This window comes from Podarcis melisellensis (genome assembly GCF_964234715.1).
Source record: "Podarcis melisellensis genome assembly, chromosome: 16".
Classification (NCBI taxonomy): Eukaryota; Metazoa; Chordata; class Lepidosauria; order Squamata; family Lacertidae; genus Podarcis; species Podarcis melisellensis.
Genome location: NC_138533.1, coordinates 24,247,098 through 24,319,186, shown reverse-complemented (window position 1 = coordinate 24,319,186; position 72,089 = coordinate 24,247,098). Strand labels below are relative to the sequence as shown.

The following is a 72,089-nucleotide window of genomic DNA, read 5'->3' as shown; positions in this document are numbered from 1 at the left end:
AAAATAAGGGAAAGGATTTGCTGAATTAATAAATTAGAAATTGGAATACAGAAAGGGGAGGTATGAGGAAGTCGGGGAAGTAAGTTATAAGAAAATAAGGGATTGAAATTATACCTGTTTTTATTTTTGTTTGTTTGTATTATTGTGTTGTGTTGTTTTGTTATTATAAAATTTTTGAAACTTTAATAAAAATCTTATAAAAAAAAAGAGAGAGTGTGCAACTGTGTGTGGATCTGGCTCTGTGCACTATTGGAATTCGGGCCCCTGAGAGTTTTTCAACAGGATAATATGGCTCTCAACTAAGGGAGAAAACATAAATCCTCACCCCTGCCCTAAGTGATATGAAATTCTCTAAGAACTGCCTTGCTGAATTAAGGTCAGAAGTATGACCCAGCCCAGTCCTCTGTCTCCAAGAGCGTTCATCAGCAATATCTAGGCAACACAATGACCATGTACATATGCAATAGACAATCTTTATAGAACTCCTTCAAACCACAATAAGTACAAAATGAAATCTTTAGTCTCAAAGTCTCTGAAAATCTTTAAATGAAGTGAGGTACCCGACTTTGTACGAAGAAAGACAAGCTGTGAAGCTTTGTGTATACAGCAAATATGAGCACTGAACAGTGATTCCGGATATTGACTACTGTTTCATAGAATTCTTTGTCAGCGTGGTGGGAGGATATAGAATTGCTTCATAAACCCATTTTATTTCGAATGAATGTATGTAAATGAAAATATCAAATGCTGTGGAACAGTGCTCATGTAATAGCACTCCAACAGCGTTCAGCCTCTCAGAATGATGCAAGCAGAGTTAGCCACGTTCCAGGGCTTGTCCTCAGCATCTGGTAAGGAGGAACATGGAAACTCTATTTTCATTTATCGCTGCTGGTGGTCATGGATAGAAGCACAGAACTGTAGAGTTGGAAGGGACCCCAAGAGTCATCTAGTCCAACCCCCTGCAATGCAGGAATCTCAGCTAAAGCATCCACGACAGATGGCCATCCAACCTCTGCTTAAAAACCTCCAAGGAAGGAGAGTCCACCACCTCCCGAGGGAGACCCTTCCACTGTTGAACAGCTCTTACTGTCAGAACGGTCTTCCCAATGTTCAGTTGGAATATCCTTTCTTGTAATTTAAAGCTATTGGTTCGGGTCCTGTCCCCCAGAGCAGGAGAAAACAAGCTTGCTCTTATCTTCCATGTGACAACCCTTGAGATATTTGAAGATGACGATCATATCTCCTCTCAGTCTCCTCTTTTCCAGGCTAAAGATGCCCAGCTGCTTCAACATTTCCTCATAAGGCTTGGTTTCCACACCCTTGATCATCTTGGTTGCCCTCCTCTGCACACGTTCCAGCTCGTCAACATCCTTCTTAAATTGTGATGCCAAGAACCGGACACAGTATTCTAGGTGAGGTCTGACCAAGGCGAAAAAGAGTAGCCCTATGACTTCCCTTGGTCTGGACACTAGACTTCTGTTGATGCAGCCTGGAATAGCGTTAGCTCCTTTCCCCCTGCTGCATCATACTGTCGATAATCTAGCCTAAACAATAATCTGCCTAACTCATTTGCAAGTTTTTGGACCTAACAAGGAGCAAGGATCATCCAACCTCCAGGGTAACAACTTAATAACTGAATAGCACTGGGGCTTGTACTTGTCTGAAACATCATGTTTGTTGTTAGCCACCCTGAGCCCGGCTTGGCTGGGGAAGGCGGGATATAAATAAAATTTATTATTATTATTATGTGCTTTGAGCTGGAAGCTTTTGACTTCTAATTCTCGAAGGGAGGCCTGCCTGTACATGCAGGCCTGTGTATCTCAAATGCAGCGTGCACAGAGAAAGTTTGCATCCTCCAGAAGCCCTGCAAAATACGACCCCTTCTCCCGTCACATGCATCCCATCCTGACTTTTTTTGTTAGTTGGGCAATACTTAGGAACTTGTTTTAAAGCGCTGGGTCTCTAGCAGCCTAGCATCTGGTGTGCTGCCATTCCTTCTGCTGATCCAGAGTGAGGAGCTCCACCTACTGGCTTAGCAGCCATGATGCAGTTCCCAACCACGCATTGCCACTGAGTTTCAGGGCGTTTACAGACTCCTGCTGGGTGGGATTCCATCACATGATACTGTGTTTTTTTAAATGTATTTTTATTAAAGAATTTCTTGTTTTACAAAGGTATGTGCAATGTCTCTCTATCGTATTTTTTCCACCGTGTAACTTTTTTTTTTTACAAATCGGTTTCATTTGTTGAGACATTAGGAAGAATGGGGGAGAGAGGTGGGAGGGGGGAAAGGTGAGTGGGGTTGGGGTTGGGTGGTGATGTTTCTATTTTAATATATGTGGGGTTTTGTGTCAGTGTTGCTTGTGCAGGTTCTCTGCTGTTCACTTGTGTTCCTTTGGTGGTGAGAGAGGTTGGGGTTGGCCTAGGGTGTGGTTGTTTGTTTGTGATTGGCTGTGGTGATTTTTGTTTTCGTGTGTGAGTGGGGTGGGTGAGTGGGTGTTTTGGATCAGGTTAGCCATATTGATTTGTATGCTGTTGGTGGATTTTTGTTATTGTCTTGTTGGGCTGTGTATGTGAGAAAGGGGAGCCATACCAGGTGTTATGTACTGAATTGAATAGGATCCAAACTGCAGCAGTCTGATTGGTCCTAGAACAATAGGATTCAGAATGCAGCAGTCTGATTGGTCTTAGAACAATGCAGCAGTATGATTGGTTGGCAGGAACCACCCAATCATGCTCCAGATAGAAGTGAATCCACAACCTGATTGGCTTACAGTAGAATTCCAGAATTAGCCAATCATGTGCAGCCCATTGTCTAAATAATGTATATAAAGCAGATACTTTGAGGGGACATTCATTCATTCCTCCTCACCACTATGAGCTGAATAAAGAGCATGAAATCACTTTGCAACTCTGAGTATATTTCACCAGGGTGAATGCGTCTTCTACTATTTGTCTCCGTATGACATGATATTGTTATAGGAATTCTAAGGTCTCAAATATAGAATAAATGTTGATGATTGCACAAGATAAACACACATACATAAGTATATAAGCCACATGTCTAAAATAGCACAGGAGAGCAATCCAAAGACCATCTTGGCACTCTTAAAGACTCTAAATATTTCCTCTGCCTCCTTAGTCCTCCTTGCCTGAGAACAGGTAGGCAGCTAGCAATCAGGGGAAGTTCCTGAAGGGATTCCTCTCCTATATCTATGAACCTCCTTTGTATTGTCATTGTTTGCCCAGATGCTCTGCATTGAGGGATGTCTGCTGGCATCCTGATGGTCTTATCAAATGCTGATGTTTTGTGTAAACTGTGTCTGGAACTATGTAAAACTTGCTAAATCCTCAGGAATATCACACCTTGGCCTGCCTGAGCCACAGCAACCCCACCTTATGAGCGTAGTAATTTCTAACTGTTTGTAGAGGGATGTCCTTCTTCTCCACGCCAAAACGGAAACACTTAAAAGAGATGTTTCTTCTGGGCTCTGGGTCTCTCTTGCCTCCTTGCCAGGAGGGGAGGAAGCTCTGTTGCAACAGAAAAATAAAGATCTGCCTTGCTTTCACTGCCTCCTGCCTCCATCCATTCATCTCTGACGAATCATGGACTTAGGGGACTCAGTCCCTTGGGGAGTTGGGCAGCAAAAGCCAACCACCCCTATTTTTTCTTTATCACTGGCAATTTCAGTTTGTGCAATTATAGTGAGTTGGGAGGTATTGCACAACAAACCCACTACCCTAAAGGATCAGACTATCACAGAAGGTGACAGGAAATTGCACTGGATAACACAAGAAGAGAAGAGTCCAGGTAGATCAGGCAGTTGCCCATCTAGTCTAGCATCCTGTTTTCACAGTGTCCAACCAGTTGCCATTGAGTGTGTTCTCCTTCTCCATGTATTTGTCCAAAACTCTGTAAAAGCCATCGAATTTGGTGGTCATCACTGTGGCAGCGAGTTCCACAGGTTAACTACGCACTGCATAAAGTACTTCCTTTTATCTGTCATGAATCTTCCAACATTCATTAAATAGTTTAATATCCAGAGAAGTGCTGTTCGCTGTCCCCCCCACATCTCAGAGACCCCAGTGGCTTCAACTAGAAGTAAAGAAACATCATGGGAGGGGTATTTCCAGCTCTCTCACCCTTTTCTCTTTGAAGCCTTCCAAGGAGCTGCTGCAGGAAAGGGACTGTGAGCAGCATCCTTGGAGGGGTGTTCCTAGGACTAAGGTGAAACTGTGAAGCTCCCTTGCTATTTTTGCTATTGGATGCTGCTTGCTGTTTAAGTAATATTGTTACATCTATAGTATTGAAATGTGGGGTGTGTTTTTTGGTATGTTTGCTATATTTTTTGTTCTGCTATGCTATTATGAAATGGTTGCTATTGCTATTGTTTTATAGTTATTACGAAATCATTTTTGTAGCGTTTGAAATGTACCCCAGTTTGTTTGTTGTAAGCTGCTTGGAGCAGTATACAGATAAAATGAAAATAAATGGATGAACGAGCATTTAGTGTCAATGGCCCCAACACTGTGGAATACTCTCCCAGCAGAGAGTTAGCAGAGACCTCCTAGCTGCTAATCGTCAAACACATCTCTTGATGTGCGTGTGTGAGAGAGAGAATTTTAACATTACATCTCTTGTTGAATTTTTTACACCGGCTATTTAATTTCCTTTATAGATTTTGTGATATTTTGTATTTTTTCTACGGGATCAGATGTTGTGCACGCCCTTGATATTTTATGAGAGTGGATAGTATATAGATAATTTTATAAGTAGGTAATGATGAGGAACCTTAAGTGGCCCCAAAATGGCGCATAACAGAGCAGGGTTGGCTCATGCGTACCCCACCAATATGTTGGGGGACAGAGCCCAGGAGCACAACCCCCATACTAACAGGGATTTGTCTGTAAATAAACAATAGCCAGCATCATCTATCCTCCCTGCATGCAATTCAGAGTGAATGTTCAATAAGCAGGGTGATAAGGAAAATTCTGGGGTGAGAGACTACTCAACAGCCCAGCTCGTCAGGGTTCAAGTCCCCCAGAGGTCCATGCGGTCAGTAAAAGAAGGAAATTCCAGCTAAGTAATTTGGAGCAAAACAGTGATCAGTAGACCATGCTCTTTATTGTTGCGCAACAGGTCCCCACAGGAGTAAGGAACCCAGAGCATGGGGTGACACCAGTGGCGTAGCGTGGGTTGTCAGCACCCGGGGCAAGGCAGGTAATTTGTGCCCCCTAACCCATGGATTTTGGTAGGGGCAGAGAGGTGTGAGTGCGAGCGCCCCCCCGATGTTGCGCCCGGTGCGGCCAGCCCCCCCTGCACCCCCACGCTATGCCACTGGGTGACACTGGCTTTTAAAACTTCCCACAATATCCCAGAATACAGTTCATAAAGCATCATTGTTGCATCATCTTTACACTAACATGTCACAAAAGGGGAGGGGTACACAGGGGTTACACTACTTCAACCTTGGCAAACATGACCAGACAAGTCCTTGGTATAAGATGAGCATAGGCAAAACATGTCCAGTCACCTCTCAAGTAAAAGGTAAAGGTACCCCCTGACTGTTAGGTCCAGTCGCGGACGACTCTGGGGTTGCGCACTCACCTCGCTCTATAGGCTGAGGGAGTCGGCGTTTGTCCGCAGACAGCTTCTGGGTCAAGTGACCAGCATGACTAAGCCGCTTTTGGCGAACGAGAGCAGCACACGGAAACGCCGTTTACCTTCCCGCTGGAGTGGTACCTATTTATCTACATGTACTTGGCGTGCTTTCGAACTGCTAGGTGGGCAGGAGCTGGGACAGAACAACAGTAGTTCACCCCCCCCCCATTGCTCTCAAATACCCACCATCAAAGGACAATAGAGCTCCCTTTGCACACCCATAACCTGGGGTAAGTCTGGCTTTTGGAAACTAACTGCTCAGTAATTGTCACCCCTGGGTATTTCCTGGGGTAGGAGGTGTGTATACATGTCTTCAAGTTTGGGGAGGTGTCAGGGGAAAGAGTCCTTTTTCCAAGGGCAAAATGGCGTTGGAATGGAGGACCTTGGCAAAGGGGTTGATTTTATATGATTCATAAAGCTAGGTATCTTCCCTGAGCTGTCAAGTCAAAAGGATACATTCAGGCATAATATCTGTAACATTTAACAACTTTAAAGATGTGCCCCACCCTGTAATTTCCGTAACAAGGGCGACTGGAAGCACTCTAAGAACCTAAGAAGAGCCCTGCTGGATCAGGCCAAAGGAGGCTCATCTAGTCCAGCATCCTGTTCTCATTGTGGCCAATGAGATGCCTCTTCTGGGAAGCCTGAAAGCAGAACCCGTGCGCATCAGGAGTTCTCTCCCTACTTGCAGTTTCCAGCAACTAGTGTTACTGCCTCTGACCATGGAGGCAGAGCATTGCCTCCACTGTGGCTAGTAGCAATAAGGCAGAGATTGGGTATTGCATATGTTGTTGGACTCCAACTCCCATCGTTCCCAGGCAGCATGCCCAGTGGTCAGGGATGATAGGAGCTGGAAGATGAGCAAGATCTGGGGAGCCACAGACATTCCCCAACCCTAGTCTAAAGGCTTAACTGCTTCTGACTTGGTATGATTGGGGACAGGCCATATCTAAGTGGGAGAACATCTGCCTTGCATGGAGAAGGGCCCAGGTTCGATCCCCAAGACATATCCAGGTAGGGCTGGAAGTGCCACCTTCCTGAAAACCATGGGGAGCTGTTGCCGGTCACTGACAGCACTGAGCCAAGGGGACCGATGGCCTGACTTCCTGTGCATCCCACAATTTGTATGTTGACAAGCTGGAATGTGTACAGAGGAGGGTAAATAAGATGATCAATGCTTTAGAAGACAAGCCTTATGAGGAACAGTTGAAGGAGCTGGGTATGTTTAGCCAGGAGAAAGGGAGATTGAGAGGAGATATTGTTATAAGAAAAACTGCTCCCTTTTTGGAACCTGCAAAGAGTCCTTAGTGGGTTCCCTATTGGTAGGAGGCCAAACAGAAGCAAAGTGGCTAGTAAGCCTGATCTTTATTCAAGGAACTGTTGCAAAAGGGTCCCCACTCACCACACGCAGGAAGGAGGACAACCCTGAACAATGGTGTGCAAGCCCTTATATAGACTTTTGAAATTGCCCACCCTGTAGCCCAAGACCACCCCCAAAACATCATACATACATCACAGAAGGTGGCAGTCTACAGCAGAAATCACAGGAGGAGGCGGTCCAAAGCAGAAATCCTGTCTGCCATGATACCTGATAATGGTCACTGATTGCATTACCTGGGCAGCCTGGCCATTCATACACAAATACACCCTTAAGACAGGATTTGCAAGCAAAAAAGACAATGGGAAGGCTTTCCCCATTGGCCTCGCTTACTGCAGAGGAATATCTGAGGCCATTGGGAGAGTCAAAATAGCTTCAGGATTGCTCTCCCGTACTATTTTGGACACATGGTTCATATATTTAGATACGTGTGCATTCGTGAACATTTATTCTATATCTGAGACCTTAAAATTCTTATAACAATATGATAGCCATATCTGAAGGGGTGTCACATGGAAGAGGGAACTCAAACCCTTGGCTTCAAGTTACAAGAAATGAAATTCTGACTAAACACTACAATTCTATGAATTCTATATATCCATGTTTCTTTGGTCTCCTTCCTGCCATGCCACACCACTTCTAACCATCACTAACTCCACTTCTCCCTCCAGTCTATAATGCAAGAACACAGTTCTCTCTCCAGCTGTTGTTGTTGCTATTGACCTCAGAAGCATGATGAGCACAGCGCAGTGACATGTGCTTAACCTTTTCTGCCTGTCTTGCAACTGAACATTGTCCTCCTTTTCAGGTTCCCTGTTCCCTCCATTGCCTCTTCCCTCCATGCTCGTAAATTTGCAGGCCAGAGATGCAGCTGTGCCCAAGAAAGGAAGGGCAGCTTGGTGGATCAAGAGGGCCAGAGGATGAAAGTGGTCCAAGTTTGGCCCCCCTTCCTGCATCCTGAGACAACACAGGCCCAGCTGTCCAGACATCTTCCTGGCTCTGCTATGAAAGTTTGACAACCCCAAGCCAGCACCCCCTGCCCAGGGCAGACATCACCCCGTGGACAACTATGTTACGCTGCCAGGGCTGGCTAGGAGAACCTGACAAGGAGACAGTAGATAAGCTCCTTTCAGCAGAACGTGAAATATGCAATAAACGTCTATCTGTCTGCATCGGGGAGAGGAGGAAATTGCTTTTCTGAGAGGCAGCGGGAGTGTAAACATACAGGAGTCGTTTGCAGTTTATGAGGACAACCAATTATCTGGTCACCGCAACATGAAAAGGTTATTGTAGAGTTGGAAAATGTTCAGAACAGGGCAACGCAAATGATCAAGGGGAAAGAGAGACTCCCCTACAAGGAAAAGTTGCAACATTTAGGACTTTTGGTGGAGAGGTGACATGAGAGAAGTTTATAAGATGATGCGTGGCATGGATAAAATGGATAGAGGAAAGTTTTTATCCTTGGACTCAGCTAGATTGGTAAAGAAAAAGCGTTTTATGACATCCCAAAGGATCAGAAAATACTTTTTTATGTACTCGACAACAGCCACACAGATGTTACTAGCCCAGAGATGGAAAGAAGAGTCCCTACCAGAGAGAAATGCAAACTAAGCTGTTGGCCTATGCTGAAATGGCAAAACTGACCGGAAAGTTCAGGAACCAAGAAGACAAAAACTTTTAAGAATCGGGGAAATTTATACAGTAATTTGTTTAAGAGGCCACTGGAAGTAGATTAAAACATTAGCAGGATTCTAATAACACTTGTAATGTAACAAACACTATGGACAATATGGACAGATGCAAAATATAGATTATGAAATAATATGCAGTTGAAAATGTTGACAATAGGACCCATGGAGAGGATGGTGCGAAGTCCTAATATTCAGAGAAATCTCTATATATGGATATGTATTTGGTATTGTTACAACTTCACATTTGTAAAATCAAAAATGATTTCAAAAAAGAAAAGGCATTTTATATGCATTGTATATGCGCTATATATGTATATGTGGGACGCGGGTGGCGCTGTGGGTTAAACCACAGAGCCTAGGACTTGCCGATCAGAAGGTCAGCAGTTCGAATCCCTGCAACGGGGTGAGCTCCCGTTGCTCGGTCCCTGCTCCTGCCAACCTAGCAGTTCGAAAGCACCTCAAAGTGCAAGTAGATAAATAGGTACCACTCCGGCGGGAAGGTAAACAGCGTTTCTGTGTGCTGCTCTGGTTCGCCAGAAGCAGGTTAGTCATGCTGGCCACATGACCGGGAAGCTGTACGCCGGCTCCCTCGGCCAATAAAGCGAGATGAGCGCCACAACCCCAGAGTCGGCCATGAATGGACCTAATGGTCAGGGGCCCCTTTGCCTATATGCGATATAGTACTGTGACACCAGATGGTGTTGTGGAGTCCCACCTTTCCCTACTGGATGTCCCTGTATGAGATTACAGCGTGTTTAATTGAATCACTTCTTTGGCATGTCTAGATCCAGCCCCTCTCTCACGACACCAGAATTCATGGGCATCCACTGACGCTGAATGTCGGAAAATTCAGGACAAATAAAAGAAGTGACTTGTTCACACAGCACATAGTTAATGGAACTTATTCCCATATTCTTCCCTCCTGCAGATTCCAGCAGCTAGTATTCAGAAGCATTAGTGCCCTTGACTGTGGATGTAGAACATAGTCATCGATAGCTTTCTTCTCCATAAATTCATCCAGTTCTCTTTAAAAGCCATCCACGTTGATGGCGACCACTGCCTGATGTTGGAGGGAGTTCTGTCCATCAAGTATGGACTTCTTCTCCTTAGAGAACACACATGACATGTTGACATATCTGCATATTGCAAAGGGTTCTGGGTATTGTGAGGGCACACACTCAGTTGGCATGGCCCATAGGCCTTAAACTAGAGCACACCCAATGCTCCTCTACTCTTGTGAATGCAAGCCAACTTTCAGGGCTGTCCTCCATGAGAACCTCATCAGCACCTAGTAAAACTGGGACTCCTCCAAGCACTATTTGAAAGCCCCTGGAATGAATGAACATGCCCCTGACCAAGTGCAGAGTGCACTGTCCTCACCACAGAGGTGCCCCAAATGTCACAAGTTAGTTAAGTTAAAATGCTTTTCAGATTCTGTTTCTAGACTAATTTGAGTCCATGTCTCTCTTTCCCCCCACTTAGGAATGAAGCCCTGGTTTCCTGGGATTAAGAACCTTCTTCAAAAAGTGCAGCTGTGCACAACCCTCCTTTCTTTTTGGGTGGTGGTGGAAATATTTAAAAATTTGGAACCGTCTAAAAAGAAATGGACATTCTCCAATAATCCAATGATTATATATATTCCACTGAAGCAAATGTATGCTTATGTTTCGGAGGCCGGAGTAACTCGTTTTGAAGTCATGACATCATCTGCCAAATCCTCCAGGATCTCATCCAAAAAACACCATGAAATCCCGATCTATGTTTCTCCAGTGTGGTTTGATGTCATCTTTTTTGGGTGGGGGTGAGATGTGCTCTGCTCCTGAGGTTTCCTTCTAAGGAGAGATAATTTTGAAGTTCCAGTGTTTGTCAAAAAAAGAAAGAGATGTCAGCATGCTTCGTTCTGTTCTTGTGACAGAGTGCCATCTTTCATGTGAACCAGTCCAGTGTGCAACATAATAGCTTAGTGAGCCAATTCAAGTCTGCAGCTTTTTAAGAATCCCCTGTAATTTCCCCTTTAACAGCCATTCTGGGTCTGCAGCAATTAACAGGAGATTCTGCTACTCACTTTTCCATTAGCAGCTTCACCTGCTGATTTCTGCAGCTCAGAACTCGGCTCAAGGCAAAGCAGAGCAATCTGGGTTTTCTTGATTCGGCAATCCTATCAGCAGACACTTACGGGTGAGGGAGAAGAGGCGCCTTTCTCCATTAGACCCTCCGTGTTTTGTTTTATAGCCACTGAACTGGGAACATAGGGAGCTGTCTTATGCTGAGTGTTCATCCAGCTAGTGTATTGTCTACATTGACTGGCAGCAAGTCTCCAGGTGTTCAGGCAGGTGTGGTGTCTCTCCCAGCCCTTCCTGGAGGTGCCAGGGAGTGAACCTGGCCCTGAGATGGGTTAAATGGCTCATTTACTTGAGTCTTTTGGATTTGTTCAATTTTTAAAGGCATTTTTTAATACAAACTTTGAAAGACTGCACCAGAAAAACAACAACAACAACAACAACAATAATATATTATTTGTACCCCGCCCATCTGGCTGGGTTTCCCCAGCCACTCTGGGCGGCTTCCAACAAAGATTAAAAATACATCAAAATTATGGTGTTCCAGAGCAAAGAAAAAACCTTGTAATGTAAACCACAGCAAGACACCACCACTGTTAAATCCCACATTAGAACTTGAAGGAAAGCTGCAATTATACTACTCACGGAATGAGACTTCCTCTTGAGTAAATTGGAAAGAATGGAAGCAGGCCTACACCACTGATGAGCAACCAGCAACTTTTAACTCTTCTCCTTTAAACTTTTCCCATTCCAGTTGGTCATTATAAGAGAGTGTGACTAAGAATATCTGATTTAGTTTTCCCCTCCTCCCTTTCCCTTCTGTGTTGCCACTTTCCTTCTGTGTTGTCACTCAAATATAGTAAGATTGAAGATAGACACTTTTAATTTTTGATCTCCATTAGGTCGTTATCAGATGCCCTTTTAAGGGATGATGGACAAGGTAGAAACACCTTAACACTGTATGTATTTAGGAACAGAGCATTAATGTGAAAAATGTGAAATATGCCACTGCTTTTGTTTAGGAAAGTTTAAATATATGAGAAAGATGCCCCACTAGAATTTATCCTGGCTTTCCCCCTCCCCCAGCCCTATTCTCTTTTTTTATGCTGCTGCATTCATCATTATATCAAGGATGGTTTAGTAGAGATTGGTAAGTAAATGGACCAGGGGAACTTCCAAGCCAAGGGCAAATGGAGCTGTAGATTGGCTTCCCCAATCTATAAAGCACAATTCTATACCTTTCTGTTGAAATGACTCTTAGGTAGCTGCTCAGGCTTACAGCCCATGTGCAAATATAATTTTGAAGAAGAAATGTAATATATAAGATGAATTAGGAATGGCACTTGGGATATGCTTTGATACCATCGTCTCTTTGTATTTTCTCTCTGTGTATAGATAGATGAAAAAGAAAGTTTTTATTTTTTTAATGTGGCCTACATTGCCACATAACCTGAATTCCTGGCTGGCCCTAACTGGCTTTTTCACATGTTTCATCTTATTATAAATATAAAAAGGGGTAAATCAAACATTTGAAGTACAGATATAAATCTTGAACTATTTTCTTCTGCAGGCTGCACACTTTTCTTTTTATAACAGAGGACATAAATATTTTTTCTCAGTTTTTCAATAAATGATTTAACTACGGTATGTCACTTGTCTTCCTAAGAAATGGAAAATGGATCACAAGCAAGTTCCTTAAAATGGAAGTCTTAAAATGGCACTGGAAGCTTCTTTTCACACCTTTTTAGAAGGGGACTACGTAAGTTACAAGATATGGTCATAGATTATGGCTACAATTCATGATTTCTCTGAAGCAAGACAAATCATAAGCCTGGGTTCAGACAACATCCGAAGTCAAACCATGGCTTAGCCCAAAGAAACATGGCGGCGGCAGGATTGGAGGAGCAAAATTGCCACATCACTTCTCTTGGGATTCTGTACGTTCACACCAAACCATGGTAACAAACCAGGGGTTGTATCCAATGTAGCGTTAAGATAAAGTTTCTTAATACAGTGGTATCTCAGGTTACATATGCTTCAGGTTACATACACTTCAGGTTACAGACTCCGCTAACCCAGAAATAGTGCTTCAGGTTAAGAACTTTGCTTCAGGTTGAGAACAGAAATCGTGCTCCGGCGGCGTGGCGGCGGCGGGAGGCCCTATTAGTTAAAGTGGTGCTTCAGGTTAAGAACAGTTTCAGGTTAAATACAGACCTCTGGAATGAATTAAGTACTTAACCCGAGGTACCACTGTAGTATATTTGTTCCACTGGCAAAATGATTGCACCAGCAGAAGATTGTTGCATGAGAAAATGCACAAGCAGGTTGCTAGTACTTTTGTTGTGCAAAGGAGTTGGCAAAACCGGCTTCTGCTACAGGCACAACCCTGGAGGGGCACAAAGATTACCTATCAGACTATGGAGCGTATGACATATATGTGTATTGTGACATAGCAACACTGCGGTAGCAAGATCAAACATGGGAGAAGCTTCCTGCCCTTCTCATGCTACAACACAAAGGCATGCTATAAAGTGGCGCTTTTGGGGGGCAGGGGGCAATGCTGATATTGCTCCTTGAAAAGGGTAGAAGGTACCTGGTACACTTCTGTTTCCATCATCTATGTAAGAACTTTAAAGAGTTGGTGCTTTTCCCTTGTTATAGGAATTTTAAGGTCTCAAATACAGAATAAATATTATTAAATGCACACATATCTAAATATATAAACCATGTGTCTGAAATAGTACGGGAGAGCAACCCTGAAGCCATTTTGACTCTCCCAATGATCTCAAATATTCCTCTGCAGTAAGGGAGGCAAATGGGGAAAACCGTCCCACTGTCTTCGCTTAGAAATCCTGTCTTAAGGGCGTATTTGTGTATGAATAGAAAGGAGGACACAAGGTGAAGGGGATGACAGAGGATGAGATGGTTGGACAGTGTTCTCAAAGCTACTGAGTTTGACCAAACTGTGGAGGCAGTGGAAGACAGGAGTGCCTGGTGTGTTCTGGTCCATGGGGTCATGAAGAGTTGGACACAATTAAACGACTAAACAACAAGAAGGGTGAGCCTGTGACCTGGATTCAGGAACTATAGTATTAACCATCACATAAGAATGGCCAAGCTGCCCAGGTAATGCAATCAGTGACCATTATAAGGTATGCTGGCAGAAAGGATTTCTGCTGTAGACCACCTCCTATGATGTATATATGACTGGGGGGTGGTCTTTGGCTAAGGGGGTTGGGCAATGTCAAAAGTCTTTAAAGGTTCCTGCATGCTTTTGTTCAGGGTCTCTCCCTCCTTGGAAGGAGAGGAGGGAAATCTGTTGCAGCAGAAAAATAAATATCTGCCTTGGTTTCCACTGCATCCAGTCTCCATCCATGTTTCTCTGACTGATCATGGACTTAGGGGACTCAGAGTCCCACGGGAAGTTGGGTAGCAAAAGCCAAACCCCAATTTTTACATCACCTTCTCCCTCCTCCTCTGTCTCTCTGTTTGTCTCTCTGTTGTGCCTGCTGTAAGCCATACAATTCGGACCTTTTCCCCAATTGATCTCGAAGTTTGTTCTGGAACAGTAGGGTAAAAATGTTCTTTAAAAAATTTCAATGATATTTTATTATTATTTGAACTACTGTTTATTTTAAAAATTCACTTATCTATTTGATTATGACATGTGTATGCTGGCCCATAATAAAGTTCTTTCAACAACATACAATCAATAAGTTAAAATAAACTTGAAATGAAGAGAAATGCAAAACCAATAAAAAAGAGGAAAAACAAACAAAACTCGCTGCACATCAAAAATTAATAAAAGTTAATAAAATCTTATCCCAGGATGGCTTAGAATAGCGTAAAAGACAATAATATCAAGTACAAAGGAAAAAATAACAAAAATGGGAAAATAGAAAATGTTCTAACAGCCAATCATTTAAGATATGAAATATTAAAATGTCTAAGATGAAAACTTCAACCAAGCCTCTGAAAGACAGTAAAATGGGTGTCCAACAAGATATAGCGAAGATCTCTCAAAAGTAGTGAGTTTAGGGGACTGGTGAGCTATTGGATAAATCCTTGCCCATTGGCCATGCAACGTCAGGGCTCAAGGTTTTCCACACCTGGACAAGCGCCTTAATTCTTAATCAGAATGTACAATGTTTCTAACATGCTAGAGCCAGATTGACACGGGCATTCTCAGGGTTGTGGCTGAAGACATTTTGTAAGATTTCTTGGGTAAAACCTCTTTAGTTGCTGGTGGCTTCCTCTGTCCTTAAGACCCCAATAAGCAACAAGATCTCATTAGGCCCAGCTGTGCTATGGAAGTTTAGGGCAGCATCTCAAACTACAGACACTGCCAGTTTTCCACAGCTGGGCTTAAAAACCACTTGGGCTCTTGAAGATCCTGGCCAACTCTGTTTGCCTTCAAACAAAACATTTACAAGCATATAAAAACTAAATATTTGAGGTTCTGATACCAAAGCTCTGAATCATGGAGGGCAGTTAAGATTTCTCCCAGACCCTAAATGGGGAAATTGTTTGGGCAGAGAAGTGCTGTTTGCTATGAATAACGTCCTGTTTAGTGGTGAATAATTGCAGTCTCCCATAAGGGTGCACTCAACTTTACAGTCGGTGTGTGGGTCACGCAGAAGTAGCCAAGGGTTTGAGGGTGTTACGTTCAATGCTCAGTTTTAGGTGTCGAGTGCTGGAGATTAGATGCCAAAGAGATGAGAAGACTTTGACCAAAAGGAATAGCAATATTTTTTTTTAGTTTGGGATATCAGGAACAATTTGCAAGCATGCCAAGCTTTTGGAAAGGCAAAAGAGTGCCCCCTCCATGCTTACTGGATTTTATTAATCTTAGGAACTCTAGCACACACTGGCTCTTGCAACAGAGGAAAAGATTAAGAAATGGAGCCTCCCCATAGGCTCTTCATAAATCTTTCACTCTCAACTCCCCCTCCTTCTCTAATTCCTATCCTAATATCTTGCATAAGAGAGGAGGCCTGTCAGGGATGGGCTCCTTGTGTAAAGGGCAGGAGGGGAAATGTGCTCCCTCCTACACACCCACAGAGAGAGAGAGAGCTTGAGGTTTTTCTCTTGGTAATTCTGGAAATTACCAGTCGCTTTCCACTTCCTTAAAGGTAAAGGGACTCCTGACCATTAGGTCCAGTTGTGGCCGACTCTGGGGTTGCAGCGCTCATCTCGCTTTATTGGCCGAGGGAGCCGCTGTACAGCTTCCGGGTCATGTGGCCTGCATGAATAAGCCGCTTCTGGAGAACCAGAGCAGCACACGGAAATGCCGTTTACCTTCCCACCAGAATGGTACCTATTTATCTACTTGCACTTTGAGGTGCTTTCGAACTGCTAGGTTGGCAGGAGCAGGGACCGAGCAACGGGATCTCACCCCGTCGCGGGGATTCAAACCGCCGACCTTCTGATCGGCAAGTCCTAGGCTCTGTGGTTTAACCCACAGCGCCATCCGCATCCCTTTTCCACTTCCTTACTGCCACATTAAAAAATGCAGGGCTGAAGTGTCACAGATGAAAGCACAGACAGGAACACTCTTCTCCATCCCTGAAGTTCTTGCTCACCATTAGGAGAGCGATTTCCAACACAGGTGTGGCCCTTTCCAATTGTTATATTTTCCTGTGCAGCCTAGAGGGCTCTACATTATCCCTGGGCTGTGTACACACCATAAACTTAATGCACATGACCCAAAGAATCCTGGGAACTGTAGCTTGCTGAAGGTAGTGGAGATTGTAGCTCTGTGAGAGTTAAACTATAGTTCCCATGATTCTTTGGGGGAAGCCATGTGCCTTAAATGGATGTTGTATACAGACCCTAATCTTGCTGGGGTAGAATGTCACAAAAATAAAGCTTTCGTAGAAGCTGTGGTGCTCTTCTTTCAAACTGCAACAACAGGTGATATCTGGTTCCGACTGAGTTAACTATAAATCCATTGTTCTATTGCAAGTGCAGTTTCTTTCCCCATTATTTGTTGTAAAAATCAGCCCTTAGGATTTCATTAATATACCTTAGCTGACACTTGTTAAAGGTACTTTTTATTTTTAAGAACTATGTAAGAACATAATTGATAATAAAAATTGGTTGTGTAGAAACCAAAACTAAAAGCTTTACAGTCAGAATCCAAGCAAGCTTGGGTAAACATTTATGCTTTTAAGAGGCATTTAAAGGTCATTAACATCTCAGCCTCTTGAATCAACCAAGGGAGGGCATTCTAGAGGGTGGCTGTGCAATGACAAGTCTCCTCAGAAAATCTTAAAATGCTGCTTGGTCAGTGTCGTTATGCCAAGGCAAGATTTTTTGGGCCTACAAAAAGTGACAGCAGATTTGACCAAGAAAGGCAGAAGAGAAGGTAGTCCATCATGGTAACGGCAGTTGGTGAAATAGAACCCACATCTTTAATCAAAAAGGTTTCAATTCGCTCAGCTTGATAGTTCATCAGGATGTGGTTGTCTGTCAACTGTCCGTAGACTTATCAAAAAATGGCAGGAAGGTGAAAAGCCATCAGTATAAACTGAATTTCTCAGTAGATGATGCTGTATCTTGAATTATGCCGTCATAATCCTGTCAGCCAATGGAAGCAGCTTTCAATCTCTGCTGTTGCCAGGCTAACTTTAAAGTACATTTTCTTGGAAATTTTAACAGCTATGTTAACAATTCTTGTTCCTCTACCTATTGAAGGTATTACTGTATGTCCATTATGAGATGGATGCTGAAATCTAGGCGTTGAGACACAAATACCCTAACACCTTTCTGTAGCCAGAAATGAGCTTGATCTGGTTCCAACCATACCCATCCAACTCATTTGGCATAGCTCTGTACAAGTTAGTATATTTCTCTGCAGATCACCCCAAAATACAGACTGGATGATAGTGTAGCTCCTCAAGGTCCTGACGTACTGCATTCCTTCTGGTTGTATTTTGGGGTTCTATAAACAGCAGTTCTTACACACAAAACTTGTGTGGTTGTATTTTTTAGCAGTCAACACATACCCCCTTCAGGAGTTTGGGCATAAGCTGTAGAAGACACACAATATCTAATAGTTTTAAATGACATGTACACACACGAACTTTTAAACTGTAGAATCTGTTTCACCTTCAGCAGCTGCAAATTTTGACTGGGAGTCATCACATCATGCAGTCCCTGGACTGGTCTCTGCAGTGTTCGAAACTCACAAGGAATTTCATTAGCCCAAGCAGTTTCTGAGCTCTAGGTACAGTACTGCCTTGTTTTTTGGTCTTCAGAGGACTAGACCATGTGAAAAGTAGATTTTAGCTGCAGTTCATTTTCATCTTTGTATTCTTATAGAAAAGCATCCTTAAGACATTCAGTTGTTGTACCCATAACCTAAGCTTAAGGTGCCATTTAGCTCCCAGCTTTCATATCTCTGTTTCCAGCACTGGGTGTCTGGAAACAGTGGCGAGATGAATGAGGAAAACAAAGCTGAGTTTCAATTCTGGGCAAAACAGAGGTACTGAGGATGTGTGGTTTCCATGTCTGAGAAAATGGTAACTTGTCTACCCTGGATGGGGTTGCACTCCCCCTAGAGGTTTGCAAGCTGGGTGTACTTCTGGATCCAGCTTTGACACTGGAGGCCCGGGTAGCTTCAGTGGCTAGTTGTACCAGTTATAGCTGGTAAAAGGTACAGCAGCTATGGCCTTTTCTGGGTCAGGAAAGCTTGGTCACAGTAGTTCATGTAGGTTACTTCAAGATTGGATTACAGTGGTACCTCAGGTTAAGTACGGTACTTAATTCGTTCCAGAGGTCCGTTCTTAACCTGAAGCACCACTTTAGCTAATGTGGCCTCCTGCTGTCACTGCACAATTTCTGTTGTCAACCTGAAGCAAAGTTCTTAACCCAAGGTACTATTTCTGGGTTAGCAGAGTCTGTAACCTGAAGCATATGTAACCTGAGGTGTATGTAACCCGAGGTACCACTGTGCTGCAATGGACTCTTATCAGCTTCCATAGCACTTAATCCAGAAGCTGTAGTTAGTCCAGAATGCTGTAGCATTCTGACAGGATTGAGACTATGCCAGCATATAACAGCTCTGTTCAGAGACCCGTAAATGTAAAGGACCCCTGACAGTTAAGTCCAGTCACAGATGACTCTGGGGTTGCAGTGCTCATCTCGCTTTACAGGCTGAGGGAATCAGCACTTGTCTGCAGACAGTTTTTCTGGATCATGTGGTCAGCATGACTAAGCAGCTTCTGGCGCAATGGAAAACTGAAACCAGAGAAGCGCACGGAAACGCCATTTACCTTCCCACCGAAGCGGTACCTATTTCTCAACCTGCACTTTTGGGTGTGCTTTCGAACTGCTAGGTTGGCAGGAGCTGGGACTGAGCAATGGGGGCTCACCCCATCGCGGCGATTCAAACCGCCAACCTTCCAATCGGCAAGCCCAAGAGGCTCAGTGGTTTAGACCACAATGCCACCTGCATCCCTTCAGAGACCTGTACCAGCTGCCTATTTGACAAGTTCAAATTGTTACCAGTTGCCAAGTTCAAGTGTTACTATTAGTATATACAGCCAGTAACACCTTGGGACCAGTTTACTGTGAGATTGACTTGCCCCATATATGCCCCATCAACTAATTCAAAATGCAGAACGTGCACGGTTACAAGCAGTACAATACTCATTCCACATCCATAACAAATCAGTCTTTATAATCCAGTTACAGGAATGCTTTACATGCCCTAAAAATAGAAATAGGTCCTATGCTTTGTATATGTTCTTAAGCTTAGCATTGTTTTTTAATTAGAGGCAACAACAGATTTACACTTGTTCAGTAGCTGCACAACTTTGCACATCACGATGACCTGGAAGTGGCTGGAAAAGGAGATATAATCCAGGGCAGGAGCGTAGGTTTATGCATGTTCTGCCGTCTCACTCAATGACCCAGAATGCAACCCCCACACAAATTGGGGACTACCTGTATTGAATATTTTGATTTTCAGTCCCAGAGCTGTTCTCAAAGCGACTGAAGATGGGTACTGTCAATAAATGTGGACAGTAATGACCTCAATAATGAAAAATAACCAAAGCATTAAAAGTGATTATAATCAAGAATTTCAAGAAGCCTGAGAAAATGAAAAGGTCCTCTGAAAGGTATCAATGCCAGGCACGTCTCCCTGGAGAGAGTATTCCAAGACTAACACTACAAGCTGCAATGCTGAGTTCAACGAATAGACCAGAAACTTACTATGCTATTTGTTAGCAGATTAAACAAACTCTTAACTTGAAATCTAGTTCTTCACATATAGGTTCTCAGCCCACAAACTTTTAATTTCTTCATGAAGCCACCAGGAGTCTTTGCATATTCTTGGATATAAAATGAAAGGCTTCTTGGATGAACAGATTTGTCAAATTCTTCTGCTGTCTTTTATGGGTGGTCCAGAAGTTCCGCAGTCATGCAGTCCATCAAGTGAGAGCCAGTTTTCAGTTCAAATTATTTTATTATATTGTACATCCTTGAATACACGGTTAGCCTTTTGTTCTTTCACAAGATACAGAGCCTCAAGAATAAAACTGGATATAGGTCAATGATCTAATGTAGCTTACACCAACATTCTAAACATGTTTGACAGTGGTACATCTTATGCTAAATCTTTTAAAAATTTCATCCTAATTCTTCCTGTGATGTCTAAACCACTGAAAAAAATTACTTACCTAGTCTTGCTTCAAGCATATTTCCCAGCTTTTCCGAATGTATTTTTTCCCCCTGGAGTCATTCACACACCAAGTGATTTCCCCCTCCTTCTCTGAACTCTCTTTCAGCATGTATCTTTCCAATATATTTCAGGTGCTCTCAAAGTGGTGAAAACAATTTGCTGCCAAATTCATTTGTAAAACATTCATTTCTCAATTTATTAAAAAACAAGAGGCAAAAAACAGACCAGTTTCTCTAACACAATTCAAATGTGAAAAAACAGGCAAAGGTATAAAATGTCTTTTGAGCTAAAATTCCACACCTACTCAACTTTTTTATTTTTTGCTATTTAGCACTTCTACTATTAAACATGACAACACTTCTGACAGTTCTTAGCACAGAGACTCCAACCCAATACTTACTATTTCAATTAGCAGCAGATTCAACTCTCCCTACTACTTTTCCTTTACGTCTTTGTAGCCATTTTGCAGTAAGAAACTGGCCGATTGTTCTGAACTATGACTGTTCTCCGAGAAAGATTGATGCCAATATTTTGTTCCTTAAGTGTTCTGGAATAGCTGGCAAGCAGATGAAAGCAACTCGAGAAAAAGCACACTACTTTAATTCCAAAGACGACACAGAAACAGATGGATATTTTAATACCAAGTGCGACACGAGAACGTTAACCAAATACTATTCTTCTGAACTTTAAGAGCACACAGAGTCCTAGAAAAGGTGTTGAAATTCACCTTGAAAAAACCAAGTCATCTTTAATGACATTTAATTAGGCAAGGAAAATATATAAACTCGAGTTTTTTACACAAAACAACAGGAAAAGACTTAAGTACATTCACCCATCTTAAAATAAGGCACGAGAGGGGGGGTGAACCCCCTCAGAGAAAGGAGGCGATAATTGAGAGAAAGACGCCGCCGACGCCATTTTAAATCGCCGTCTTCTTCATGCAGCCGATTAGGAAAATGGCTTCTGGGCGAGGCAGCAAGCAGCGCGGCTTCTGAATGACGAGGACGCGCGCCCTGGCCCGAGGGAGAGCGGGAGGAAAGGGGGAGAAGGAGGGTCCCAGTCGTCAATCGGAAGAAGGGGGAAAGGGGAAAACAGCGCGCGCTCTCGCACCTCGCTCGACTGACGATCCCGTGAACGCCGCATCCAGGCTTCTATGTACACTGCGAACCGTCTGAGGGAAAAACCCACAGAATTTCCCAATGCGCAGACGCAGCAATCTACCGCCCCGCCTCTCCCCCAACGGTTTAAAACGGTCACGCGGGCGGGGGGGAGGGAAGGAAGGAGAGAAGAATGCGTCCGGAAACGGTGGGGGAAGGGAAGGGAAGCCGCTTTATTTCACTCCCTCACGCGGTGCAAACAGCGCCGTCGGGACACGCAACGCTCATCTGCTGTCGTTCTCTCTCGACTCCCCTCCCCTCTTTGTGTCGTGGTGCCAAGTCTTAATTGTCACGTGGGGCGCCGCCGCCCAATGGCGGGGAAGCGGCGGCGGTGGCTCGCTTCTCCGCCTTTCCCTCAGCGCAGTGTGTGAGGGAAGGCGAAGCCGTGTAGCGAGGGAAGAGGCGGAGGGCGGGAGACGTGGTGAAGGAACAAAGGACGGCGCCCGTCGGCGGGTTCTCTTCATAGGCATATTGCGATAAAGAGGAGAACGAACGAACGCACGCGGGCGGAGGTTGACGGTCGTTGGCGGCGTCGGGAGCGAAAGGGGAACGAGCACGACAGAAGAAGCTCGGGGGCGAGCAGAAGGGGGGGGAAGAAGAAGATAAATACGGGTGGGCCGGGGGGAGCCACTGAGGGCGCTCGTACGCGCGCCTGTAGTAGGCAAGCTTTTATAGCTTCGTTAGTGAAGAAAAGTGGTGGTCAGGGCGGTTGGGTCGCCTCAAGCTTGTTTTTCCCTCACGCCTGAAAATTGGCGGGAGGGGTGTGGGCGGGGCGTCGTCTTTATCAGCGTCATGGCGTTCAGCAATTACAGCAGCCTTCAGCGTGCTCAACTGACCTTCGAGTATCTGCACACCAACTCGTGAGTAGGAATGGAGGTTGTGGGGCTCGGTGTAGCTGTAGGCGTTCTCTTTTTCACTGCTTCTTGCACGTTGGCAGCAGCTGCTAATCCAGGAAAAAAAACCACGAAACGGTAATTGGATTCCCTGGAAAGGAACGAAAGCTGAGCATCGTCGCCGTTGGGAAGAAAGAAAAATACTGGGGAAAATTGAGCAAGGAAGGAACAGTTCGTGATATGACAGTAAAAACGGAGCATTCAGTGAAACTGAAGCACAGATGGAAAATATCTTTACCCACAACTTGCCTGTGGAATTTTTGCTGCTCAGAAGAGCAACAGACGGTTCAACCACGCTTGAAAATGAACGTAGCAAAATTATGAAAAGGAAGAATGTTAGTAGCTTTTAGGAAAGATTGTATATTTGCATATTCTCTGCATTTTAATTTGTTGGAGACTTGTCCCTGGCATTGTTCATGAATTCGAAGAAACCGGGAAGATTAATGCAATGTTGAAAGGTTTGATCTGCCACCTTGATTCAAAGTGGAGTCCATAGATTTAACTATATAATATGCTTATAGAAACATTTGTCTAGTTTTGGGGCATTTTTTCTTCATTTTGACAATTGTGCAGAAAGCTTGGCTTTTGATTTTCATGTTACAGATAGCCTTCTCAGTGATGATGAATACCTTTTAGTTAGAGAAGACAGTTATAGTGACAGATAATAAGGGAGGGAATGGTACTATAGTACCAGCCAATATTCTTGATCTGTATATATGTCTCTCACAAAATGGGCATCATTCAGCCTGCAGTATGATTTTGTCCAGTGCCTGTAACCCTGCTGGTTCTTAGAAATCCCACCAGGATTGGACTTCATTGAAGGAAGGCATGCAATAGGAAATTATTTGGTTTTTTCTTCACCACAGGGTTGTTTTTTGTTGGAACTGGAAGGTACAACACTACCTCTCCCCAAGTACAAGCTAGGTTCATCATAGTGTGGAGTCTGCAGCTTTTAAAATTCTTGATATCTATTCCATAATATAGGAATGGAAGAAGATACAGCTAGCCCTTGAGAGAGATCAGCAGCACATGGGCTGAAGAATGGCTGACATAATCATTCTCCCAGACTTTGCAGTGGCACTGTGGTCTAAACCACGGAGCCTCTTGGGCTTGCCAATTGGAAGATTGGCGGTTCGAATCCCCGTGATGGAGTGAGCTCCCGTTGCTCTGTCCCAGCTCCTGCCAATCTAGCAGTTCGAAAGCACACCAGTGCAAGTAGATAAATAGGTACCACTGTGGCGGGAAGGTAAACGGCGTTTCTGTGCACTCTGTTTTCTGTCCCAGTGTTCTGTTGCACCAGAAGCAGATTATTCATGCTGGTCACATGACCCAGAAAGCTGTCTGTGGACAAATGCTGGCTCTCTTGGCCTGAAAGCGAGATGAGTGCTGCAACCCCATAGTCGCCTTTGACAGGACTTAAATGTCCAGGGTTCCTTTATTTTACCTACAGTCTTGAATCTTCAGCTTTTAAAATTCTTGCTACCCATTCCATAATATATGAATGGAAGAAGATACAACTAGCCCTTGAGAGAGATCAACAGTCCATCCAGGGCACATGGGCTGAAGATTGGCTGATGTCATCATTCTTCCAGACTTTGCAGCTACCAGAGAGTCACTAGCTGGACTTCTGTGACATCAGCACCAGAGTGAGAGAAAGCGCCGCCCCCTTGGCAGCTGTAGCAACAGATCCCTGGCGGTTCACTGGGTTTGCCACTTGGCCCAAAAGAGAGATCAGCAGTACAGCTTGGACACGTGTGCTTGTATAAAGGCTGACATGACATCTTAATCACCCCAGCCCTTTGTTGGGATCACTGCTACCAAGAGAGAGCCCAGGAGCATATGGCTAACTTTCCCCATCCCCAGCATTTAGTAGTACCATGTTGATGGAATTTCTCTAACTTTATTTATTCTTGTAAGACACTAAATTATTGTTGTTATTATTATTGAAAATGATTTTAAGCTGCTCTGGATACTTCATAGCCAGATGTGAGATAATAAACAAACTGAAATATGTACAACAGGTTCAGCTATTTTAAGCACAGTTAAGTGTTTCCCTAGCTAGTTTGGAGACTGAATTTGTCTTGAATTTCCATTTTTTATGATAAAATTTAGCAAAGTTATTGGTATTGGCTTAGTTTACCAGTTTATATGATGTATATTATAATGGGACTGGGAACCTCTGCATATCAACACTACAGATTTTTAATAATCCAGATTATATTGTCTTGTGTACAGACTAGGATTCAACATGTACTTTGATGTGCTGGCAGACAATGAGTAGTTTGGTAAAATAGGTGACTTGAACCAACAAAATAATCCAAAGCACAGATGCTCCATCTATGAAAGCAACACTGTTTTGGGATGAAATTACAAGATTTTCAATTTATAAGAAATCAGATAATAGCAATATCTATTGTTGTATTGTGATAAAGTGACATATCAAGTGGCACCTTAAGCCTAGGTTACGGTTGTCACAGCAGAATGTCTAGTCACATTTTTTTACGTGCTTTCTTAACAATTTAATCACACATTCTACCAATTGGAAGGCATTATAAAGGATAGAAATTTTGCTTTGTATTCAACAAAGGAATGAATCTGGTAGGCAAAATCACAATATTTATTTTAATTTCACATTGCAACACCAGCCAGCTGGCTCGTGCAGCATGCAGCCAGATGGTAAAGATGTCAGTCACCATACCTGTGACAAGACTTCTCAAATGGTCGCAAGTAGACCATTCCTAGTCAAAATGTACCTGCTGAACGGGGAATTTTGAACACTCCTTAGAATTATAGAATTGTAGAGTTGGAATCTCAAGTAGATCATACAGGACAGATGGTTATCCAGCCTCTGATTAAAAACCTCCAGTGAAGGAGAGTTCACAACCTCCCAAGGGATTCTGTTCCACTGTCAAACAGTTCTTACTGTTAAAAAGTTCTTCCTGATGTTTAGTTTGAATCTCCTTTCTTGTAACTTGAATCCACTGGTTTGGGTCCTACCCTCCAGAGTAGGAGAAAACAGGCTTGCTCCATCTTCTATGTGACAGTGCTTTACATATTTGAAGATGACTACTATATCTCCTCTTAGTCACCTCTTTACCAGGTTAAACATACACAATTCCCTCATCCATTCCTCATAAGGCTTGGTTTCCAGTCCCTTGATCATCTTGGTTGCCATCCTTTGCAATATCGTTAAATGATGGTGCACAGTTTAGTCCGACCAAGACAGAACAGAGCAATACTATTGCATCCCTTGATTGGGACACTATACTTCTGTTGATGCATCACACTGTTGACTCATGTTAAGCTTGTGGTCTACTAAGATCCCTGAATCCTTTTCATGTGTACTGGCAAGACAGGTAAAAAGGTAAAGGACCCCTGACAGCTAAGACCAGTCGTGAACGACTCTGGGGTTGTGGCGCTCATCTCACTTTACTGGCCGAGGGAGTCGACGTTTGTCCGCAGACAGTTTTTCCAGGTCATGTGGTCAGCATGACTAAGCCGCTTCTGGTGAAACTTTGACGTGCTTTCAAACTGCTAGGTTGGCAGGAGCAGGGACTGAGCAACTCCCCATTGTTGGGATTCGAGCTTCTGATTGGCAAGCCCTAGGCTCAGTGGTTTAGACCACAGTGCCACCCGCGTCCCAAGACAGGTATCTCCCATCTTATATTGGCTATCCCTCCTAGTCTGCTGTCATCTGCAAGTTTGCTTAGCATCTCCTTAAGATGTTAAAAAGATGTTGAACATGAACAGGTCCAGGACAGAACCATGCGGCAGCCTACTTAACACTTTTTTCCAGGATGATGAGGAAGCGTTGGTGAGTACTCTGAATTCAGTCAGTCAACCAGCTGCAAATCCACCCAACAGTTACCTTGTCCAGTCCACATTTTACCAGCTTCTCTGCAAGAATATAATGGGTGACTTCGTCAAAAGCCCTACTTAAATCAAGATTCACTTCATCCACAGCACCCCCTGATGTAACATTATCAAAAGCATGTAACATCAAAAAGAAATGAGATTTTTCTGGCAAGACTTTGTTTTTGAGAAAGCTATGTTGACTTTAGCAATTACAACATCCTTTTATAAGTGCTCACAGTAGCTGTTGAACTACCTCTTCTAAGATCTTTCCTGGTATCGAACTCAAGCTTACCCATTGGTCTTCTCCCCTCCCCCCCTTTGAAGATGGGAACTGAGAAATAATCCTCAGGAACACTGATAGGGAGAAATTGCCCAGGGTGTGATCCAGCAGCGAGGAAACCTAGCTGAGAACAAGTAGTAACGATTTCAAGTAGTAAGGATCTATCTGAGATAATGACCTATCTGAGAGGCTATCTGAGATAATGATAATTTAGGTCCATGTGCTTGTTTCTTTATTGCATATTCAGGTTTGCATTATGCAAAACTCTGGGTAGAGGCATCTGCATTTGCACATTGCTGAGTTACTGGAATAGATGACACCTTGATGCAAGTAAGGATGAGAAAGCACAACTTCCCAACAGGCAGATGGAAAGTATGTTCTTGTGGAAAGCTAATCCTGTCTCTTCAGTGGTGCGGGTGGATGTCATTCATAATTGAATTCATCTGTACTGTTTCTCAAAGAGGTTTAATGTGCCTGTTGCTTGCTCATGATCATCTTTGTTTATATCTGCTTTTAATTACTTTGATGTAAGCAAGTTTGCCTATTTGAGTCCTACAAGGACATAGTTTCTCAGAGAAAAGAGATCTTATTAGTTAGACACTAAGTTCTGGATTTTAACCTGGAGACCGTAAAAACAAACCTCACTTCATTGGTGTAATATTTAAGGCTTGTTTTCACATACGGTTTTGTTATTTTTAAAACAAAATAGTAAAAGTACTGATCCTTCTGTTGCCAAAATGTTGCAGTCTGTGCACAATAACAGTACAGTGCCACAGTTGCTTGTCAAACTTAATCAGTTCTGGCAGTTTGTTCGACTCCCAAAACTGTTTGAAAAACAAGGCATGGCTTCCATTTGTCTGCAGGAGCTTCCTGCACTCAGTTGGAAGTGGCATCGGACTTTCGGCTTCTGAAAAATGTTCGCAAACCGGAAGACTCCTTGGTTTGTGGCGTTTGGGAGCCAGTTTGTTTGGGAGCCAAGCCATTTGAGTACCTAGGATGGGGGACTTTAGGGGGCAGAGAACAGCCCAATGAGGACTTCATGTTTCGTGTCAACAGAATGATTGCTGTCTTGAAGAGGAAAATTACAAAATATGGAAGAAGAAGGAATAGAGCCAAGTGTATTGGAATATGGCATGGCTGAGTTAACACCTTGAATATGAGTATTAAGCACTGCCATCATTTGTTGCAGGTCCAGCTGATGTGGATATTAATGCCTGTAGTATGTGTACTGTTGAACCTTCATGTTGTAGTTTGTCTTGAAATAGTGTTACTCGACCAAGGCACAGCTGGATAATTTTACCTTACATTTGCTGATGGGGAGAAAAGAATTGGACAATTCCCATGCCAACACCATAATTTTGTGCATAGGCAAACATGTTCAGACCTGCCAAGATACTGAACTTTTCCTAAGAACTAAATTGCTTTCATGACTCAAGAATTCTTGCTCTATAATACTTCAGAAATAAAAATATTGTAGCAACTTTGAAGACAATGTATTGGAATTACTGCATGTGTTTGGATGGCCTAGATGAGAAGAAATGTCAAGAAAATAATGTTTTTGCTTGTTTATCATGTGATATGAAACTAATATTTCAGCTGTCAAAAACTTCACAATTGCCTTTGTATTTAAATCCTGTAAGGTGATGCCGAAAACTCATAGAGTAAACCCACTGAAAAAAAATATTTCAGAGGGTTTACTGTGAATTTGACTTTGATATTGCTCTCTATTCTCTACTTAGGAAGCATATTTGTGAATAATGATGCAGTATACTGAAAAGTTAATACGGTTTAGTCCCAAACAGGTCAATGGAACCATTGTTTCAATTATTCTGACAAATATCTCAAAGCCAATAAACTAGTCAGACATCTTCAAAACTTTCGTGCAACAATACATGCTCAGATGAACACTTAAAGATGGTACAATCCTGGGAATCAACCTAGTGCACCCAGCATGGAGCATATGTGCCAATGTCGATAGTTCCAATACAGATTCAACATTCTTTTTTAAAACGTTCTGGATTAGCAGCAGCTGCCAGCATGCATCACTGTGGAGAGCATCACTAGATATATGGAGCACCAAAAAGTTGTGGAATTCCCATTTATTGAAAGCTGATCTATGAAATTGGAAGAGCTGCTTTCATGAAAAAAGCCTCTAATGTTGCGTATGTTAAGAACTGATATCAGTAATGCCTGATCACAAATTATCCGTTACAAGCTGTGAAACTCCAGTTAACAATTCCCTCTTTTTGGGGTGTTGAAACTATTGTTGCCTAACTGATACTCAAGTTTTAATTTGCTATATTGGTAATAGGGTTGCAATGCTCCAAGCGGACTGTGGCCTTGAATACAGTATATAACATTTGTTTGGTTCTTATGGGCTGATTATTTTCTGATCTTTGCTTTGGTTATGAATCTCTTGTTACTAGTAAGAAGACTTTTAATTGTTCAGTTTGAAAAAATAATATTGCAGAAATGGACAATATGTATAATGGTTCCCAAAGTAACCACTTCCTCTCTTTGACCTTGCAGAACCACACATGAATTCTTATTTGGGGCTCTTGCTGAGCTCGTAGATAATGCCAGGTATGTAGTCATCATCATAACTGCAAGAGGTTCTTGTTACATTGTTTAACCATTTAACCTAATTGAGGCAAATGATGTGAATATTGGGCTTGCTAGGAAGATGGATGCTATTCAATTGTGATTTTATTCAGCTTTGTGCAATAGGTTTTCTACCTTGTCAGTACTATTTTTACTTTACATTAGTTCTTTTAAACTGGAAAAAATGTGTCTGAAACTAGGAAGATAAGAACATAAGAATCACAGTTGTAGAATTGGAAGTGATCCCAAGGGTCATCAAGTCCAACCCCCACAATCACAGCTAAAGAAGCTCTGACAGATGGCCATCCAACCTATGTTTAAAAATCGCCAATGAAGGAGAGTCCACCATCTTCCAAGGTAGTCCATTCCACTGTTGATCAGCTCTCATCGACAGAAAGTTCTTCCTAATGTTTAGTCCGAATCTTTCTTTGAATTCATTGGTTGAGGTCCTACCCTCTGGAGCAACAGAAAACAAGCTTACTCCATCTTCCATGTGACAGCCCTTCAGATATTTGAAGATGGGTATCAGTCTTCTTTTTGTCATGCTAAATATGCCCAACTCCCTTAACCATTCAAAGCAGAGCCCTACTAGATCAGACCAAAGGACATCTAGCCCAGCATCGTGTACTCACAGTGTTCCACCAGAGGACTATGGAAAGCTTGCTGCCACAACCATGTCTGGGCAGGGAATCTGTCCTATAAATATACAATAGACTGGAGAAAGGTTTGATAAAATCTAGTTCAGTTTATCTGTTTTATAGGAACAGCTGCTAAACAGAATTTACTCTCATGGAGCTGGAAAGACATAATAATAGAAAGCTACTTTTAAAAAAATCTGGAAAGGATACTACATCCATAGAGGGCACTTTAAACAATTTTTTTAGTAAGATATTAACCATTTAAGGTGCAGTCCTATATCCATTAGGGGCGCAGGTGGCGCTCTGGGTTAAACCACAGAGCCTAGAGCTTGCCAATCAAGGTTGGCAATTTGAATAGTCCGCGACTGGACCTAACGGTCAGGGGTCCCTTTACCTTTAGCTATATCCGTTGACCTGGGAATATGTCCCATTGACCTCAGCAGGGCTAGCTTTTGCATAATAAATTGTAATAATAATAATAGATATGGATAGGATTGTGCTGTTACATTGTGAAACTTCATATAAAAAGCATGCTAGCAGAATAACTGACAGAAATAGCTTGATATTTCTCAGTTTGATTCTAGTATATGATGAATACTGTGCTCTATGCACAGAACTCTTAAATGATCTTGCAGTTGTCTGTGCCTTTGTATGAGATCTGCCATTTTCATGGCAGGGCTGTTCATAAGATCCAGTCCTTGTGAAAAAAGATGGGACACCAATTTTATTTTTCCTTTTTGTGCTGTATAGTGATCTAATGGTAATGTGTTTGATGAACTATACACCTGCTTTTAAAACAATACTGCATAGTATAGGTGGTGCTCATAGGGTAGAAATACATGAGAGCCTCCTTGAAGAGTATTGACATTTCAACCATCTAAAGATTTTTATCCATGCCCTCAGTTGTTTCTGGAATTAGCACCCAGGCATGCTTTTCTGCTACAATTGCATCATTTTCACTCCACACGTTGAATGTTGATTTTAATGTCTGCTGTTTTATAGAGATGCTGATGCCACAAGAATAGATATCTTTACTGGTAAGTTTTCTCTTTTCTACAATTGCCATCTTTGCTTATAAGCCCTAGAGTATGACTGTGGGAAGGAGAAATAATAGATTTCTTACGTTGGTAGCTACATAAAGTGTTTATGTGCTGATATATAATGCCCTGACCAATATCTTGGCCAAAAAAGAAAGGCATAATGGAAGAATTGTTTTATTCTTTAATAGTTCCTGATGTAAATATGCTGTTATTTGTCATGATAATAGGAAATAATTTGTTAGCAGTAGCTCAGTTCTTTCTTTAAGCTGAATTACCGTGCAATTATTTTAGGGTGTTGATACTGGTTCAAAGGGGAATAACTGCAAGTTTGAAATACACTTTCTGGTAATGTAACAGTTCAGATCTGACTGTTGTCCAGGGTGCAGTATGCATGAGTAAAGTAAGAGAAAAGATAAGCAGATAATATTTTTAAAATGGACCATGTTTTGAAAAGGCAAAGCACAAGATAATATTCACTCTTTTGTACTGTTAAAATTGTCACTATGAAATGGCAGAGTTCCATGTTTGGGATCAAAGAATTTTATAATTTGCAGTTTTATTCTAGAGCATTGTGAAAAGGCTTTTCCTGCTCTACAATTTTTGGATGCAGAATTGAGATAATTTTTTTATCCTGTTCAACTAGTACTTCTTTTGCCATAAAAAAGATCTGTTCCCTGTTCTCATGTTACTCTTCCAGCATGGGAACAGCATCCATGTTATCTCAGGATATGGTCTGAATACACCTAGCCGAAGTTATGCAGGTCTAGGTGTGGTCAGTGCCTGCATGGGTGACCACCTGGGACCCACATGTACACTTCTCTGCATTCAATTGCTAGCTTTGAGACATAAGTATCAGATGGATCTGGCAACTGAGATGTCCACTCCAGCATTGCAATACAGTACATATTAGTTGGGCTTAAGAGTTCTTATGGCTAGTGACCATCCTATTTAATTCTATTATTGAATATATGGACTTTTTTATATTAGGATCTTAGATAGGTTATATCCAACTAACTTACTCAGCGTAAACTCACTGAAAGTAATGGGCCTAAGATAGTCATATCCATTCATTTCAGTGAGCCTACTATAAGTATGATTAACATTGGGTGGAACACACAACTTCCAGTGTTTCATCACCAATCCAATCCAATTTTATATTTTCTTGGTTCTTCAAGTTTGGCACTTACTGAACTCCACAGTTCCACTTAACTTGATAAGTATTCCATCACCAGTTAGGGAAAATTTTGAGAGGAGGTTTTTTTCTCCATCTTGAAGCTGGGGAAGGAGTAGGAATGGTTCTCCAGTTGTACTCTTGGAGTTGGAAGGTGATTTTGCCCTTGCTTGAAGATGCAGCTTGAGGTCAAGGATAAGCAGACGGGCAGAGCCCCAGGAACCATAGTTTTTGGCTCGGCTACCAAGGCTAGCCAAAAATGATGTACCTTTGACATTGAATTTTTTTCTCTTTTTGTAGTACATCAAGAGAGCTTGAGAGGTGGCTTCATGTTGTGTTTTTTGGATGATGGAGCAGGAATGGATTCAAGTAAGTGAAAAGAGATTGGAGAAAAACTGGAAATGTGAACCTTGAAGATACTATTTTAAAACTGGAAATATGATGATTAGGAAAAATTCATTCTACGTTAACATACACTAGTGGTCAAAATTGTGGAAACCTTTTGGAAGAAGTGTATTTCCAATATTTGATGGCTCATAACGCCACCTTTTTTGAAGTAATACCATAAAATTATATATCAGCGGAAAGATAATTTAATGAAGAATGTAATAAAACAAGGTTTGTTCAGTTATCTGTATTCTATCAAAAGTTATAGCCAAATAACCAGAAAAAGGAAGCACAACTTGCTTAGGTTGATATGTAGTAGCTGTCCTTCATTTGAATGTAGCCAATGAGCATGAGTGTTTAGAGAGCCAATCAGGTGTCATCTGGTTTTGCAATGATCCAATCAGGTCGCAGTAGTATTTGGCTATTGATGTTATGTGATTGCTATCAAGTTGGTTGGGGTTTTTGTGTTCTTTCATTTAGAGCTTGTAAAACCTAATAAAATTAAAGAAATGGCGTAAAGAGATGACTGGTCACCCAGAAAACGATATAAAATAGTACTATTAAGTGAACAAGGCTACCGTTATGAAGAAATTAGAAGAAAAATTGATGGAAACTTAACCCAAGGTGGCATTTCTGAATTTTTGAAGAGGTATAAGGAGACTCAATCACTGCAAAATCAGACTGGTAAAGGCAGGAAAAGGTGCACAACAGCAAGTGACGATAGAAGAATTGAGAGACTGCCTACATGACAGAAGAAAATCATCTGGATGTGTACAAGATGACATGGCTAAATGTAATGTGAAGTTGAGTGCAAGGACTGTTCGGCGCAGACTGTAGGAATATGTTCTAAATGCTAAAATTCCAAGGAAAAAAGCCATTGTTATCTCTTAAACAAAGGTTGAAAAGATTAAACTGGGCTAAAACCCATGTTAACTGGAAGTCACTTAACAATGTTACTCAGATTGGATCAAGTTTAGTTATGATTTATGATTGATTGTTTAAAATTTTGAAAATCAATAAAAAAAAATTTGGGGAAACCAAACCCATGTTAACTGGATAGTAGAACAACGGGGCTGTGTTATTGGGAATGATGAGACCAAAATCTTCTTGGTAGTGATGGCATGAAATACATGAGGAGAAGCATTGGAGAAGATTTACATCCTATTTGCATTATACCTACCATGAAACACCCAGTTAGTGTTATGATCTGGGGTTGTATGACAGCAAAAGGTGTGGGCAAAATTTGCGTCATTAATGAGAATGTTAATGCCCTAAAATACATAGCCCATACCTTAACCCAACTGAAAATCTATGGAGCTGACTAAAGAAACTTGTTAGTCAGAAACAACCCAGCAATAAAACCCAATTAATAGAGGCAATAATTCAATCTTGGTTTCACGTTATTACAGCTGCAGAACTAAAAAAAACTTAGTTCATGAGAAGGCATTGTAAGGTCATAATTAAAGCTAACGGTTACCCAACTAAGTATTAATTGACATGGTGAGAATTTTTGTGTATCTCATTTTTTCTATGTATTTCATGCTTAGAACTGCTGTTGTAATATATGATCCTTCATAAAAGTTACTGCATTATGTTCTTCATTAAATTATTTTTCCATTGATATACAATTTTATGGTATTACTCCAAAAAAGTGGTGTTATGAGCCACCAGACCTCAGAAATACACTTTCCCCAAAAGGTTTCCACAATTTTGGCCATTAGTGTAGTTAGAGGGATGTGGGTGTAAGTTCATGCAAAGTAGCCTTCAAGTGATAATGTTTTGCTTTTTGTTCTGAACAACTATCGACAAAACAGTAAAAGCAGTACAATAAAACATCATTTCCCAGAAGCACGAAAACAAAAGTTCTGAATTCCACTGTTTAATTAGGCAATCAGATATTGCTTCCAGATGATCTTGAAGATGGTGGAGATTCTACAGAAGAAATTACTCTTGAGTCAGACACAGGAACCGAGCAGCTAGTACAGTGCCTTTCTCCTCTGTTGTTGTTTTTGCAGTTGGATTCAAAACTATGTTTACTTGATCTCTTGACATTCAAATATTAGAAGATCCCCACAGATCTTGTAGAATTCTGATTACTGAGTACTTGAACTTCCAGAGTTCAGAGGACTGAGAACACTAGCTGTTGTGTCCTTCATCATGGTATTTTTATCAAATCCAGAAGAAAATCCAATTGCTGTTGGATTACCTGGCGAATTCTGGTCTACTTAAATATATCACCTGTCAAACCAAACGAAGTATGTTGCAATCAGAGTTGCAAAATTTGCTGCAGCCACAGAAAATAATAAAAAAAGTAACAGCTATATGCTGTTAGCTAGCAAAGTATACATTTGCTCACCCACACATCAGTTGGGTTTATGTACACTGCTTCCATTTTTATTTTTGATCACGAAATAAGTAGAGTACAGCATTATGTCCAGATGTATGAGAATTATTTCACTGCTGATTGCAGGATGGCCTAGCTTCTTATGACCTAGTTATGTAACCTCCAGGCATTTGTCTGGATCCTGCGCATCAAATTGGAGAAAAATTAATACCCAAGAAAGGTCCTCAGTGGCTTCAGGTTGGTGGAGAAGACAAGGTTACTTGACAACTAATTTTGCTAACTACACCAGTGTGGAATTTGACCTGGAATCTGTATCAGCAGGAGCAGAGAGGCCTCCCAGCTGTCATCTTCGAAAATGGGTACTGTGAGCCTCAAACTATACACTCTGACGGATCGTTAAAACTGAGGTTAACATTGAAAATTACATTTGCAGCACTTCAGACTCCTCTTCTGGTTGGCATGCTCCTTTTCTGTTCAGTTGACATATTAAAACCTGCTATTCTCTTGTCCAGCCACTTCATCCATGATAATGATGTCTTCACTATTGCCAGGTCTATACCATTATATATACTCCTGCAGTCAATGCACTCATGCTATCAGAATACTACCGTGCCAAGTTGGCTCCTGCAAACTCTTTGAATCTAGCATTGCCAATTGAGAGCAAAATACATCTTTAAGAAAAGCAAAGTGTTTGTGCAGTAGAAGGACTATAACATCTGAAGAGTGTGACCTAGGTCATGAGACTATTTAAACTTCCCATCTTCCTAGCATGTTTTCAAAGTGATCATGGAGAAAATAGTAAAACTACAACAGTATAAAAAGTTATCTTTTGAAAATGTTTAAAATATAATAGATTACAAAACAATAAATCAGTCGAAAAAGTTGCTCTATCCCAACACAAACTCCACTTAACAGCAATAAGTTTTATATTCTGGGGGCAAAGACCGATAGCAGTCTTCAAACAGTGAAAATGGTGGAATCCGTCTGCTACATCAAGTGACCTGATGGTATCTCTTTCTTCTATGTCACTGCTGAAAGAGCATAATATGAGCCTGCTGTATGATGCTAATAGCTCATTAGTCCTGCATCCTGTTCTCACAGTGGCCAGCCAGGTGCCTGTAGGAAACCCTCAAGCAGGATATGTGTGGCTACCTTTGAAAGTGACTCTGAAACTACAATTAATCCAGAATGCGGCTGCCAGACTGGTAACTAGGAGTGGCTACTGGGACCATTTGACACCGGTTTAAAAGACCTACATTGGCTCACAGTTTGGTTCTGAGCACAATTCAATGCATTTGTGATGACATGAATGAATGAATAAATGAATGAATATTTATTTGTATCAGCCATAGCAATAAAACAACAATACGATTTACAAAGAATAGAAATAAAAAGTCAATTATATAAAATACATTTTAGGGTTTTGAATCAATAGTCAAATAGTAGATCTTATTCTGATTGCCCCAGCTAAAAACCTTGCTTGCCTTTGCTGTCACCTGCTCATCTTGATCTGCCAAGAGAAAGGACACTGTGGCAGTGGTTGGGCAACCTGGAATGGACAAGAAAAGTGGTGACCTTTAAACCCCTAAATTGCTTTGGCCTTGTATACCTGAAGGAGCATCTCCACCCCTGTCATTCAGCCCAGACACTGAGGTCCAGTTCTGAGGGCCTTCTGGCAGTTCCCTCATTGCAAGAAGTGAAGTTACAAGGAACCAGGCAGAGGGCCTTCTTGGTAATGGTACCCACCCTTCGGAATGCCCTCCTGTCAGATGTCAAAGAATTAACCAATTATAAGCCTCCTGTAGACATCTGAAGGCAGTTCTGTATTGGGAAGCATTTAATATTTAACGTACTGTGTTTCTTATATTCTTCTGGAAGCTGCCCAGAGTGCCTGGGGCTTCCCAGTCAGATGGGCAGGGTACAAGTAATAAATAATTATTACTATTATGAATGCACAGCACTCTTCCCACCTGCAATTCCCAGCAACTGATATTCAGAGGTGCATTGTGTTTGGCGGTGGAGTTAGAACATGGCTAATAGTTGTTGATAGCCTCCTCTGTGAATTTTTCTAATCCTCTTTTAAAGCCATCCAGGTTGATGGTTATCACTGCCATCTGTAGGAGTGATTTCCATAGTTTGTTTATGTACTGCTGTATTTTGTACCTTAGCTAGAAAAAAATGAGTTGAATGATTTGCAATTTTGTATTTGTATAAAATATTATGTTCATTTTTCACATGGTCTAGTCCTTCCCCTGCCCACCCCCTAATATTGTCTCTTCTCCAGTCTTCAGAGAGTAGCTGGAAGTGGGGAGGCAGCAAAAGGTCCTCCTTTTGTTACACTCTGCAGTTTTAATCTGAAAACGTAGGCGCAGTACTGCACCCAGAGCTCAGAAATTGCTTATGCTAATGTTGTAAACTGCGCCCAGAACCATGGGAGTTTCAAACACTGGATCTTTCCCGGTGGCTTTGTGCAGATACTAAAGTGCAGTGGAGAGAGCTTTGAGCTTTGCAGCATCACATGTCAGCTTCTCTATGGCTGACCATGGCTCTCCAGTGGTCAAACTCTAGAGCAGGAGTAGGCAACCTAAGGCCCAGGGGCCAGATCACCTTCTCAGTCTGGCCCGCAGATGGTCCGGGAATCAGCATGTTTTTACATGAGTAGAATGTGTGCTTTTGTTTAAAATGCATCTCTGGGTTATTTGTGGGGCATAGGAATTCATTCATTTTTTTCTTCAAAATATAGCCCGGCCCACCACATGGTCTGAGGGACAGTGGACTGGACCGGCCCACGGCTGAAAAAGGTTGCTGACCCCTGCTCCTGAGTATAATAAACTGAAAGAATGAAACTTTCTGACCAAATGTTTGAAATGGTTGAGGAGCTACAGTGGTGTAATCCACTGTATCAAAAGCTTTTATAAGATAAGAAAGAAGCATTATCTTTTTTCTCCAGTTTGATATGATTAATTAGACTATTATTCCTATCTCTGTTCCAAACATAGACCTACACATCTGTGAAGGAAGTAGTTCTAAAACCTTACAAACTCCATATAATTACACCTTCAACCACATGGAGAAAACATTGACCCTAATACCCATCAACCGTCAGACTGGAGCAGACCTTCAGTATGGGCACATTTCTGTCCCAGAGTTCAAGGTCTTGTAGGAATATCTCCAGGACAACCTGGAAAGGAGGTTTATGAGCCACGTATCTCCCCAGCCAGTCCATCTATATTCCCTAACTTATTCCCTAACTTTTTGCAGATGAGTCCCAATAGTTTACTAAATTGACCTGGTATGAACCCTGGAGATGGATAAATGGAAGACCATGTCTCACACCCTCTGCAACCATTTCAAGTAGTTTACCTATGCATTGTTTCTGAAACTTTCTAGCACCTTTCCAGCAATGTGATTAGACTTCCTTGACTAGCTCGTGATGACAAATGTAGATGACATATTGAGTTTCTGTGAGTAACCTGAGGAACATAGACAACATGTCTGCTTAGTCTTGGAGCGATTATGTGAACACAAGCTTTCCCAGGGACCTTCAAATGTTTTAATGGAAAATGATGTTCCTCCGTGGATACACAAAGATCCCAGCAGAGCTTGGGGCTTTGCCAACTTCTTCTGCAGACTTGTTTATACCACCTCCCATCTGGTTTCACCTTTCACTGGGCTTCTGAGAAAGACCCTGTTGCAGGTGTGAAATATGCATTCAAAAGGCTGAAGGCTATCTTCATCTCTGACCCCATTCTGCTTCACCCTCACCCAAGCCAGCCATTATAATAACAGCAGGTGCATCTAGTAAGGTTGTGGGGGCCATTTTGTCCCAGTGCCAGAACCTCATATTTACATGCAGCATTTTATTTGCAGCAACAGGCCCCTACTGAAGAAAATGATAACTTCTAGGATTGGGAGCTACTGGTCATCAAGGCGGGATCATAAAATGTACAAAACCTCACCAGTTGTTATTTGTTACACTTGGTAGTTGCAAACCAATATTACGGGAAGAATGGCAAGGTTGATTTTTTTTTTCCTTGAAAAGATGGGCTCTGTTCCTGTGAATAGATTCTACTATCCTTAATTCTTACCCCTTCATGAAACTATCAATGTGGACTTCCCTCCCAGGCTCAGAGAGCCCTGCCAACTGATGCATATGCCATTTAGCATCTGATTGGTGTAGCAGCCGATGTTGACTGACCTCATGTCCATATAAGGGCTACTACCTTTTCCACCACCAGAGATACTACTTTCATGAGTGTCCACTTAAGCTTGAGACCCTCCATGGCTACCATCTTGCTTCTGCTGGGGTACTGCATTCCTGAGAAGCTCCTGACTTCTGGTGCCTATCCATATGAAAGGATGTAAAACACTGTCAAGTTCTGTGATGTCGTTACCTGGAACAAGACCCCACACCAGAGACCCCAGGGTTTACCCCTTGGAGACTATGAGTCAACAACTCTTTGGCCTTCATTGTTAAACTCCTATCTGCATGAGGAAATGCTAGTGATCGTAATTGTGATTGATAATGCACCTCGAAATGGGGCATTTCATTCCAAATTGGGGCCTACTGTCTTGTCCCCACCGACACACAGTAAACCAGGCATTCCACTTCTGTGAGCTTACGGATAAATGTATTCTCAGGCCACTGGTTTCCGTTCATCTCTTTGTTTCTGGAAGGCATTAATGGAGCTGCTGGGAATAATATGGGTATGTCTGTCCATGGCATATCACCCATAAATCAATCAGCAAACTGGTAAACCAATATCTTTGCTGCTCCCTCAGCTGTCATCAGGATGAATGGGTCTTCTTTTGTCATGCACAGAATTCACCTGTAACTACACCACTCATGTATATACCAGATATCGTTTTATACCAGTTATGGATACCACCCCAGGGACCTTCCAACAATCCCCACTTTATCCTTGGTCCATGCTGCTGGAGTTGAACTCGTACATCTGTACAAGGTTCAACAGCTGATCCAGCAACTGGACTTAATAATTTCTTGTAATACAGGCAGCAACTGTTTTAGGCATGTCTGATATGTGTGCCACTGCACACGTGCATTGTACTGCATCCGTGACACAAAATGTCACAAAAAGAGGTTGGGCACAGTCTTTTCAGGCTTTTTCAGTGGTGTTTCAAATAAATGTGATTTCACATAAATGGGTGGTTCCTTGAAACGTAAACTCCCACGTAAATTGGAAGTTGCCTATACTGAATTTCAGAAAGGCTGGATGTTTTTGCACGTTTCCATCACATGTGGAGATACTTACCAGGTATGGGGCAGCCTCTCCAGCAATATGGTATGGCACTGGGATAGAGCATTGCCAGATTCCTAGGGGTTAGATACCACCTATATATGAGTTTTAGGGTTAATTCTCTATTGCTTGCTGAAATACTTATTTTTATTTTTTTGTCCAAAGTCTATTCCATTGACTTGGGTCAGGTTCATAACCGAAATCACATTCCCTTGGATGTTTAATAGGGTCAAGTAAACCCACTGATGCCCCGACTAGAATTTTACAGATTGTGAATGTTATACTGTACCTGGGCCTTGTCCTGTGTATATTTCAGATGAGGTTAGTGGTCTTGTGACAGTCTTTCTGTTAATAGGGTTAGCCATAAAACTAGATTTGGTGAATTAGCAGCCAAGGGATTTGTAAATTTCCTAGTTTAGTCATTATTATGTATTTCTGTGGTGTATTTCTCTTATAAACGTGACTTAACTGATGTAGTATGGCTGCAATACATCCGGAATTTTATCCGGGATTCGTCTTGTGGCAGTCTGAGCGGAATTTTCGCAAAGTGTCTGAAATTCCTTTCTAAAGACGTCTCAGAATTTGCCTCCTTTCATTCTAAATTATATACCTCACAATCCACAAGCAAAGAAAGATATCCACAATATCTTAGTAAACTTACCTATACCATCACTAACTCCTGATGAGGAAACTTTTTAAGATAGCTCTATCTCACTGGAAGAAATTAACAATGTTTTTAAAAAAACTGAAACTACATAAAGCTCCAGGACCAGATGGCTGCTCTCATTGGTGAAAGCTTATATCTCACCCCTGAAGGCACCTCCTGGAGGGTGACAGGCACCCTCCTTGTTGAACTAAAAGTTGTTGACTTTCTTTTTCCAGAAGGCTTTTTAAGGTAGTGTTTAGATTTATGTTTGGTTTTATGATTATTTTTATTTTTCTGTAAGGCTATGCTTTATATATGCCACTTAAAAATGCTAACAACTAAGCTGTACATAAGTGCTGCTTAAATGAATGAATAAATAATCCCATACAAAGTAGACCCATTGAAATTATTGGACCTAAATTGGTCATGTCCATTAATTTCAGTGGGTCTGTTCCGTGTAGGACTAGCATTGGCTGCAACCTGTATGTTATTATGACATGGAAGTAAAGAAAGCATTGGCTGCAACCTGTATGTTATTATGACATGGAAGTAAAGAAAATTAGGGAGACACATATTTTAAGTAACAACCCCCCTGTTTCTGTTGTTTTTAGATGATGCTGCAAGTGTGATTCAGTTTGGTAAATCTGCTAAACGGTCACCAGAATCTACTCAGATCGGACAGTATGGGAATGGCTTGAAATCGTAGGTATTTGAAACCTCCTGAAACCTTTTGGTTTGGCTAAGGAGGTATAAGAAGCAAGAAAGATAGAGTTTTGCTTTTCTAATCATTCAGAATTTTTGCATTGACTTGGCTTGCTTCCCTAGCACTACTTATGTCCTTTGTGTATGCCCTTTAACCTTATTTCAGGAATCAAGTTTAAGTTGCAGGCCAACAGCATTCCATGTTTTTATTCTTTCAAGGCAAGTTTGTATAAGACTGGACACCCCCCCCCCCAAGAATACCCTTAGCACTTTATAGGTAATAATTAAACTAACATCCTATGAAACACTGGGTGATCCCACCCAGCAGTTGCTGCATGTTAAGGGGAGACAATATAGGAATGTGTGGGCATATTCCCTGATTCCCCCAGAGTGTGTGGGCAGAGTAGCCATTGCACAGCACTACCTTAAAGAGCAACTCATACAAAAAGCAATCTTCTGGTCTGGCTAAGAAGAATTTGGTTGTCTTCTGTATCAGATAGTCCTTGCAGATTTTCATGAACAAGCATGTGTCTACTCCCAGTTGGCTGTCTGTAGCTACAAACATTGGAACAGAAATTACTTGAATATAGCCCAAAATCCTGATTTCATATGAAAACTATTGTTGCATGCTACTCCAATCTCAGAGCGGTGCAAGATTCCAGGGGTTCCAGGCGCTTAACCCAGGGTTCATGTTTTCGTTTGGTAATGAAGCACAGTGGAAACAGATGTCTTTATGATATATGGTTTGTTCACACACATACAATCTCAGCTTAATGGAGGGGCTCACTGTATTGACACCCCAAAAAGTGTCTTCTTTCTCCCATAGCTGCAGCCTTGGATTCAAGCAGAAATCGGCCATGGCACACACTATTTCCTATATGCAGCTTTCCCCCTCTGGGTTACACCACAGCAAACTCAGACCTCAAACTTTGTCCTTCTAGCTATCTAAGAGCTGGAGGAGGGTCCCCTCCCATTTGGCACAGAGCCCCCTCTCTTTTGCTCTCTTAATGGCCCATCACCCAGGTGATTGCCTCAACACAGGGAGCTGGCTTATATTCTAACATTGGGGGGAGGGTTACAGCTGGCTGGCACCCACAAACTCATAACAATATATTTCAGCCAGGTATGCCAGGAGTTAGTCGGCAGTTACACTCAGGTACATTGCTCATGAATCAAGCAATAGAGATTGAGCAAAAATCAGCTGACTTGGGACTGAGTAATGGCTCCCTTGAGGCAACTGACACCTGGCAGTAGAGACATTAATAAAGACAGAAATCACAACAACCAATCTCTGCTGAACAAACATGTTGCAGACAGAATTATTCCAATTATCTTGCTCATGTCTTTGTGTGATATGAGTGATTAATGAGATGAGATCTACTGCTAAATCCTTTGGAGTGTCTTATGAAACCATTTCATCACCGTCATGGTTATTCTTTACTGATAATTTGTATTGCAGATAAGAGTTAAACAGCAACTGTTGGTGAGGTTTCTGCTGAGTCTTCTATGCCATGCTGTCCGAAAACAAAAGAAAGTGCACAGTATGAGTTCTTGGGACAACAAATAACTTCAGCCAAGGAGGATTTAATGCCTTTGTGGACTGAACCCTAAATCCAAATGAACTCTGCCCTTTCCCAAACTTAGAATCAATAGAATCTTAAGAGTTGGAAGGGACCCAAGGGTCATCTAGTCCAACCCTCTGCGATCTCAGCTAAAGCATCCATGACAGCCATTCAACCTTCTGGCAAGCCATCTTCAAATTTTATTTTATCTATTAAATTTGTATACTGTTCTTCATCCAAAGATCTCAGCCTCCATGGGGAGAGCATTCCACAAAGCGGAGTTGCTGAAGAAAAGGCGTATTCTCGTGTTGTAGATTTCTCATGAAGGACGCACACAAAGAAAGGCCTGAGCTGATAATTGCAGGGTCTGATTCAGGTCATATGGGGAGGAGCAGTCCTTAAGGTATTGCAGCTCTGAGCAGTTTAAGGCTTTATAGTTCAAAGCCAGCTCTTTGAATTGGGCCCAGAAACTAATCAGCAGCTAGGCCAGGATTGGTGTAATACGCTTATATTATCTTGCCCTGGTGAGCAACCTGGCTGCTGAATTCTGCACCAACTGAAATTTATGTAGCATGTGCAGAGGCAGCCCAATGCATAAGTTGCATAATCTAACCTAGTGGTTACCAGAGCATAGACAACAGAAGTTATCCCTGTCCAGGTAGGAGTGCAGCTGGGCCATCAGCTGAAGTTTATGGAAGGCACTCGGTGCCACTGAAGCCACCTGAGCCTCACGCAACAGCAAAGGATCCAGAAATACCCACAACGTACGTACCTGCTCCTTCAGAGGGAGTGTGACACCATCAAGAGCAGGCAACCTCTCATCCATCTGATCTAGGGAACCACCCACTAACAGTCTTACCTGGATTGAGCTTCAGTTTGCCGGCTCTCATCTAGTTCATTACCAAGGGAAGACAACAGTCCAGCATATCCACTGCCACACTTGCAGATGTAAAGGAGATATAGAGCTGTGTGTCATCAGCATATTCTGACAACGTATTCCAAAATGCTAGATAACTTCACTCAGCAGTTTCATGTAGAGGGAATAAAATTGAACCCTAAGGAACTCATATGTCGAAGCTTCCACGGAGGTGAAGAGCACTCCCCAAGCATCACCCTCTGGAAATGGCCATCCAAGTAAGACCAGAGCCACTGCAAAGCAGTGCCGGCCATCCCTGACTCGGACAGCTACTCGAGAAGGATAGCATGGTTAGTGGCATCAAGCCACTGAGAGGTTGAGGAGCATTAACAGGGACACATTTCCTCTATCTCTCTCCCAATAGAGGTCATCATACAGGGTGACCAAAGGAGTTTCTGTGCCAAAACCGGGACTAAACCCGAATGGAAAAGGTTCCCAACCTGTTCCCTCTCCCTAAGTTCTGGAATATACCAGGGAGCCTAGTGGGCTCCACAAAGCAGGAGAGGGCACTGGATTTGCACATTTATCCAAATAAAACCACTTGGCAGGCAGCAGTATTGCTTCCTGCTTGTCATCAGTGGGATTTCATAGTCTGGAGACGGTGAGAAGCTAAACTCATGGTGGTGAACATGGTGGTTTGTCTAAGAAAAAATTACAAGCTGGTTTGTTGGAGTTACATCTAAAAGCTCAATTGCTGTCATGTGATCCCATGACAGTTGATACCCGAAATCTGTAGTGGGTGGAGCGCACCACTAATACCTTGCAGCTTTGGTGAATTAGATTGAAGTAATCACTTGAAGTAATGGCAAGTTCTTAAAGAAATGGGAGTGCCTGATCATCTCATCGTGTCTCCTGACAAATCTCTATGTGGGACAAGAAGCTACAGTTAGAACTGGATATGGAACAACTGATTGGTTCAAAATTGGGAAAAGAGTACGACAAGGCTGTATATTGTCTCCCTGCTTATTTAACATATGCAGAATTCTTCATGTGAAAGGCTGGACTGGATGAATCCCAAGCCAGAGGTAAGATTGCTGGAAGAAATATCAACAACCTCAGATATGCAGATGACACAACTTTGATGGCAGAAAGTGAGGAATTAAAGAACCTCTTAATGAGGGTGAAAGGAGAGTGCAAAATATGGTCTGAAGCTCAACATCAAAAAAATTAAGACCATGGCCACTGGTCCTATCACCTCCTGGTAAATAGAAGGGAAGAAATGGAGGCAGTGAGAGATTTTACTTTCTTGGGCTCCATGATCACTGCAGATGGTGACAGCAGTCACGAAATTAAAAGACACCTGCTTCTTGGGAGAAAAACAATGACAAACTTAGACAGCATCTTAAAAAGCAGAGATGTTACCTTGCCGACAAAGGTCCGTATAGTTAAAGCTATGGTTTTCCCAGTAGTGATGTATGGAAGTGAGAACTGGACCATAAAGAAGGCTGATTGCCAAAGAATTGATGCTTTTGAGTTATGGTGCTGAAGGAGACTCTTTAGAGTCCCATGGACTGCAAGATCAAACCTATCCATTCTTAAGGAAATTAGCCCTGAGTGCTCACTGGAAGGACAGATCCTGAAGCTGAGGCTCCGATACTTTGGCCACTTCATGAGAAGAGAAGACTCCCTGGAAAAGACCCCTGTATGTTGGAAAAGATTGAGGACACAAGGAGAAGGGGACGACAGAGGACGAGATGTTGGACAGTGTTCTCGAAGCTACAAACATGAGTTTGACCAAACTTCAGGAGGCAGTGGAAAACAGGAGTGAGTGCCTGGTGTGCTCTGGTCCATGGGGTCACGAAGAGTCGGACACAACTAAACGACTAAACAATAATGTCATTGCTTACGGCTTCTGGAGTTCAGATGCTTTATTCATGCAGGAACTATTCATAGGATGAGTGAAATAGAGAGAGAAATAGCAGACATCTTGTCTGGAGAAAACAACAAACAAAATTGCTAAGCTTTAAGGGTAGAGTTAACTTAGATAGGTTACAAGTAACTGCTAGCTAGGTTGTTACACAAACAGTGCCCTCTAGTGGTTTAAAGCTACATGCATCAACTAGAAGCTTAAAAGAAGGTAATATATTTGCTTTCCTCCAACAATATTATGTGTTTCCTGTGGTCTATCTTCTTGGATTTTCACAAAATGCATAATAATAGTTGCAGAATATTTATAAAGTTACAGCTCTAAATGGAGATCTAAATGGAGATCTTCTCAATTCTTCCAAAGGAAGAATTCATGACCTCGCAGAAAACCCTTATAGCAAATATGGACAAACTGGACAATTCAACAAACTGAAACAATAAAACTATCCATAAAACAATGAACCAATTTATCAGACAGAAAGAAAGCCTTCATAAACAAAAAAATGTCTTCAGTAGGTACCTAAACATCTTCACTCAAGGCATCTTTCTGATTTTGTCTGGTAATTTGTTCCAGAGAGCTAGATTTGCAACACTAAAAGCCCAGTTTCTAACACAGGCTAAGTGTGCCTGTGGGCAACCCTTTCACATGCATGATTTACAGAATATGTGCTCGATTTGTACTTTTAACTGGCATCAACTTGGATTGTCATTAGCTCTTCTCTCCTTCAGAATGATCTTGTGATGAAAGACCACCCCAAGTCTTCACAGGATAGCCTATCTATGAACTTGTACAAAATGGAACAAAAGGAAAGAGCTGTGAGAAATAGAAACTTAACTGTCACTAAGATGTGCTGTACTGTACCTCTTGTTTCCTCAAGTGCATGTTGCAGCTACAGTATGTAAGAAGCTCCCTCATACTGAATCAAACCATTGACCATCTAGCAAACACATCATTGTCTATGCTGACAGTAGCACCTCTCCAGAGTTCCAGATGAGGGCCTTTCCCAGCCCTACCTGGAGATACCTTGAGACTGTCTATAAGCAAACCATGTTTACCACTGAGCCACAGTCCCCTCTTCAAAAGGACTAGGGCAACAAATAGTGTGTGTTGAAATCTAAATTTCTTGTCAACAAGAGGTTTCTCTTCTGAAACTAAGTAGGAGAGCATTGGTCTGTTGTACATTTATATATTTTGCTCCATATGCACATCTAATCAAACTGCCATGGACGCTCCAAGGCACAGAAGCTACTTGAACTCTGGAATATGGGAAGAATCTGGATTATGGTGTCTATTCTGTTACTTTACATCTACATATAATTATTGCTGATGAATTTTAACGCCAGAGTAGGACAGGACAATTGGATTATTTGTAGGAAAAGTCTTATCCATTGAAAAATACATAATATAAAAAGCAACTACTCTTTTGGATAACTGGTTGACAACCCTAATGAAGAATTTTAGTTGAGTAATCATACACATTTGATTTACGTATTTCCCAATCTCAACATAGGTGCCATATTTTGAAACATCAGTTGGAAGTATGACATATTTTTAATGCTGTCATTCATTAGAAATATTTTTTAATATTTTTCATATTGGAAGTAACTCACCCACAGCAAAATAGTCTCAGAAGTAAGCAAATCTGTCTTCCTTAACCTACTTAAATATTGTCCTTGTTGATTAAAACTGTTCCACTCCACTTAATCAACAAGGGTTTTATCTTATTAATCTACTAACTAGGGTTGCAAGCTTTATTAATGATGTAACTACATATCAGAAGTCCTCTAAACAGGAAATGTGGCAGAAAGTTTGGTGATATGATTCACGCAAGTGTCCAGATAAATGAATGTGTTGCATTACGATTTATACAACAGGGGTGCTGATTGGATGTGAAGTATCACTCAATTTAGTTAGCGGGTTGCTGGTTTTTGTTGTGCCGTTATGAACAAGTCAGTATCTTGGTCACACTGGAATGTGACTTAAGTGTCGGGTACTTGCTTCAAGTTGGAACAGTAAACAAGTTTACATCTTTGGTTATCAGAAAAAAAAAATGCTGTTTATTAGGACGTGGATAGCAGAGTATTTTAATATTGCTCCTAAGCTGCACAGTGGTACCTTGGGTTACAGCCTGTTTTGGTTTACAACTGGACTTCCAGAACGGATTATGGTTGTAAACCAAGGTTCCACTGTACTCCGCTTCTGCTTCAAATCTGTGATTAGCTATAATAAATGTATTGATCTTGTGTAAGACTTGTTGGTATGTACCTTAACACTGAAATCTTCCCACAGGGGTTCCATGCGTATTGGCAAGGATTTTATCCTCTTCACGAAGAAGGACAACAGTCTCACTTGCCTCTTCTTGTCTCGCACATTTCATGAGGAAGAAGGAATTGATGAGGTTTGCAAACATTTTGTGACTTTTAGAATCAAACAGTATATACAGACAGCTGTATTAACTTAAGCCATGTTCTTATTACGTATTAACTATGAGGTCCTTGCTCCGATTATTATTATTTTTACTATTTTACACTATCTTAAATTTGTTTCGACTTTTTGCAATACACAAATTACTACTACTACTACTAAGATTATGAGCCAGCTGAATCAAAAATGGAAAATCTTGGAGTTTCTTGAAAGCTTGTTGGAGATAACCTTCATTAGTCGCTCCTTAGTTTTGGATTGTTTAATACAGGGATGAGGAAGCATTTTCAGCTCAAAGGCCACATACTTTCTGGGAAACCTGAGGCCCACATGTCAAAGGAAAGCAGCACATTTAATAAGAATTTTACCTTTGTGCAGTAGGGTAGTTTTTGCGTGGTCTCAACACATCCCTTTCCGCCCTCAGTCCAGGCAAGCCAAAAGCATCACCCAAGTTCAAGGACACATTCCAGCTAGGCAAAACATTCAAGGATCCAAAGCAGGGTTGATTAGTCCTTAGCAGGGTGGACTGCCTTTATAGTGGAGGATAAGTTTTATAAATGGGGACCTTTTAGAAGCTGCAACCTTACTGAATAACTGTTTGAAAGTGTCCATTTCAAGTCTATTTTATCTTTTTAAATGGTAGGTAATTGTTCCACTGCCCACCTGGAATGCTCGTACTGGGGAACCCTGGACAGACAACATGGAGAAATTCTCCATTGAGACTGAACTAATTTACAAGTATTCTCCCTTTAAATCAGAGCAGGAAATAATGGAACAGTTTAACAAGATCTCTGGGGACAAAGGTGAGAATATAATCTTCATAAGATCAGAGATTTGTGCCCCAAAAGGCACTATATATGCCAAATTTGATGCTTGTGTGTATGATAAGAGTACAATGCTTATGGGGGGTTTTTTTACCCAAAGAAGGAACAGGTATATGAGTTAATATTGTTGTATCTGATGCCTCAGGGACTCTGGTGATAATCTTCAACCTCAAACTGATGGATAATGGTGAACCTGAGCTAGATGTGACCTCAGATCCCCGAGACATCCAGATGGCTGAAACACCACCTGAGGGAACGTAAGCTTGATGCAACCTAAGTTTCATATCTAAGTCTGTTTCTATGAAGCAAATTACTTTGTAGGGAAGGGCATCCCTTGCTTGTAGCAGCTGAATTATTTTTGTGCTTTGGTGGAAGTAGAGGTTCTCTGTCCTCATTTAACCCTTCACGGAGGAGATTGTGGGCTAAATGACTCAGATATAGGAAGTAGAATTTTATAGGCTTGTGAGCACTCGAGATACAGGGGATTTGCAACTGGCCCTTGAGGAATGTTTAAATTCAAGGCCTGTTTCTAGCTGACAGGATCTAGAAATGAGACACTGGTCAATCATAGGTATTCACTTGAGAAACAGAAAGTTGGGAATGTGTGGATGTTAACGCATGGAATGTAGTCTTAAAGCCATATCCACATTTAATCCTCTTTCAAGGAAAGCTAACTTCAGAGTTCTCTTAACGGGCTTACTGTATTAGCTTTCTGTTGTTTGTAGTCTCCTCCCTCGAGTTCTCTCTCACACACAGAAAACTTAGGAGAGTTAGGGACTCATCTCTCAGTTTGCACTAACTGTGGCAAAAGTCAGAAATGGAGAGGGGGTGGAACATCATGGTTTCTCCAAAGCCTGCCCTGAAGTAAGACTGTTAATTTCACAGCAACCTTAAGAATAAGGTACAGAAGCCATGAGAGAGATTCTCATGGCTTCTGACTTCCCCCAAAGGTGCTACAAACACAGAGGTAGAACCATGTCACTCTCCAAACACCTCTGGGGAAATGAAGACAGACTCACTTAGCTTTGAGTTAGGTGGGGGGAAGAGCATAAGGGTTGTCATGTTCAACCCAAACCAAGTTGATTGGGTGAAGATGTATGTCCTTACCTGGGTTTAACTGAGTTGCCCTGACTCTTTTTACATGCTGGGCATATGTGAATAATCTTGGTCTCCTTTTCTCCACACGATGATGATCAGCTAGTGAATGGGTAGAAGGCTGATCTTAAGGGCTGGGGTTTGTTTTCTCCCTCCTTTGACTTCCTGTCAGGAATTCTTTAGCTGTGATTACTGCATTGCAGGGGGTTGGACTACATGATCCTTGGGATCCCTTCCAACCCTACGATTCTATGATTTCCCCCCCTCTTTCAGGAAGCCAGAGCGTCGTTCCTTCCGTGCTTATGCTGCTGTGCTCTACATTGATCCCAGAATGAGAATATTTATCCATGGACACAAAGTGCAGACTAAGCGTCTTTCCTGCTGCTTATTCAAGCCTAGGTATGACTCATAGCCAAGGATTTACTTTACGAGGGGGCTGTTTGTGCCTGCGTGCCACAGTTTTGCAGCAGGGTGAAAAACTTGCATAGGGCTTGTCCACACCTAACTTTTGCCCCACACTTTCCAGGCACAGTCCTGTGCTTTAAATCTCTCTGTCAGCGCTCCCCCCTCCCCCTCCGCTCTTTCTCTGTGAAGCCTTCTCTTTAACACTGAATTGGAACAAACGAAAGTTTGGGTTTTCAGAGGATTGCTGTTCTCTCTGATTAAGCGGTAAGGAGCGGGTTTTCATGGGGAAAGTGCAGGAGCAAAAAATAGTGCTCAGACACAGAGCTTTAAAGCATGGACCTGTGCCACAAAAGGAAGACTGAATGAGCTCAGAATGAACAGTGCCGTTTGGCCCCTGCACAGCACCTCATCTTTTCCAAATGTAGGATCATTGGTCTTGCCCTTTTCCACCTGTGGGAAGATGCTGGCTTTGCCTCTTTGACCTGTGTGTGGAATGCACAGGCTGGCAGAGGTGATGTGCTTTGTTTTACAGAACCTTCTAGAAGGCTCTGCCTGTGGCCTGGAGAGACTGTTCTTATTTGTAAGTCTGCATAAAATGTCCATTCAAAGGACATTACAAAATCCAGAGCCCACACCACCTTGCTTACAACTAAAATCATACAACTACTTAGTTTATTCAACAAATAAACTTGATCCACGGCTCCCAGTTCTTCAAAGTCTCATAGTTATTTACACTTCCAGCACCCCCCTGTTACCCCCTTGCCTACCATCTACTTTGGGAATCACTAAATTATGGAATCCCGATAAAGGACTTGCTGCCTAAATAAACTATACAATAAAAGGGATATTTTATCTGACTTCAGGGACTTTGGGTTGTATCTAAAGATTGTATCTAAAGTTCTATCTAAAGATTGCTGTTTAACACAATGTTTTCTCTCTCCTGCCTCTGCCCCCTCTGGCAGGATGTACAAATATACTTCCAAGCGGTTCAAGACCAGAGCAGAGCAGGAAGTGAAGAAAACAGAGCATCTGGCTCGGATTGGTGAGTTCCAGGGCTGGGTGAGTCCGCCCACCCACCTCCCTGCTGCCTCAAAGTTCTGATATCCTAAGTAATTCCAGTCCAGTTCTGCTTTTTGTGTTCCTTGAGGAGTTTTTCAGTTGATCAGCAATCAGATGGGCATCTATACACACACACATTGGTCTCTACCTTTGTCAGGTCATTCCATTAAACTGAATGCACACGTATCCTGTCTATTTTCTGAACCAGGTTCCCTAGGTCAGTTCATGGATATCACTGGAGCTGTGCAAAGGACCATTTGCAAAGTGATAGCCTGGTCCCAAAATGATCAGGTCTTCATATAACTGTAATTGACATTGCAAGTAGAGGTAGCGTCTTGCTTCTACTGTGTAGATTCTTGCTATTTTCTGATACACTACATCTAATACAGCTTCCCTGAGAGCCTGGGTTTTTATTTTTTGTTTTGTTTTGGTTTTGCAGTTCTGTTTGCATTGATTCTACTGTCTCTTTGTGTTTTCAGCTGAAGAAAAGGCTCGGGAAGCTGAGAGCAAAGCCCGTGCTTTGGAGCTGCGCTTGGGAGGGGACCTCACTAGGGAATCCAGGGTAAGATCTGTAGTGTCTGGTGGTTGATTTGAATTCCTAGTGTTCAAGAAGGACAGGGGCACATTTCCCTGAGCTAAGCAGGACTGCTGCCAGTGAATGCAAGAGGCTGAAAGAATGATGTCTGGTTAGGCTCTCAAAACAGTTCGAGTGTCTGTTCTAGCAGGTGACAGTCAGTATTTCTGCTGGTTTTACTCCTCCTCTGCAGGAGTTAAGAAGCCCCTACGAGTTGTGCCTATGTACTAAAGTGATGTGTGGTGAAGGGAGGCTGAACATCCTGTGAATAGGATTTGGCCAATTCATCTCTCCATTTATGGCTCATGTAGGTAATAATTGCATAATTCCCTTTTACTTTCATAGAGTTTCTTCTTTTGGAGAAGATTCATTTCAGAATATTCACAGATCAGAATTGCATATAATCACAGAATGAGGAGCATAGCTTGCAAATCTGTGAAAATAGTACAGGCACAATTAACAAACAAACAATCTAGCAATAATAATAATAATTTATTATTTATACCCCGCCCATCTGGCTGGGTTTCCCCAGACACTCTGGGCAGCTCCCAACAGAATATTAAAAGCACAATAAAACATCAAACACTAAACAGGACTGCCTTCAGATGTCTTCTAAAAGTCAGATAGTTGTTTATTTCCTTGACATCTGATGGGAGGGAGTTCCACAGGGAGGGCACCACTACCAAGAAGGCCCTCTGCCTGGTTCCCTTTAACCTCGCTTCTTGAAGGGAGGGAACCGCCAAACGATGGGGGTGGAGACGCTCCTTCAGGTATGCTGGGCTGAGGCCGTTTAGGGCTTTAAAGGTCAGCACCAACACTTTGAATTGTGCTTGGAAATGTACTGGGAGCCAATGTAGATCTTTCAGGACTGGTGTTATATGGTCTTGGCGGTCACTTCCAGTCACCAGTCTAGCTGCCACGTTTTGGATTAGTTGTAGTTTCCGGGTCACCTTCAAAAGTAGCTCCACATAGAGCACATTGCAGTAGTCCAAGCGGGAGATGACCAGAGCATGCACCACTCTGGCAAGACAGTCCGCGGGCAGGTAGGGTCTCAGCCTGCGTACCAGATGGAGCTGGGAGACAGCTGCCCTGGACACAGAAATAACCTGTACCTTCATGGACAGCTGTGAGCCCAAAATGACTCCCATGCTGTGCACCTAGTCCTTCAGAGGCACAGTTACCCGATTCAGGACCAAGGAGTCCTCCACACCTGCCCACCCCCTCTCCCTCCAAAACAGTACTTCTGTCTTGTCAGGGTTCAACCTCAATCTGTTTACTGCCATCCATCCTCCAACCACCTCCAGACACTCACATAGGTCCTTCACCGCCTTCACTGGTTCTGATTTAAAAGAGAAGTAGAGCTGAGTATCATCTGCATTTATTGCTTATCAGAAGGAAGAATAGAAGTTTTTAAAATTATTGTGTAAGGTGGAAATCTGTGGCACAATATTTATGATAATTCGCTATGAAATAGACTAAATGTAATGCTTAAGTTTAATAGAAGGGTGCTGTTGTAAGTAAATATAAATAATGTGATGAATTAAATGAATAATACATGATAATTTGAAAAAGATAAAACCCCTGATGAAATAGGAAGATAGAGTATTTATTTCTTAAGATATTATATATTGCTTAATTATTTGCATTCCTAAGTGGTATACATAAAAACACTCCACAGAAAATGGGACAATAAAATAATAAACCTTTTTCATTAAACTGAACACTACCTTAAAATGTCTTCTGGAACAAGAAAGTTAGTAATTTGTCTAAAGTCCAGCAGTTTGTGTGTTTTTAATATATACATGGACTTCATGAGACTCTGATATTGCGTATATTGTGAGAATATAGTTAGTATGTATTAATAAATAAATAAATAAATAAGTCATTCTGTCTCACCGCTACCATTGTAGAATGCTTTTTTAGGGCCACTAAGGAGAAGCTGTGTGTATAAAAACACAAACTTTAGGTAGTGCTTCAAGATTGCGTAACCATTTTAAGTGTGCTTCACATCCTCAGGTCATGTTGCGCCAAGCTCAGGACGTGGCGATAACCATGCGTAGAGAGGCAGATGTTAAGAAGAGGATCAGGGAGGCAAAGCAGCGGTGAGTGGCAGAGCTCCAGTTCTTCCATGCCTCTTGCTTTGTTCCCCTGCTGATAAGCAACCCTCAAGGATCTTGCAGTTCTGAAGGTGTATCCATTTCATTTATACCTTACCAAGGGAGCCAACTCTTGGGGCCAAGGGTTCTTCTGCCCCCCAATAAAATATTTGTGGGGACTGGGGGACCCCAAAGTTGATGGGCATTGCCATCTGTCAGGGAACTGACATCTAAAGCGCCGGAGGCGCAAAGGCTCACTGAGGGTGAGAGAGCAGTAGCAGCGGAAGAGGGAACCAGTAGAGGGCGAGCAAGAACTCCAAGGGAAAGTGAGTCGGAGGGATGGCTCAGAGACGCTTCAAGCGAAACCAGTGGGGAGGTCTCAGGACCTCCTATAGGGACACCCACACCTCGACGGAAACTGTCACGCCGAGAGGCCAGACGACGTGTTTCCGTTAAGGAGCTTTTATGTTGGAAACGTTTCCGAAAGCAGCCACTTTCGGATTCTACTAGTGATTGACGCAGCCATGCTGGAGGGGCTCCGTCACAGGCAGAGGTTTGAAAGCCTGATCAAACTCTGAGGGACTTGCATTTTACGCACAAGCAGCTCATCGTCCCATCACAGCAATCCGAAAGTCTCCGAAAGCCAGCTTGTGCAGGGAGAAGCATCATGAGCAATCCAGCCGGAACCGGGGAAGCAGGAGCAGCTGGAGGAGGTCCAAGCCTGGAAGAAAGGTACAGGGCGTTGGAGATCCAGTTGGCGCTGCAAACGGCGAGGCTTGAGGAGAGGAGGGCTCAGGATGCAGAAAAGGGAAAGGAGAAAACCACCCCGCTCGCCAGAAAGGTGCCAGGATTGGTGCAGAAATTCGGGGGGGATCCCAGGAACTATCATGCCTTTAGAACAGAGATGCAATACGCTCTAAACTTGCAGTTTGATGACTTCCCCGATGAGGAATCGCGAGTGGCGTATGTGATTGGCCATCTCGAATCCGGGGCGAAAGATTGGGTTAGACCCCTGATGGCAGCGAATAATGAGATCTTAAAGGACACGAGGAAGTTTTTTCGTGCCATGGACCTGATGTTTTCCAGCGATATTGAGCAGGGGGTGGTGCGAAGGCAGTTAATGGCTTGCCAGCAAGGAAGCAGATCTGTCCGTGAGTACTGGACTGAATTTACCATGTTGATTCACAAATTGGGGTGGGACCTATCGGCGGAGCCCATCCAAATGCTTTTCGAAGAGGGGCTTTCTTCAACCGTCAAAGATGAGCTTTCCCGGGGCCCCAGGGCGGAGTCTATGGACCAGTTAACCAAATCTGCGCTGGCCATAGGAGCGCGCCAGGAGGCGAGGGCTATGGAAAAGCGGGAAGGGAAAGGAGACCGTTGGAGGGAGTTCCGCATTCCAGACATTCCAGAGCCACCTTTCCCGCCGGCAGAGCCGATGGAAGTTGGAACAGCGCGGGCGCGCGCAGTTTCAAATCCCAGTGAAGGGCGGAAAAAGGAGGGAAAGAGCGCCAAGAGATGTTATCTCTGCCAACAGCCAGGGCACTTTGCCAGAGTTTGCCCACAAAGAAAGGAATGGCAAGGGATGGCAGGAGCTGTTGGGGGAAAGGAAGAGGAAGGCAAGGAGCAAGTAAAAGCCAACGCCTGGCTGCCACCGTTGGGGCACAGCAGCCAGGCCAAAGAGCAATGAAAGTGCCCATGCCAGAACCCCCCAGACCCGCTTTAGTGATAGAGGTGTTACTAGAACTGCCAAACGGACACCCACTAAAGGTCAAGGCGCTTTTGGATTCAGGCAGCTCCTGTAATTTCATGAGTAAGGAGTTTGCAGCTGAGCACCAGATACAGACTATCCCTTTAAGTAACCCCTTGCAGGTGACTACGATTGACGGCAGAGAGCTGTTGGGGGGAGAAGTTAGCCAACAGACTGTCCCGATGATAATGAGAGTGGCAAGGCACACCGAACAGATAGCGTTTAATGTGGCCATCCTGGGAGGAGCGCCCATCATTTTGGGGATGAGCTGGCTGGCGCTACACGATCCGCTAGTGGGCTGGCATCAGAGGGTGGTCTCCTTTGGGTCAGCGCATTGCCTAGAACACTGCAAGGAGGGGAAGGTTTCGGGAGGAGACAGAGTCACCCTAGCGGGGATGGAAGTGATGGACAAAGGGAAGGTGCCCCCGCAATACGCAGATCTGAGCAACGTATTCAGCGAAAGGGAAGCAGACAAACTGCCACCGCATAGACCCTTTGACTGTCAAATCAACCTACTCCCAGGGGCCCAACTCCCAGTAGGCAAGCTGTACGCCATGTCAGACAGGGAGATGCAGGAGCTGAGGGAGTTCATTGACAAAAACTTGAAGCGAGGTTTCATCAGAGAGTCCCGAGCGGTGGGGGGCAGCCCAGTGTTTTTTGTGGACAAAAAGAACACAGACAAACCGAGACTGGTGTGGGACTTCAGGGCCCTCAATGCAGTGTCGGAGCCCCTGGCTTTCCCTATGCCCCGAATTGATGACATTTTGACCAGAGTAAGGAAGGGAAAGATTTTTACAAAACTGGACCTGCGGGGGGCGTACAATCTGATACGCATAAGGAAGGGAGATGAATGGAAGACCACCATGTTTACCCCGTTGGGAGCCTTTGAATACCTCGTTATGCCCTTCGGTCTACAAGGGGGCTCCGCGTGTTTTCAAGCTTTTATAAACCACGTTCTGGGGCCTTTGCTCTACAAGAATTGTGTGGCCTTTTTAGACGACGTGTTGGTGTATTCGGAAAATGAGGAACAGCATGTGAGGGACGTTCGAGAAGTGTTGGGCAGGCTGCAAGCCAACCAGCTGTGGGTGAAACTGGAGAAGTGCCAGTTTCATACCAAGGAGGTGGAATTCCTGGGGTACCGCTTGTCAGACAAGGGATTGGCCATGGATCCAGGCAAGGTCCAAGCGGTACTGGAATGGAAGACACCAAAGACCAAGAAGGACGTGCAAAGATTCTTGGGATTTGGGAACTTTTATCGGAAGTTCATCAAGAACTTTGCCCACTTGACGGCGCCCATCACCGACTGTCTCAGCAGCAAGAAGAAATTTGTTTGGACGGCAGAGGCGGATCGAGCCTTTGAAGAACTGAAAAGGGCTTTCGCCTCGGAAGAACAACTTCTGCATGTGGATTTACGAAAACCCATGAGAGTGGAAACAGATGCATCCGACCGGGCGGTAGGGGCGGTCCTTCTTCAACCGGGGAGGAGTGCGTCGGAGTGGAGACCGTGTGCCTTCTTCTCGCGGAAGCTGAATAAGTCCGAGAGGAATTACACGGTGTATGACAGGGAACTACTTGCCATTCACGAAGCATTCCGGAGGTGGAGACATTTATTAATTGGGGCACAACACAAGGTGCAAGTGTGCACCGACCACAAAAATTTAGAGTATTGGAGAACAGCTCGAGTGCTCAACCAACGACAAGTGAGATGGGCACAGGAATTCTCCAAATTTAACTTTGAGATTTGTTATGTGCCAGGCCCAGAAAACATCAGGGCGGACGCGCTCTCACGCAAACCAGAATATTGGGAAGGGGAGGGGGTGATCGAAGAGAGACATGTCATCCCGGAGGACCGCTGGGTGTGTGGGGCGGCGATGGTGGGGCAACGAGAACTGGTGGAGGAAACGGAAAATGATGAATATGCCCAGGATAAGCTCAGAGGTCTCAGGGGGGAGGACGAGAGCCCCGGAGGTTTTGAGGAAAGAAATGGGGCATTGTATTACAAAGGGGCACTGTATATACCCGAAGGTGAATTGAGGGGGAGAGTACTCAAGCAGTTGCATGATAGCCCCACGGCGGGACATTTTGGGCAACACAAGACCATGTGGTTGGTTACCAGGGAATTTTGGTGGCCTAAGGTGAGGGAAGATGTAAGGGAGTATGTAAGAGGGTGTGACCAATGTCAGCGAGCCAAAGGGGAAAGAAGGGCGCCGGCAGGGTTATTAGAACCTTTACCCACACCAGAACGGCCTTGGGAAGCGATATCAATAGATTTTATGACGGATCTGCCAAGGTCCAAGGGGAAAACAGCCATCATGGTAGTAGTAGACCTGTTAACTAAGATGTGCCACTTTGTAGCATGCTCACATGCAGTCACAGCGGAAGAAACGGCGAAGTTGTTTGTGGAACATATCTTTAGGTTGCACGGGGCTCCCTCGAGGGTGATCTCAGATCGAGGCAAACAATTTACTTCCAGGTTCTGGAGGAAGCTCATGAGCTTGTTACACGTGGAAGTCAATTTTTCAACTGCCCGGCACCCTGAAACCAACGGGCAGGCGGAAAGGGCAAATGGCATTCTTCAACAATATCTTAGGTGTTATGTCAATGACAGAGAGAACGATTGGGTCGAAAAGTTGGCGTTGGCAGAATTTGCCTACAATAATGCGGAGAATGTGTCCACAGGGATGAGTCCCTTTTTGGCTAATTACGGGTGTCACCCCAGGGCATTTCCAGGGGAAGGAGGGGAGAGATGGAGCGTCCCAGCGGCTGAACATTTTGTAGAAGAGATGGAAGCCATCCATCAGCAGCTCCAGCTCAACTTAGAAAGGGCTAAGGCACAATATAAGAAGCAGGCAGACAAGAACAGAAGGGAAGGTGAAACCATAAGGGTGGGGGATCAAGTGTGGTTGTCAACCCAAGGGTTGCCGTTCAAAGGGGGTTGTAAGAAACTGAGGCCCAGAAGATTGGGACCCTTTGAGGTGATTCAGCAGGTCAACCCAGTAGCTTTCAAACTCCGATTACCCAATCACATGAAATTGCACCCAGTGTTCCACAGGTCGTTACTGTCACCATACAGGGGAGGAGGTGAAGGGGAGCACGTCAGGGGACCAGCCTTGGAAGAGAGGGAACGCCGCAACCATGTAGCGGAAATCCTCGATTCCAGGTGGAAGGGAAATCAGGTGGAGTATTTAGTGGCGTGGGAAGGGGAACCGGAGTCAGAAAACACCTGGGTAAGTGTGCAGGAAGTCAATGACGAGGTTTTAACAGAAACGTTCCATCAAAGGTTCCCGAGGAAACCTCAGCCGATAGCAAGGTTTAGAAGGGAGTATTTCGGCACCACCGATGAGGAAGAGGAAATGGAAGGGTTCGCGGAGTCGGAGTTGGAAGAGGGAGTGGACTCTGATGACGAAGAGTACCTAGAGAGTAGGAACAGCAACAAGTGGAAGGAAGTGTTCGCGACGTCGGAAGATGAGGGAGGTTCTTTCAAGGGTTTTACCTCCTCACCGCCAGTAGGAGAGGAGACGGGAGGGGGTGAAGGGGGCCCTGGAGGGGAGGTGGATGTCAGGGAACTGACATCTAAAGCGCCGGAGGCGCAAAGGCTCACTGAGGGTGAGAGAGCAGTAGCAGCGGAAGAGGGAACCAGTAGAGGGCGAGCAAGAACTCCAAGGGAAAGTGAGTCGGAGGGATGGCTCAGAGACGCTTCAAGCGAAACCAGTGGGGAGGTCTCAGGACCTCCTATAGGGACACCCACACCTCGACGGAAACTGTCACGCCGAGAGGCCAGACGACGTGTTTCCGTTAAGGAGCTTTTATGTTGGAAACGTTTCCGAAAGCAGCCACTTTCGGATTCTACTAGTGATTGACGCAGCCATGCTGGAGGGGCTCCGTCACAGGCAGAGGTTTGAAAGCCTGATCAAACTCTGAGGGACTTGCATTTTACGCACAAGCAGCTCATCGTCCCATCACACCATCCAAATAGTGTGCGTGCCCTGTGTCTCATGATCAGTTATGCAGGGAGAGGGCTCCCCCCCATATTTTATTCATGCTGGCACCCCTGCTTTCCAAATTCCTTGTTTTAAAAAATGTTTTAATTAGTTGTGGACAGTTCTGGATTTGACCAAAGTTGAAGAATACTGTTTTTGGCAATCCGGAGATCACGCTGGGTGTAACTGCTTTTAGAGCTTTTAATTGTTTTTGGAATTTTTAACTGATCTAGAATGTTTTTGTTTTGATTTCAAGAGGAAGGGCAGGGTAAAAATTCAATAAATACTAATATCAAGAATTCAGCAAAAAACGTCAGATTTTTTTGTCATGTGCGGACCCTCATTTGTCGTACACTCACCCATTTCTGGTCCATACATTTTCATTCCCCTGTTTCCCCCCACTTTCCAATAAGTACCCACAATAAACTTGTTATTTGTTGGGAGCATTTGACATGTGCGCCCTCCTGGGCACTGGGAAATAGACTGGCTGTTCTGTGCTTTGCCAATTGATTTCCAGCCTTATTTGCTGTCTTTTCTCTACATCTTTGTCACAGAGCCCTCAAGGAACCAAAGGAGCTGAACTTCATCTTTGGTGTGAACATTGAGCAGCGGCATTTGGATGGGATGTTCATCTATAACTGCAGCCGGCTGATTAAGATGTATGAGAAGGTGGGCCCGCAGCTGGAGGGTGGCATGTGAGTTTCTTGCAGAGACCTCTAGTTAGTTCTTGCCTTAATGACAAAGTGAATCGGCCTGTTTCCTCCTGTGTTATGTGAGTCTTGATCAGCCCCACCCCCACCCTCCTCTTCCACTTGGTGTATTCTGTACTTTAAAAGAAAACGGAGCTGCAGCAAATCAAGTTCATTGCACAGTTATTTTGCATGCTTTATTCAGTTCTTACTATCTTAAGAACATAAGAATAGCCTGTTGGATCGGGCCACCTCGTCCAGCATCCTGTTCTCACTGTGGCCAACCAGGTGCCTCTTCTGGAAAGCCCCAAAGCAGAAATATATGTTCCAGGGATATGGAGAAAACACTTTCTCTAATTCCCTCTGATTTCATATGAATGGTTAAATATATTGTGAGGAGTAATCCATTGTTGGTTTTGCATGTATACCCTGAGTTGCATCTTCTAAATTGTTAAAGGTCCCCTTAACCACGAATTGAAACTTCAAGGAAACAGAGACTTCAGGTATCAAACTGCATTGTTCATAAGAACAGGAGGCAAACTGAGTTGATCATGGTGCCAAACTGATCCTAATTACAATTTGACAGAGAGCCTTTGCTCTGCACAGTACACAGATGATCTTGTCAGGGTGATACTCTCTTAGATTAGATAACCTGTTTCCAGCAGAACATTATCATAGGGAGCCATCTGTCCATGTTGCGCAGAGATGCATGTGCAACTCATGATTACTAGAAACAAATGCATGTTGTTCGTGGCAGAGCATTAACTGAAAGCTTCATCTGTGGACGAATTTCACAGCTGCTGTAGCAGCCAGTTTTGTTCATTCATTGGGACCCTGTTTGCTGGAGCCTTTAATTACATCAAGCCTTTTCATTTCAAACATAAGATGGGGCTGCTGGAGAAGGCCAAGGTCCCATCTAGTTCAGCATCCAGTTCCCACCCAGATGTCTGTGGGAAACAGGCAAGCAGGACCCAACCACAAGAGCACTCTCCCCTCCTGCGGTTTCCAACAACTGGTGTTCAGAAGCTTGCTTGCCTCTGACTCTGGAGGCACAGCATAGCCATTGTGGCTGGGAGCCATCAAGTAGCCTTCACCTCCATGAGTTATTCCATCCTTGATATTTAATTAACCCTGCTCCGTCTGCCCTACACTGAACCAGGTTCATGTTTGCTGTAGTGGGAAGGAAGGAGCCTGTCTTCTGACTCTGTCCTTCTCAGGCCGGTTGCTGCCTGCAAGCTTATCACTGTTGTGTTTCCTCCCGCCCAGGGCATGCGGTGGTGTTGTCGGAGTGGTTGACGTCCCCTACCTGGTTTTGGAGCCGACACATAACAAGCAGGACTTTGCCGATGCCAAGGAGTATCGGCACTTACTAAGGGCAATGGGAGAACATTTGGCTCAGTACTGGAAGGATGTTGAGATTGGTAAGCTGCTCTTGCAGTCTGGTGGGAAGTTGGGCATGGAAGGGGAATGCTAGGCATAGGGAAGGGACAATGGATAGTTATTACACCATGGGGGGGTGTTTGCTTGCTTGCTCATCTTGATGTTTTGTTTCGTTTTTCAAAACAACAACAACAACAACCCTCCAGCACAGAAAGGTATAAGCAAGTTCTGGGATGACTTTGGCTATTTATCTGCTAACTGGAACCAGCCTCCATCAAATGAATTGCGTTACAAGCGGCGGAGAGCCATGGAGATCCCCACCACCATTCAGTGCGGTACGTCTGGTAGTGCTGAGTTTCCAGCATTCCAGGATTGGAAAGGTGTTTGCAGGGAGTTTAAGCCCCAGCAGTGCCTTAGGTGGCAAAACAACCAAAATATAATGATAAAAATTGACACCATGCATATTCAAAGCATGTGGCTTCCTCCAAAGAATCTTGGGAACTGATTTCTTAATTGTGCTGGGAACTAGGAATTGGGGGGGTCAGCCCTCTCTTGATGTTCTTTTTTCCTCGGGGGGGGGGAGCAAAGAAACAATAGGCATATCGTTGTCATTATTACTTCACCTCTGCAGCCATCATCCAAGTCCCTTCTTTGAGTGCTCTCTCCGCAGGAGGTCTGGAAGCTGGCAACATTAGAGTGGTGGCTTCCCGCTTGTGGAACACGCTCCCCAGGGAGACTAACCTGGAGCCATCATTGCATATCTTTAGGCACCAGACAAAAGCATTTGTTTCCCACTAGGCCTTTGGCTTTTATCTGTGGCTTCCTACAGTGGGTGGGATGTTTTAATGTACAGTAATACCTCCACGAACGTCCGCCTAGCATCCATTCTGGCGAACATCTGCAGCAAAGAAGTACCGGAACAGGTTACTTCCGGGTTTGCCACTCACGCGTGCGCATAAACACTAAATCGCTCTATACGCAGAAGTGCAAACCACTCCGCGCACGTGCGCAGACACGGCACTTTGCCCTGTGTCCTTTTTGGCTAGTGGCCAGGGCTCAGGAATGGAATCCGGCCGCAAAAGGAGGTATGACTGTAGTTCTTAAAAAAAAAGAAAAAAGATTTGTCTCTTAGATTTTTAAAATGCTGACAAATGTATGTATGTGTTTGTTTCTTATTATTATAAGTCACTTTGAGTTGCTGTGGCAAAAAAGCAACTAATAAATTTAATAAATAATCCAAAATTTATGAATCATCCCAAAGTGGTTTACAATATAATCACATGGAATAAAACAGTTGCCTAAAAAACAGTTAAAACAATTACATATTTAGTGTTCGTTAGTGTCCTTGCTTGCAGGCCTTGGGTGCAGAGTGGGTTTCTTTTATCTGGCTTTGCAATTTGCTAATGGCATGATTTGTCTTTGTGTCAGTAGACTTGTGTCTGAAATGGCGGACCCTCCCCTTCCAGCTCAGCTCCGTGGAGCAGGAAAACCCAGACACCTGGGTTTGTGCCATGAACCCCAGCCCTGATCAGGACAGGTGAGGATGTGTTATGAAGCTCTCTGAGCCCTCTTAATTTAGTAATCTGCACAGCAGTCTGTAAGCGCTAGCTTGTAACTGTTCAGTTGTTGGGGTCCATATTTGACAGAGCCATATGTTTTTCCATCTTTGCCATAGGAGGGTTTTTTAATAAACCCAGGCCATTTAAAATAACTGATCTTCTCGATCTGTTATCTCGTTTATCTGCATTTATTTCTCGTTTTTCTGCATTTATTACTTGTTACATTTCTTCTGCTCCCAGAAAAGCTATTTTATGCTGCTTACCATTGTTTTGAAATTTGTATTTTTTATTATAAAGTGACCATTTTGTATTTTCTGTAAGCCATCCAGAGAACCTATGTTTTTATGCTGCCATGTAAATAAAGTCAAGGGAGAAAGACATGGGAGCCCATTGAAATCATTCAGGTGAGAGGTGCAATGGAGCCCATAAGCAGGACCTGGCCTCAACAGAAACTTCCCTCCTGTGGTTTCCCGCAGCTGGATTTCAGAAGCATTTACTGCCTCTGTGGAGGCAGAGCATAACCCATCAGGGTTACAAGATGTTTTATAGGCTTGACAGCTTAAGCCTACACATTTTTTTCTTGTCCTTTCATTCATTACAGAGAGGAGCCTGTATGGTGTGGAAGTTTAGTCTCTGGACAGCGCAGGCGTTTCCCAAACTTGCTCTTGGGTTTTTCTTTTTTTTAACTTGCGCTCATGTTTACATTCTTCCTTCACCTTGCTAAAGTCTTCCTGCTGTCTTTTTCTTCTCCCTGGCAGGTGTGAAACTCCTGAACAGAAGCAGAAGGTCCCCCTGTGTGTGCTGCGGAAAGAGAAGTCTCAGGAGGAAAAACAGAAAGAGCTGTCAGAGAAAATTCGCCGGGAGCAGGAGAAGCTGGAGGCGCTGCAGGCAAGTCTGGACACTGGGGGCCCCGATCTGCAGTCTCTCTCATTCTTCGCCAGTGACGCTGTATATTCAGTTGTCTCTTTCAAGTGAGCTTCTTGTTGGAATGCATTCAGGTGGTGGCAGGGTCAAAGAATTACAGCCACTAACCACTAGGGTATTATATGGACAGCCAGTGTTCCCCTCCCCCCAGGATCTTGATCTGCTTTTGTGACCCCACCCCCAAATTTGAACTGGAAATTCTCCATTCATGGATAATTTTTGTTTCAGCCCTACACAGCAGCAAGTGTTGTGATTTGCATATGTAAACTGAGCCAGGAACAGATAGAACTTGTGTTGTCTTGAAGGTAGCACGATTTCCCATATTAATTCTCACTTTCGGCTACTGGTGTTGCATGTGTGTGCAAACCAGCCCCTTAGTTTGTAGCAATCTCAGTCTGAAAAGCATTGCCTCACCTCACATAGTGGGGCTTCACTGAGTCATTGGGTACTTAATACAGTTTCTCAGGGATGAAGAGGGTCTGTGAGATTTGCTAAGGAAGTAGGTTTGAAGCCAGCAGTGGCTGTTCTTAATGTCTTTGTTCCATCTGTTCTGCTCCAGAAAACGACTCCAATACGTTCCCAAGCTGACCTGCGGAAGCTGCCCTTGGAAGTCACCACCCGTCCAGCACTAGAAGTGAGTGCCACCCTTTCCATTGCTGCCTGTACACCTGATCTCCGCACTTAGCCTGAGCTGACTTTGCCTTTTCTCTCCTCCTCCTTACAGAATTCAGACCCGCTGAGTAGGCCACAGCGGCCACGTTCTCCCCCTCTGCCAGATGTGATTCGAAATGCTCCCAGCAAGCCTCCTGCCCCACTGACCACTTCCAGGTCCACTGGCCAGCAGAATAAGGGGCCCCCACCTCGGCCAGCCACCAGCAGCTCTAAGCCACAGAGTTCAGTCTCCAGGGAAGAAGCCAGGCTTTCCAACCACGTGGTGGTGACACCTGGGAGGTCCACATCCACCTCTGTCAGGCCTGCCTCCAAGCCTTCAGCAAGTGGCAGGGTGCCCCCTGCTCCTCTTCAGAACTCCAAGAACCACCACAGATCCCCCAGCCCAAGACCTGCAAAGGGACAGCTGTCGCTGAAGAAATCCCCTGTCGTGAAGCACCCCCAGGTGAGACACACCCCTCCTCTGTAAAAACCAATCAGATTAATTTATTATTACAGTCAATGGCCAGCATTAAGATACCGGGATAAGAAACACATAGGATGTCCCTTCAGGGCATCTGGCTACTTCGAGAAAAGGGTGCTGGACTAGATGGGCCCCCTCTAGCCTGATCCAGCAGGGTTGTTCTTATGTTCACCAATTTTGCTTTGTGGAAGGTCTCACATTTAATCTCCAGCATCTCTGGGTAATTGCCTCTGCCTGAAACCCTGGATAGCTGCTTCCAGTCAGTGTCAGCAAGTCTGAGCTTGATGGGTTCAGAATCAACATAAGGCCCCTTCCTGCCTTCACGTAGCTGTGTTGTGCCTCTGCCTTTTGGAAATGCAACTGCATGGTCCATGGAGCAATGCGTCTTCCTTGTGGTGGTTGAGTGCGTGTCTTAATCTCTGCAGGCTTCAGGTTCCCAGAAGAGAAGCATTAGCTCAATAGAGGATGAATTGGAAGAGGAAATTGGGCCAAGGAAAGAGAAGAGGAAACATGGGCGACACGTGACAGTGAAAGAAGAGAAGAAAGACGCTAACGAGGTGGAGGTGGAAGTGAGTGAGACATTTGCAAGTCTGATTTTGCCATTCAGAATCCCATAAAGTTGCTGTTCTTCGTCCCTATTCCATCCCCTCTGGAACTTTTGCCAAAATATGGACATCTATATTTTGGTGAAGTCAGTGAATGAAAACTGTCTGGACAGACAGTTCTGACAGTCAGATCCAAGACGAGCAGCTAAACAAGCTGAATTTGTCCTCCCCTTAAACTCCTCAAGTGAAGGCTGCCAGTTGATGGAGTGTATTATCGTGTCTTTCCTCTGCTTGAGCTCAGATATAGGACATGGAGATAAAATCCCCAATTGCCTCAATGTTCTGTATTTCATCTTAAGCACAGGTAGGACATGATAATGTGTTCTATCAAATGGCAGCCTTCACTCAGTTTCACAGCAAAAGCTATCAGATGTGTGTCTTTTGCAATTAGCAGAAGTGCCAAATCTGTTTTAAGATCACCTTTGTTTTTCTCATGACTTTAACTCCATTAATATATCTGTCCATTGTTTGTCAAGTTTTGACTTCCGGTTTCACCTGGAGTTGGGCATTTGATTTATCAAAAGAAATCCGTTTCATTAAGTGGTTAAAACTTGTCATATAATGGGCAGGGATTTTAAGTGGAGTTCAGGTTATGAGAACAAGAAGGAAAGTAATCTTTAAAAGGTTGGATGCTTGTGTTAATGACAAAAGCAAATTTGATTGCTCTTGTTATGAAACAATTACATGGCTAATTACATGGTCTCCTTAGTTCCAGTGCACTACCCAATCTAACCACTAGGCAATGACTTTCAGCAGTGATGACTCTTTGTGTTCCTGCCTGGAAATTCCTGCTTTGCTGTGCTGCTATAGCTTAACTAACTGCTTCAGGGCTAGTGAGCAATCTGCCCTGCATAACATCATAATTTAACTTGTAAAATCATCAGTACTTTTTCACACAGCGCAGAGTTAACTATAGAATTCGCTCTCACAAGAAGCAGTGATGGCCGTCAACTTGGATTGCTTTAAAAGAGGAGAAATTCACAAAGAATAATAGTTTTAAATTTAGTATTTTATTTATTATTATTTCTTGATAAGGCCATCAGTGGCTACTAGCTTCTGTCCACAGTTAGAGGATGACTGCTCTAGTCTTCTGTTCTAGGCTCAAATGGCTGCAAGGCTATTGTGTTTAAGCAATACATTAACATTTTATTCCATAAGTACTTCTTATCCCCAGCCCAGAAAGTTGAGTGCAAATGAAAATGCCCACAGATAGTTTTTTGTTGAATTCTAAAGCTAGCTTTTTGTTGGGTCTTCTTTTAGTTAGTAAAGTACTCTATGCTGAGTCTCTATTAACTCTGCTTTCAGCTCACAGACAGCGGAGGGGAAGAAGATTTGGCAGAACTGAAGAGGGCACAGAAAGGTAAGAAATAAGTCGCTTGGTCTCTGCACCTACTTCATTCTTCCAGGGGAGCAAAATGGTGCATGTATTGAACACCATGATGACTGCAGGTTTGGGGCAGATCTGTTCTACATCCATTAAGATTATAGTCCAGGTTAAAGCAAAACCACCTGGCTTCAAATACAGCCGCTGTGACTAACCCTTAAACCTGCATAATAATGAATGGGACCAAGCTGTATCTCTTTCTGGCACATTAAGCGATGTAATTTCCATGGGATGCAGTTTCTGGATTAAACAAAAGATTTGAACCTCAATCCTGTTGCTTGCTTTGAAAACAGATGCTTAATGCAAGACTTTCTGCCCTTCTGTGCCCCTCAGATAAAGGACTCCACGTGGAAGTCCGAGTGAACAAGGAGTGGTTCACTGGCCGAGTTACATGTGTGGAGGCGGGCAAGAAAGGTATCCGTTGGAAAGTGAAGTTTGACTATGTCCCGACAGATACCACCCCAAGAGATCGCTGGTAATTGTGTGTGTGTGTGTGTGTGTGTGTGTGTGTGTGTGTGTGTGTAGAATCATAGAATTGTAGTGGTGGAAGGGACAAGGGCCATCTTGACCAGCCCCCTGCAATGTAGGAATCACAGCTATATTGGGATGCAGGGGCTGTGGGAGCTGCTGCCTCTAGCACAGTGTATAGACAGGGAAAGGGAAATGAATGCCAGCCAGTATTGGTCATCACTATGTAAAGCAAACCTTCGGTACCCAGGGAATGGCTGTCAGCACATCAGTTTGCCGTGGGGAGACAGCAAAGACTGTTACTCAGGTCTTTAGAATGGCAAGGATTCCTTGTGACGTGTCTGTTGTTCCCTTCAGGGTCGAGAAAAACAGCAAGGATGTTCGACTCATGAAGCCTCCCTCACCAGAACTGCGAACTCCAGACACTCAAGAGCAAGAGAAGGAAGACCTTGCTCCTGAGCCCTCTACCTCGGAGTGCGTCCGGACTGAGCCAGACACCACCGCTTCCAGCAACAGCCATGAGACTGTAGACTTACTAGCTCAATCTCTCCGGTGAGCCTCTTTGCTAAGCAGCTTTATAGATGCCAGCTTAATTTTGGACTCCTTCTTTTGCTTTTAACACCCTGTTGTCAGTGTGATGTTCTTACTGTATCTGACCTGTTACCTGCTGTGGAGTTTCTTTTGTTGGGACAGAGAAAATGCCCAAAGTGTTAATATTCTGTGCCTGAGCAATCTAAACGCCGCAGCCTGTGCCAATGCAAATTGAGCAACTTTGCATAATTTATTCTGCCTTCGTTGTGGTTCCACCAGGCATTGCCCCCACCCATCTTTGGAAGCATATCTTCAGAATCACAAGGAGTAGAAACTCGCTGTATTAATGAAAAGGGAGGCGGGGAGAATAAGCTGTTCAAGAAGATGAACTCTGTACTCTGTAAAATATTCTGTGTTCTCCAAATTGTAATGCACACATAGCCTTGCTCTTCTTAGCATGCTTGTTTTTGTTTGGGCAGGAATTGCTTGCGCTACTTCTTGCCCCCAAATTTCCCCATCTCCAAGAATGACCTGAGTGCCATGAATTTGGAAGAGTTGGCAGCTTTCCCTCTGGTAAGTCCTGTGCTTACAAGTGGAGGCAAGACCTGAGCTGGTGGCTGCTCTTGCTACATTCTTAGCTTCTGCACCAGTTCCCTGTTTTTTTTTGGGGGGGGGGGAGGCACAGCCCACTTGGTTCCATGAACTCATCTCCAGTGCCCACTACCCAACCCTATAAAAAAGCATTATTCAGAATAGCAGTTTGCACGACCCACTGAGGAAGACAATCACAAAATAAAATCCAGCAAAGAATAGTTACACGTTCTTGCTGTTGAAAACATAACGTTGAAGGAAATTTGTAACATAAAATATCCATACATAACTCAGTTTACCAGACATGCACAAACCCTCACCTACCACAGATGCACAGGAACTAATTTATATGAAAACCAATAGCTGTCTTCTGACAATACAGAACTGTAAATATAAACGTAACCAAAGGAAATAGCTTTGAAAGTGATGAGCAATAAAACTTTAAATATGAAGCAAGGAAGGTGTTTGCTCTAGGCTCTAGCCTGCTCAATTGCAAATAAGCATTCAACGCACTTAGGGGGAGCACCTCCAGCACCTCTATGCCTCCCCGTTGTCTCATTAGTGCCCACCTAGGTAAACATCTCCAGGGGGTGGTACCACAAACTTTGAGAACCACTCCTCTATACTTTGCCAGCTGCCAGTTTTTAGAGGGGCAGATTGCTACCCTTTTAACTCAGTGCGCTGGCTTTAGTGAGACATTTTCTGGAGCCAGTGGTTATGATACCACCATCCATAATTGTAACCTTTTATAATGTATATAAAGTGCCTAAATTAGGAGCCAAACCCTCAGATTATAATTTGAATGTGCCACAAAGGGGAGAGAAAAGGATTGCCTGACACCTTTTGTGCAAGCGTTTAAGATAAATGAGACCCTTTTGGGATGTGAACAGCTCTTGTCTTTTTCCAGACACCTTTTAGCCAGCAGAGGGCAGCAGACTGCAGGGGTGGAAGGCAGATCTTACTTAATAGCAAATGCAGAGGCTTCCACTGTCAAATTGACAGTTTAACTCCAATTATTTTATTTTATTTTTTTGCCTTCTGGCAAACATAGATATTATTTAAGAGAAAGAAAGAAAGACAGACAGACACAATTTCGCAGCAAAAGATTGCAGTGTATCTACATCCTCAGACAAGAGCCTTGTGGCACTCTGCCACAAGTGAGGGTGAGGGAAGGAAATAGACACTTTGGCTACCACCACACTGTTACTCCTCTTCACAGACCTACATTTCCCAGAGTTCTCTGGGAAGAGATAGCGATTGTTAAATCTCTCTAGGAATTGTACCTCTCTGAGGGGAACAGGGATCTCACAACTCTCAGCACCCTTTAACAAACTACAGTTCCCAGGATGCTTTGGGGGGGGAGCCATGACTTTAAAGTGGTATGATACTGCTTTAAATGTATGGTGTGAGTGTGGCCTCCCACTGCATAAGGACATATTGCAACAATACATGTGGCTTTTCTTGAAGCTCCTAGAACCGACTCTCTTGTGTCTTGCCTCCCTGCAGAAAGAATATTTCAAGCAGTACGAGAAGGGGCTGAAAAATTTATGCAACTCCTACCAGACTCAAGCTAATGCCCAGGCCAAAGCCTCTGAGGAGAAGCTTCACATCCAAGAACAGAAGCTCATAGAGACAAAAGAGAAACTCCAGAAGCTAAGGACTAACATAGTATCACTGCTCAAAAAAGTCCAAGAGGTGAGTGAGGCCCCAGCCAGAATTGCAAAAAACTGGAAATGTTTTTTCATTATGACTTTTTTATTTAAATGTAAATTATCCAAGAAGTTTTGTTGCATCTACTCTGCTGTACAGAACACATACTTATATTGCTATTCTACATATTTTCTTGTTATCTCCCCCTTCCTTCTGGCTACAAGGAAATGTATGAGTATAGAAACAAATTTCTTAATCACAAAAATACAACAGACAGAATCTTGCAGATTCTGCAGAATCTCAAAAATCTGAGCATGTTTTTAACCTGGTGTCCCCCAGATGTTTTCAGCTACAACTCACATCAGCCCCAGCTAGCAAGTAGTCACCCTACTGTATCAAATGCTTTCTCATAGGCATTGAACTATATTTCCCTTTGCTGGTTTCAGGACATTGATTTCAGTACAGATGACGAACTGGATGCATACATCGAGGACCTGATCACGAGGGGAGACTGACCAGCCAATTGGATTCCAACACCCGTGTGAAGTCGGTTCCCTGGGAAATCCCAGAGTGATGTGTAGAGAAGTGTGGCTGAGGACATTAGACACTGTATTGTATTAGTGTGCATTGGAGTACAACTCGTTCTTAAGCCCTTTTTTTTACATATGTAACAGAAGTGCTGTTGAAGGTTATTAGCCTTTTGTTTATAAATATTTTGGAAAAAACAACAACCTGTAATAGTAGTAGTAATAATAATAATAATAGCACAAAACCCAATGCATTGCTTGGTGCAAAGGATTGATCTGTGGCCTCTGTTAAGCTTAAGATATATGGTGGGTTGTGCTTGTTACGAAGAAGTACAGTGGAGCTTATAAAACGTGCTGCTGGCACAAGGGCAACCCTGCCACTTTGTCACCTGTGGGTGTCTCTTTACAGGAAGAAGCCACAAACTATAAGCCTCACAGCCAGAAAGCGTTCCTTGTGCAGTAGTGGGAGAGCAACCCTCTACTGACAGTAGTGTGTAGCTCAACCCAAAAAAGGGCTTGGGGCTGAACGTCAGTAGGTCTTTAAACTTGTGCTGATACCATGGAGACGTTGATCAGCGTTAAACCTTAGGTATCGTGTCATACCATCTTCAGCATGGCAGCAATAAGCTTGAATGAGCAGATTCTCTCTTTC

General features: G+C 43.3%; 1 protein-coding gene and 1 long non-coding RNA gene across 3 annotated transcripts; one reads left to right on the top strand and one right to left on the bottom strand.

The window, feature by feature from the left end:
• Positions 1–19,446: 19,446 nt before the first annotated feature.
• On the bottom strand, positions 19,447–21,014 carry LOC309359159. The gene is made up of 2 exons (XR_014163748.1): positions 20,880–21,014; positions 19,447–20,638 (listed from the first exon to the last, which is right to left on the bottom strand). It is a non-coding gene; the product is annotated as an uncharacterized lncRNA (long non-coding RNA).
• A 1,265-nt stretch (positions 21,015–22,279) lies between these two features.
• On the top strand, positions 22,280–71,687 carry MORC2 (MORC family CW-type zinc finger 2). Of its 2 annotated transcripts, XM_081892268.1 has the most exons (26): positions 22,280–22,496; positions 29,194–29,247; positions 30,906–30,940; positions 32,415–32,483; positions 41,361–41,451; positions 48,086–48,194; positions 48,861–49,020; positions 49,187–49,298; positions 50,410–50,535; positions 51,504–51,583; positions 52,080–52,162; positions 54,191–54,276; positions 60,552–60,692; positions 61,953–62,107; positions 62,273–62,401; positions 63,498–63,603; positions 64,384–64,513; positions 65,109–65,183; positions 65,274–65,663; positions 66,107–66,250; positions 67,592–67,646; positions 68,004–68,145; positions 68,496–68,690; positions 69,149–69,242; positions 70,767–70,955; positions 71,357–71,687. In XM_081892268.1, exons 1-26 carry the CDS (start codon positions 22,429–22,431, stop codon positions 71,423–71,425), a joined length of 3,087 nt encoding a protein of 1,028 aa, XP_081748394.1. In that variant the 5' UTR covers positions 22,280–22,428; the 3' UTR covers positions 71,426–71,687. The 2 variants fall into 2 exon arrangements, with proteins under 2 accessions (XP_081748394.1, XP_081748395.1); XM_081892269.1 differs by lacking the exons at positions 22,280–22,496; positions 29,194–29,247; positions 41,361–41,451.
• Positions 71,688–72,089: the final 402 nt, after the last annotated feature.

Bases quoted from the DNA above. Each gene is read 5' to 3' on its own strand.
- MORC2 (XM_081892268.1), top strand. From the start codon at position 22,429: ATGGCGTTCAGCAATTACAGCAGCCTTCAGCGTGCTCAACTGACCTTC. The intron at 30,941-32,414 runs GTAAGTTTTCTC...CTCTTTTTGTAG, and splicing joins AAGAATAGATATCTTTACTG to TACATCAAGAGAGCTTGAGA. The intron at 64,514-65,108 runs GCAAGTCTGGAC...GTTCTGCTCCAG, and splicing joins AGAAGCTGGAGGCGCTGCAG to AAAACGACTCCAATACGTTC.